Source organism: Adiantum capillus-veneris, chromosome 14 (genome assembly GCF_014529385.1).
Source record: "Adiantum capillus-veneris isolate H3 chromosome 14, ASM1452938v2, whole genome shotgun sequence".
NCBI lineage: Eukaryota > Viridiplantae > Streptophyta > Polypodiopsida > Polypodiales > Pteridaceae > Adiantum > Adiantum capillus-veneris.
The window spans coordinates 11,842,171-11,914,259 of NC_140944.1; the positions used below are offsets into that span (position 1 = coordinate 11,842,171).

Here is a 72,089-nt window from a genome sequence, read left to right on the forward strand (position 1 = left end):
TTGAAGGTTCCCCAAGTATCCAAGAAGAGAGATATACTACAAGGCCTCTTAGTGAAACCTCCAATCTAGGAATCTCTTTGGGCACCAAAGCATGTATGGGTGGTACCAAAAAGGGGTGCCTTGTGTTGTAATTAGGGTTGCAGAGAAACACACACAGCTTGGAGAAGACGAAGGAAGCTCAAGGCACACAATAGAGAGTGTGTTACTTAGTGTGCAATGGAAAGATAGATAGACCTAGAGTGATGGGCGTATATACAATGCACGGGGGAAAAACCTCCTAAAGAGGGAAGGCTTTCTATCATGCCATGCTTCATATGGAGTGATAGACTGCAAAGCTTTTATAGGACACCTGTTAAGTACATAAGTGGCACACATGATGGCCTCAAGCCAAAAAGAATGCGGCAAAGCTTGACTTTTGACCATACATCGTGCCATTTCCGTCAGTGATTTTTTTTCGTCTCAGCAACACCATTTTGCTGAGGTGTATAAGGCACTGTACATTGGTGTTTTATCCCACAACTAGCTAGAAATGCATTAAATTCATGAGACATATACTCCCCCCCTCGATCGGAACGGAGGGTGCCCATAGTACATTTCGAGACGTTTTTAGCCATAGCCAAAAATTGTTTGAAGCACATAAAAACTTCGGACTTCGCTTTAAGTGGAAATACCCATGCATGCCTGGAGTAATCATCAATGAAAGTCACGAAGTACAGGTAATTGCCCAAGGACGGAGTTTGCATGGGCCCACAACCATCACTATGCACAAGCTACAACTTGCATGTGGCCCAAACTGAACCATCCTTTGGAAATTTAGAACGCTGCATCTTACCCAAAATACAACCTTCACAAACATGTTTGACAGGTGCTTCAAGAGGCGGCAAAGAAGCAACCATATCAAATTTTTGCAAACGTAGCAAACTAGCAAAATTCAGATGACCAAAACGTGCATGCCAAAGTTTTGCATCTGAAATAGCCCTTGAATCTGCAACAGCATTTGCAAAATTTTGTCCACACTTGTCATACAAAGTGAGCTTATATAGCCCACAACACAAAAGGCCAGATGCAACAATTTCATCACCGAAACTGAGATCATGAACTGTACATCTGTCATCCACAAATTTGACTACAAGTCCAAGTCTAGCAAGTGTGGATACATACAAGAGATTCTTCTTGATCCCAGGTACATAAAGTGCATCAACAAGTGTGAAAGAGCTGCCATTTGCAGCAGTAAGCACAATATTTCCAACTCCCTGAACTGGATAAGAGGCATTGTTGGCACAAGTGACTGAATTCCCATGAGGGACAGACTCGAGAGAGGTAAACAATTCACGATGTGAGGTAATGTGCTTTGTAGCACCACTGTCAAAAGACCACACATGTGAATCTGTAGCAACTGACAAGCATGCATCATGGACAGCAGGATTGTAAGTGAACTCTGCGCTAAAAGCCCATTCTGCATCAACATCAGCATCACGGTCTCCTTTCACAGAAGACTCAACAATGGCTGCATTTGTAGTGGAACCAGCATTTGTAGTGGAACCACCCTCTTTCTTCTTAGCCTCTTTGGCCTTCAACTTAGGACACGACTTGATCAAGTGATCATTGGCTTTACAATAATGGCAACGCATCTTCTTTTTGCCCTTATCACCAGAATTTCCAGACGAATTGCTGCCGTCAGAAGCATTAGGAACAAAATTTTTGCCACTCGCAGCAGAACCATAAGAAGTGGCTGCATTGATGTAACCACCCTTTCTTTGAGAAGCAATAAAAGCCTATTCAACTGCACGCTGTCTAGTCCTGTTTTTTCTGGAAAGTGACTCTTGCAACAACAATGTGCATAATGCATCAAACTTGACAACTTCTGGATTTCCTTGGGTCATAAGTCTCCAAGTACTAGCAAAAGTCTGATAAGAATCTGGTAAGGCATCAAGAACAGTCTGCACAAGGAACTGTCTGAAATAACTTCACCTGCAAAAATAAGTGGCTTATTGATATCCTTGACACTAGCAAGGAAAGTGTCCATATCATCTTCCTCATGCATAATCTTCGACTCCAGCTCTTTACGCAGCAAAGCAATTTTAGCCTCATTGCGGCTTGCATAAAGACCTGCTAGAATATCCCAAGCCTGTTTTGCAGATTTTGTTGAACGGATGTGAGGAACATTGGTGCGCTTCATAGACAACGCAATCAATGCATGAGCCTGCGCATCCTTAACATCCCAACGAGCTTGTTCTGCCGTAGGCAAAACAACTCTTTTTGGGTGTACCAAAGATCTAGTTGTGCATACGACTCCAATTTTAGTGAAGCGCTTATTAGCCGTACGAGTGCCTATATGAGTACAATTTGGGGTAAGACCTAGTGCGTGATTATTAAATCCCATTCTTGGAACCTTCACACTTGCAGTTTCAAGGAAAGAAGTCCACAAACTGGCAATTGGTAGTGGAAATATTTCAACTTCAAAAGTAATAAAATGCCACGGGCAAACCCAAGGGGGGTCACGGACAAAGGCCAAGGGCCGGCTGCTCATTGAGCAATTTTCATGCAATGTTAAACCAAGGGGTTTGACAATGTTTCTTTAACCAATGGGTCTTAATTGCAAAGGCAACACCCAAGGTTACATGTGCAGTACTACTTGCATTTTGCTGATTTTCAATTAGTGTTCCTAGGCCTTTGCATGCAGGAAATTTGGACAGATGCCTATGAATAAGTGAACACTATATTCACCCTCCATGTATGCATCTGATTTGGTTTTATGTTTTTTGTTTCCTTTTCCAAGTAGGATGCATAAACTTATATGTTTTCATCCATTTTTGCTCTTAACAGAAATAGTAGGTCATGTAAGAGCCAAGAAATTTGGGCTGTTGTGTCCAAAATAAGTAACCCACTTGTAGGGTTTATTTGGCACATGTTGTCACATGGGATGCAACCATGGGTGTGGAGCATGGATAACGAGGGTCTCTCTCACGCACGTTGCATGCGTGTTTATAGTTACCTCCACACCCAAGTACATCTCGTACTTGAAGGACGTTTTTTTTTACATCCTTACCTGAGACATATTCCACATGTGGAGGATATGAGTCTCTGGGATAGACACTGACGCTACTACTTCAATTATGTGTCATGACAATGCCCCTAGGTGCTGATCATATCTGTTTTCTAGACCATTTTCAGCATGATGTATTAGAAGCAATTTCAGTGGCAAAAATTTGTTGAATGACTTGTTAAGGTACTTAGGGTTTGGGTGCTTGTGGATCTTTCAAGTTAACCACGATGGCTATTCAAAGGACATTGTTGATTCCTCAACAATGTTGTACAATATTGTGAGCCCTGTTTACTAGTCATCTCGGAAGACTGTCTGAAAACCGTGGGGGAAACACACCTCAGCTTTGTCAGTTATCCAAGGGGATAGGTAGATTACAAAGTGTAATTTTGTGCTAAAGGATATGAAAAGTGCATAAATTAGCACCAAGCAATCCAATTAACAAGAATTTATTGCTCTACTTGGAGTTTGCTTACCATCAATTAAAGCATGTTTGCGACTAGGTAGTCTCTTCATGTATAAGTCAGGTTCTCAACCTTGAACACTAGTTATGGTGGGATTGTTTACTGATGAAATTTGAGAGCAAGTCAAAGACCTAAACTTGGCTGATGAGGTATGTCAGCAAGTTACTTTCATGGAAAGTAAAAAGTGATACTCTTTCGGGTACAGCTTTGTTGTGAAAACTTGTTTAGAATGCTCATGTGCGTCCTAAATGGAGTCTACACACTATGATTGGATAGGAATCGGTAGCACAAGATGGTTTTCAAATGGACAACAATGTGGAAAATCAAGATGTTACTCTTGGTTTGAACCTCCTACTGAACCGTGTTCCAATCAAGCAAACAGCTGGATCCATGAAGGATGCCAATGTGGAAAACATTAGTGTATCATCATTCTTGTTTTCAAGGACAAAAACGCTTCTCCAAGGGGGGAGTTATGTCAGGCCAAGGGCTACCCTGGAGGTCAAGAACCAGCCGACTGCTAATGGAGACAAGATCCTAGGGGCAAGGCCTATAAAGGGAGGTTGGGCGAAAGATCGATGCTAGGCAGTCCCAGGGTCTTATTATCTCACTAGAATGCAACCAAGGGGATACTAAAGTACTTGAAAGGTACTCCCTCTTGAGATTGTTTATATGGAGGAGATATGCTCAGTCTCCATGGATAGAGTGATTCAAATTATGCAATTGGTTTGGTGGATATAAAGAACATCAGTAGAAATGCTTTCTTTCTATGTACTTGAGCCATTTCATGGATCTCCAAAAATAAAACCACCATCAACCTTTCCTCAGCAAGGGTTCAATATAAAGCTCTTACTACATTATTTTGTGATTCTATTTGGTTGTAGATATTCTTGCAAGAATTAGGCTTCTATTAAAGTGGATAACCTACACCTATCATGTGGGACAACACCTTAGTTGAAACTTTGGGAAAGAAGCTAGTGATGCATCAAAGGACCAAGCACATTGAAGTTCAATCTAGAATTTCATAAGGGAGAAGGTCCAAAGTGGAAACATGGTCTTACACCATTGCAGCACCAAGAAGAGTGTTGATAATATCTCCACTGAAGCTCTAGAGAAGGAGATTTTATTCAAGCATAGATTAGCACTTAGATAAGGGAACTTCCCACAAGGGAAGAAGTTGGATAGCATGGGAAGGCTCCTCATGCAAGGTTCATGAATAAGGGAAGGCTTGTTTAAAAAGACTTCATTTTTTTAGCATTAGAGATTTTGTTTCTTCAATTATTTTTTCATTTAGATTTTCTAAGATATTATGTTTTCTCATTAGAGATGCTTATGGACTTGAAAGAAGGTGTTAAAGTTTCAAATCCATTACATCTTCTTCACCAATAAGGTAGAAACAAAGGCTCAAGCATGTTAGCATGGTAGTATGATGGCATGGTACCTTAGCATGGTTCTTTGACATCATTTTGGATGGTCATGAACCTCTAGGAGTATTTCAAGCATGCTAGCTACTTGAATTGAGGAGATGATATCTTCACTATAGACATCAACTTGTGGACCCTTACAAAGATAAAAAGGTCCTTTCTATGTGGAGAACAGCCACATCAAATGGTGTTTGGTGGATACAGGTGTATGAACACTAAACCCTGTAATAAACACTCTATTGTTTTGAAGAAATCCATGTAATTCAGCCTAGGATGAGTTTTAATCATGATGTAATTAGACAATATCCTTTTTACTCCTCTGAGTCTACACCCTTGTAAGAGACCGGATGGTCGTGGGAAAGCCCCCTTAACTTTTAAAGTCAAAACCCTTAGTTTTGAGAGATATTTATCATTAGTTTGAAGAATAAAAAATGTGCACTGTGGAGGCCTCTTCTTGCTTCAACTTGTAATCTCCTTTTCTTCCTGAGCTAGTAATCAAAATTTGTTTCCGAATAGCACATTGCGTTCCTTGTCTCTTGCTCTACAATCTAAGTGTAATCATTTCCAATTCTGTTGTGGTTCGGGACGCATTCTTTGTGAGCTAAATGAATTGATTTGGAGGTTAAAATGGATGTTTTTTGATGTTTTGACCATGGATAAGTGTTTCTATGCTTAAGGAAGACCTTTCCAAGTACTTCTATTTCAATTTTTTGCACATTTTTTGTGATGGATCGTGATTTATGTACCTTCCCAAATGGTGACAAAACTTGGTAGGATTGAGCCCTTAAGTGTTGTGATACCTCTTCTTAAGTTTCGTGGCATTCCAGATTCGTTTGGATGCCGAAAAGGCGTGATGACCTAGAGTGGTGAGATTGGACACATACTGATTGTCTGACTAGGAAGTGGCTGATTTGCTTGTGTCATAAAATGAGTAGCCCCTGAGTTCACTTTGGTGAGATTGACACTCTCATTAAGTCTCCGTGCCCAATCCCGAGTCGCTTCCTTGCATATTGACATTATGTTAGTACAAAAGAGCTATGCTGCAGACGTCCGTCGTCACGGTGACCCGCTAACATTTGCGCCGCTGCCGGGGAAACCGATCCTTAGGTGGTGAGTGACTCAGTGTACAAAAACAAAAAAATCTCCCTTAAAGCTTTTGATACCCATTCCGCTTACACATAGACATTGAAGCAGCTAGACGTAAAATTAGTGCTTGATAGAGACTGGAGTCCGTGACTAGCCAGTGCTATTCCTTAAGATCAAAGAAAGCTGTGAGTGAAGTACAAGATAGTATTTCATTCTTTGATTTTTCACATGCTTGGAAAGGGCTGTTCCACCACACACTTTGTTGTTATTTTCGTACTGTTAAGTTCAGTTATGTTTGCGGATTCATTTCAATTTATAGGAGTAGGTTAGGAAACAAATTATACCATCATTTGGGGCCAAAAGGATCAAGGGAAAACTTGTCAAAAACCTTATTTTGGTGTTGAAGACCATAACTTTGAAAAGTTGAAGAAGTGATGGTCAGAGCTTCAAAACTGGACCAAACCCAGCAAAACTTTCAAGAAGGGGATAAAAACACTGGCTGAAAAAGAATGTGCTAAAAACTTTCAAATTGCCTGTCCAACATGGATCGCGATCCATGTACCTTTTGGGGTAAGCAGAGCAAAACCTTGAAAAAAGGGGAAAACAATGAAAAGCTAAACTTCTTATCCAAATTCCAAAAACGGATGAGAATTGGAATCCACTAGAAGCAGGGAATCAACAAAACTAAATTTCATGTACAGATGCTTCCCAACATGGATCACGATCCATGTTCTAGGTAGACATCTGACAGTGAGATTTGATCAGTGTACTCCTGATTACTAAGTGAACAACTTTTCCAAAAGGACCCATAGACAAAAAGTGAAAAAAACTGGTCAAAATACCAGAAAAGGAGTTGTCGGCAAAAAACCGCAAAACAGACACAAAATCTTGCTTCTCACTTGGAAAAAATTGATCAAATCCAAAAAGACTTGGGGAATAGCATCATCACACCTTGTGTGATCAGCTCACACAATTCTTCATGAATTTGCGATCAAGAAGATTGTACCAGAATAGGAACCCCAACATCTTTGATCAAGGGAGTAATCACTCGACGGAAGAAAGTGTGAATCAGAGACCATTGTCGCCTTTGGAACCCGTTTTAGAGGAGAGCTTCTTGGACACTTCATCTAAGAGATCATACAACCTCATGACTGAAGATTATAACAAGTCAAACCCTAAGGGAGCAGCTTCGATGGGTGCTGGTCCTTCTCAGCCTACATCTGATGTAAAATTGTTGTATTTGAAGTTTCAATTTGAAAATGTGCTTAAGGCCAAAATCTATAAGGATGGATTGGACCGCTACTTTGTTAAGTTGGAAAATAATCCGAGTGAGTTCAGAGACCTTGTAGATGTTGATTACGACGGGGATAGATATTTTGACCGAGAGGGAGTAATGTACTTGGTGGTTCATAACTCTTTTATTGTGGATAAATGGGGAATGACCGGCACCAAGGACAAGGTAGATAGTGAAGTCACCGATGCACCACCCAAAATGGAGAAACAAAACGTGGTACTCAAATGCACCAATGAGACAGAGCGCCTTAACATAGACAACACATATGTGGGGCTTTATAAGTTCAATAATGGAGAACAAACACTCTATTACAGATGTGACGAGCCCCGCATCAAAGAATTGACAAACCAAAAAAACTTGTATGTTTACACATACACGGACGGTACAAGTATTCAGGTGGTCATAATGGACAAGTATGGTCGAAAGTACTCTCCAATGGATCGAAAGGAGTTAGAGAGATATACATATTTTGGAGGACCACTCCACCAATATTATAAATCCAGAAGAGGTAAAAACCATGACCACGCACACCAGACCTGAGACTGTAATCGTGAGCCCCTTGCGAACCAGAGTAGAGGATTCTTATGGACATGAATGAGTCCCAAAAACAGGACCTTTAGGATCGACGGCCTCTAGGGCTTCCATGAACACACATAGGGGCAGTACTATTCCTGACATCACTTACACCACTAGAATCCCTCCGACTATTACACGAGATCGACTTGATGAACGTATAGCAGATAGGATACCACTACTAGTACCAAGAGGAGATTGTGAACCTAGAGAAGCCACACCAGGCGGACCACAAGTTGTTAGAATGGTTGCAGAGACCAGACGTATGCGACCATCTCAGGTGGCAAAATGCGTACCCAAAAAGTATAATGGATCCGGAGGTCCGTATGCCCATGTTTCAATCTTCAAACAAGTGTTGAGAGCGGAACAGGTAACTGATTTTCACACTCAATATGAAGGATTTGGGTTGACATTAGAAGGTACTACCTTGACTTGGTTCCAACCATTAAACAACTTGGAATTCCCAAGTATTGAGCAACTTCTTCGAGAATTTTCTGAGGAATTCTCAAAAAGAGGGATCAAGCATAACACTGTCTCCCAGATCTATGCATTTAGGCAAAAGGAAAAAGAGAAAGTGAAGGAAGCATCGCTTCGTTTCAAGTAGTACATAGAAAGATGCCCTGCTCAAGAACTACCTCAGGATGAAAGACTATCAGTCCTTTTCATAGAAGGATTGCAAAATGACACGCTCAAAAAGGACTTGCACTTGAAGGCATGTGTAACTTTTGAGCAAGTCACAAAAGAGGCGTTGTATCTTGTAGACAACTGCAAAGCATATGGGGAGGTGACTGAAGACACAGATCAGGGGACTAATAGCCCCTCTTCAACCACTAGTGAGTCCACGACAAAAGTGGGAGGGCAAAACCCAACTGTGCCGAACGTTGATTGAATGATCGAGGAAGTGATCAGGAGGATAAACCAAGGAAACAGGACGAACCCAAACACACACGACAATCGCCCATCCGAAAATGCGATACTTGTGGAGGAGATCATCCAACCCAGTGGTGCAACCTTCAATAAAAGCCAAGAGAAAATGCATAGCGAATATTGAAATGGTGTGCTACAGAACAAAAATGAACAAACCATGAAACTCATGAATGTTTCTATAATCGGAACTATGTTAGAGAGAGACAATATGGACCACATGGAGGGCAACAACTTCTAGATGCAATTTTGAACGCTTACAAGGCAAGGCTAAAGCCTAACCAAACCCAAGAGGATAGGTGGTTAATGCCCTCATCCAGGCTATGAGAAAGAGAGGCTAAAGATGTTCAAGGAGCTCATTCAAGCCGCTCAAGCGCTTATGGAACCATCAGTTCCTATGGCTCCAAAAATCGAGGTACTAATCCGAGAAAAGATTCAGGAATAACAATGGCCTCAAGAGCTATGGGAATAGATTAGGAATAGAAAAGATGGAAGTGCCACATTTGTGTCAGCACCTATCATCCCAGAAATCCACCTGGAGCATGAGCTCTACCCAAATGATATCAGATCATTGTATGGCAATGCAGGCACAACAATATCAGAGGACAGTAAACCGCAGTCGTTGAAGACTTTACCTTCATTTATTGGTAATCCTAAAACTCGATCTTAAGTAAAGTCCCATCTCAATGGAAAGCCAATCCTAAGATGATGGATACTAAAACTCTTCACGAGCTGATGTCATCCCCTATCCATTGTACATTGACTCTCTCAGAGTTACTGCATATCCGACCGCATCTTTGGGATGAGGTCACGAAAAATTTGAAAAAAATGGGGCTGGTAATTCCTAGAGAATTTTTGAATATCCTTTGCACAATGATGCACCAGTTGTTCAGAGATTGAGCGTGCATGTTCCGGCTGGTCAAATGGTGACTTTTCGAGATAATGATAGACTTAATGATGTCTTGCAAAGAGATAATGCAGAGAAGACCACTTTGACAGAGTGGTTCACATGCAACTTGGAGAATCCTGAAGCAAATGATAGTTTGTACATTGATTTTTCTCAAAAGTGGGTGTGGAATTCGGGTTCCATGAAATGGACAAAGAGACGTCGTGGGGACACTATTGGGCGGATGTATTTTGTGCAGCCCTCTGTAGGTGAACGATATTATGTCTGTTTGCTTTTGACTATTTGTAAAGGATGTAAATCATTTGAGGATCTACGCTCCGCAAATGGTGTATTGTTTCCAACATTCAAGGCAACATGCATTGCAAGGGGTATCTTAGAAGATGATGGGGAATGGTTCGGATGCATGGAGAAAGCTTGCAGTACACATACAGGCTTGAGACATTTGTTTGTGACCATTCTATTGTTTTGTGAACCCTCCTCCCCTCATCTCTTATGGGAAAGATTTCGACGTTTTTTGTATGAGGACTATCAACACCTGTTGGAGATGAGATATGAGTCGTTAGATGGTTGTACACAGGTTGCTAAAGGGTATGCATTGAGAGATTTGCATAACATTCTTGGTACTTTTGGACGAAGTTTAGTTGAATTTCCTGGAATTTCAATGCATGATGAATGCTTTGTGACACGTGATGAAAATAGCTTTCTTTTCCAAGATCAATGCCTTGACACAATGCAAGAGCTATCCGTGTCACGTGAAATGGAGTAGAGTCTAAATGAAGATCAAAGGATTGCTTTTGAGGCAGTGTTGCATGGATTGACTATTGATGGTGGGGCTATTTTTTTCCTAGATGGTCCTGCAGGGACTGGGAAAACTTATTTGTATAATTGTTTGTTGTCACGTGTGTGTGGAGAAGGAGAAGTTGCATTGGCCACAGCATCTTATGGTATTTCAGCATTGCTATTGCGAAATGGACGCACTGCACATTCTAGATTCAAGATACCCTTGGACCTTGATAGTTGTAGCACATGCAATATCCCTATTCAAGGTCAACTTGCTGAATTTCTTAGAATGTGCAAGTTGATTGTGTGGGATGAGGCTGCTATGATGCATCGATATGCCTTCAAAGCTTTGGACAGGTCTTTGCAAGATATCATGTGCTCAACAAATCCATTTGGTGGAAAAGTGTTGCTTCTTGGGGGAGATTTCAGATAGATCTTACCAGTGGTGTTCCAGGGAGCGCGTGCTGACATTGTTGATGCTACACTTTGTCGATCGCACTTATGGAATTGTGTGAAGCTTCTTAGATTGGCACATAACATGCGTGTGGGAGGTGGTGATGTTGCAAATTCTGCCTATAGAGAATGGCTTATGGATGTAGGAAATGGGACTTCGACAATCGGTGATGAACAAATGATAGAAATCTCCCGTCACATGGTGCTTTCTTCATCCTCATTGGATGTATTGATAGGTTGCATCTATTCAGAAATTGATAAAGATGTGGTCCATGCAGAATACTTCAGAGAGCGGGCCATCCTTGCTCCAAAAAACTCTGAAGTTGATATTGTCAATGCTAAGGCCCTGTACACAATGAAAGGTGATGTTGTGCAATACTTTAGTGCTGACTGTGTGGCGGAAAACTCGATGCAAGATCCTTTCTTATACTTTGAGGAGTTTTTAACTAGTCTCACCTTGGGTGGTGGATTTCCAACACATTGCTTGGAGTTGAAAATGAATGCCCCAATAATTCTACTACGAAACATTGATCCAAGTCGAGGTCTATGTAATGGGACACGCTTGGTGTGCAAGGCATTTCATACAAGAGTTCTAGAGGCAGAAGTTATTACAGGTACACGGGTAGGCACTTGGGTTTTCATCGCTCAAATATGTTTTGTGCATTCTCGTACAAAGTTGCCATTTGTTCTTAGACGGAGGCAGTTCCCAGTTAGATTGGCTTTTTGTATGACGATAAATAAGTCACAGGACAAAGCATTGCCATGTTGGACCTATACCTGATGACACCGGTCTTCACTCATGGACAACTGTATGTTGCATTGTCACGTGCACGTTCACTGGAGTGAAGATTCAGCCACAGACATTGATGTAAACAAAACAACTGCACTAACAACAAACATTGTGTACCATGAGATATTAAACAATGCCATATGAAGGTTCCAATCCTTCTTTCTGTATGATGACAAATAAGTCACATGGACAAAGCATTACCATGTTGGGCCTATACCTGGTGACACCGGTCTTCACTCATGGACAATTGTATGTTGCACTATCACAGTCACGCTCAACTGTAGGAGTGAAAATTCTCCTACGTGACGTTGATGTAATTACAAAACAATTGCACTAACAATAAACATTATGTACCATGAGATATCAATCAATGCCATATGAAGGCTCCAATCCTTCTCATCATTGTCTTCTTCTTTATATATGTTTCAAATCATAAAATATTTTGTGAATTAATTTTCTACCTCTCTCCATAACATATACTAAACTATGTCATCTGAAGGTTTTGTTCCTTCCTCAAATTGTCTATTTTGTGGTTTCTATTTGGGTATATAGATCATGGATCAAATGACTTACATCTCCGAGGTGTTCTTTCTATTAAATGTTAAGATCATCCATATCTTGGTATGTTTTTGTCCACCATTAAGACATGATGTGGAGACTTATTCTGTTATCTTTGGGACCTTGATTTTTTTTTCCATTATTTTAAGCAGAGCCACTTTTTTGGTGTGTACCTTTGCCGCACAAAATTTTTTTTAGGACCATCTGTAAGCACTACAAGACCAGGTGTGTGTGCATGAAATCATAAATTCATGGCATAAAGTAAGATTCATGGTTTTTTTGTTTCCTTATGTGTTACGGACCTTAGAAAGTTGCCATCTATCGATATCTTTACATTGCGTATTTTGGCATACTCCTCCGACGTTGAGTACGGTGTCTACTCGGTAAGGAAGGAGTGTGTGTCTTCCCAAGATGAAGATGATGATCAATGGTTTGCTAGATATGAAGGATACTCCGTTCCCAATGATTGGGAGTACCTCCAGAGTTCTAGGTTCGCTGAGTTGATCTACCAAATCTACTTGCCTAAACAACTTGCATGTTTGGCAGTACCATACATAGCTGCAATAACTGGTATGTGTAAATTGTTGTGTTTGGTGCTTCAATTGTATTATTTTAAAAAAAGTCTCCCTTTTTTACTACTATTGTTTGTTAATCCAGGAGATAATCAACCTTGGGATGAAAAAACAATCCTTAATTTAGGAATGGAGAAGCTCCAAGCCGATTGCCAATTGCATGATGAAGCGAGCTACGTTGATATTACCTCTTAGATCATTTGTGGCACGATAATGTCCTTGATTGTGTTTGCTTCTATGACAAACATACAATAGCTTTTCCATGCTTGTGATCCATTTTAGGCAATGTTCTTTGAAAATCTGGATACATTTCTAAATGTCTTGGTGTTTATTATGACTTTGTAATTCTATGCAATAGAGTTTTCCACTTGCGACTTGAGTTTGAGGGATCCAAGATATTAGGTTCATATCTTAGAGATCTTTGTTTAAGCACAACAATTCTATACATTGATCCTCACGTTTGTGAGAGGATAGGTTGCTATGTGGAGAGAGAGAGAGAGAGAGAGAGAGAGAGAGAGAGAGAGACAGAGATGTGCAATAAGGAAGAAAGAAAATCATGCATGTTGCTTGAGGAAAATATTAAAGTCTCTCTGTGTCTTTTCTTGAACTTGCACCTCTTATGCTTTGTGTAGATAATGTTTTTTTGTATGATAAGATGTTATGTTCGTAATATTGTGCAAGAGATTTCTTCCTTTGTGGTAGTTGACACATAGTTCAACTTTATATGCATTGTGATGTACTTTTTAATGGTACAGCTATGGAAAACATGAATAACAATGCCATCGTTGAGACCGAGTCGGATGGTATTGAGTCCACTCCTCCAAGGTTTGCTAGTGTTCGAGTGGCAAAGAGAAGTGCTCGATGCGTGGGATCCTCTTCTATTAATCCTGTGGTAAATGATGGGAATCATGAACTCATGGCTCCATTATGGGACTTCTTTGTCCGTAGTGAGTCTAGCCAATTGGACTTTGAACGACACTTGGAAGCACTTTTGGACGTGGCTCAGCAAGCGAATGGCCAACAAATTGTAGACCTTCACAATGAGGTGCGTTTATGTGCACAATGCTTCAATGGAGGAATGGCCCAGGTTGAGGAGAACCAATTCAACATGCTGGTGCGCATGGAGCAAAAATTTGAATCAATGCAAAGCTCACACATGCCCAATAGGGAAATCCAGGTCCAAATTGATGCACGTACTTAAGGACCAGGTCCTTGCTTTAGAAGGAGAGGTAACCCGGCTCAAGGTCCATTTGAATCGATTGAATGCATTGATGACAAAGATGGCTCGAGCTTCTGATGGCCGTGTAACAACGTTCAACCTTGGCTACTAGAAATAGTTGAAGCACGTACTTTTGTGTGTTAATTTGATTCACTATGTTGATGTACTAAAGCATAACTTGCTTTGAACTGCCTTGGTAGGATAAATTAGTGAACGTGTTGTTTTTTTTTGTTTTATACTTGTGTTGTTTCATCTACATATATGGCATGAATCCATAGAGTATACTTAAATTAAGTTTTGAGACTTTGGTTGAGATGATATTTTTGGCCAAAACAATATGAGGTACTACCTTTGTGGCTTGGGGTCATAAGGTAGCATATTTTTAGAAAAGAGGCTTCCATCGTTACAACTATGCTTAGCTATGTGAGCTTCAAGGACGTTACAATGAAATACTTGGAAGCTTGATAGATTCCATGATATTTTTCCACTATCTACATTTCATTCTGAAAGTTATCTTTAAGTTTACAAGTAGAAATTGTCTTACTCCTTTAGATTAGGTTCACTTTATGCACTCTCAAATAATTGGGTAGCACTTTCTAGACCCCATTATTAGTTCGTAATGACCATTGTAGAAAAATTCAAATTGGGGTCATGCACATCAAACCACTTCAATGGGATATTTTATTGTATTGATGCATATGCACGTGCCTTTTTTTTTTTTCTCTTTGCAAACAACAAACTTCCTCCTATGAAACCCTTTGCTTTTGGAAATTAGGGACCATTAAGACCCTGTTATGATGTGTATCCACAAAGTATGTATAATGTGTCCTAATTGTGGAAGGCTCAAACAAGACGATAGAGTTTGTGGGATTATTTTTACCAAAGGGTCATCGATGTATGATAGTGTAGAAAATTTGAATGTTATTATATTTATTATATATTACCAATTGAAACTCCACCAAAGCATCCTTTGCCACTAACTATTTTGTTGATTGTTTCCTAAGAGTTTTAACATTTTGCATGGAGTGGAAATGTAAATCGTAAATAAGATCTATCGGTGTTTGAAGGTTTATTGGTATTGCATTTGAAGTTATTCTCTTTTCTTAAAATCTCAAAACTATGTGTTGCCGTTGCTTTAAGTTGTTGCATATGCGTGATATTTTTCGTGTTTTTTCATCTCATTATGTGAAAATATTGAAAATTTAAGGCTTATGTACACATAAACGAGTAGATTTGTGTAGCTCTTTATGCATGTCTATGAGTGATCGAGAACTAAGATTTTGTAACAAATTTCAAAGTTTCAATGGTATCAATAGTGTGCTCTTTTGGATTACACCAACATGTGGATCGCATACTATAGTTGCTATGTTGATTCAATTCTCTATACACTTGTGACTTTGATTGTCATGAAAAGCTGATGTTATGATGTTTCTTGGACGAGGTTGAAATATTGTATTTATAGATGCCACGTCAAAGAAGGCATTGGACAGTATCTACGTTTAGCTGGATGCTTCATCATCCGTCGTTTCTTAGCTATGGTAGGATCTAAGTATATCCTTTGAAAATTTTCCAGCTTGGTGTTCAAACTAACAATTTTCTCTTTAAATCCACCTGGTTGGAGAGGCCCACTTAATACGCGTGATGTTGTAAACATTATTGAAAGCTTTAAAGTTGTTAGGTAAGGAACACCAATGAAGCACAATGCTTTTTTAAATATTTTTTGGTTATTGAACTTATTGTAATCAACTAATTGGCTTGCGGGAATCACTATTATCGTGATAACATTTTAATGGAAGTGCATGAGTTTTTCGGAGGACTCCAAGAGTACTTTCATATCAATGTGGCTTTGAATCGTAATGCAGGTTCAACTCGCATACGGGTTCGCGAGCTCGGAGATCGCTTGCCGATCAATGCAGAATACTCTTATAGGGATAGATATGAGAATTGGAGGATTGTATTATACACCCTGTGTGAGGGGCATCGTCATTTTGGTAAGAGCGTTCATTGTGTGGGTTCATAGGTTCTACGAGTACCAAATGCAACATCCCGAAGGCTGTCGTTTTGAAGTTGCAGCCGTTTTGTTAGTTAAGATTTAGTGGCTTGCAAAAAAGTTTCTTTAGAGATGAATATTAGGGCTTACAAAGACTACTTATAGTAATGGAAGTGGATTGTTGTTTTTCTTTTAGTTTCCCTTTTTTCGTCTCTCTCTCTCTCTCTAAAGTTAAAAAAAACCATATACTTATTCTACTCTCTCTCTCTCTCTCTCTCTCTCTCTCTCTCTCTCTCTCTCTCTATCCCCCCCCCCAACCTCATGTGTAGTCTTTTAAGTTTATGTTATGTAGTTGTTATGTTCATTCAATTCTCAATGCACTTTTTATTGTCGCACAAAGCGAATGTGATTTAGGTTGATACCATAATGCATTATTGCACATAATAAAGCATTTAAGATATGGTTGTCACTACTTTCAATTGGATGCATAAAAAATACTTACACATGTTATCCTTCTAAAGAAGGGGGGAGGGGGGTTACACAAAATTGAATGATACTCCTTCTTGGTCTCAGCAACGCGCAATACTTTATGAATTGGAGATGGACATACATTGGCATCTCGATTTTTAAATTTTTGCAAAAATTCAAACAAAATGAATGAGATGACTTTGTTTCTTTCCTAGATTACTAATGTATCTGAAGGTTTTATCCAGTAGAAACAAAGGGACAAGTTCTCAAAAAATCAAAAGCAATGCTTACAACAAAAATATTAAAAATAAAATCAATAAACAAGCAAAACTTTCCTCTGTTTAATTCGACTAAGGAATGGTGTAAAGAAATTTTAGTCAGTAAAAAGCAAAACTTTTCTTATATGGGATGGTGTAAGAAAAAAATTATCAAAGGCAATAACTCTGTTTCTCTAAAGTGGAAAGTCAGACTCGTACACGCTCTAGTAACCAACCCAGCTTTGATACGAGCATCATGGCTTCTCGACGGGCTTTCTCGTCTAGCATCCCTCCATTGCCCGCATGAGGCCTGGCGTGTGTAGGTTAGGACTAGAAAACACGTCGTCATCTTTTGAAGGAACACTCAGAAGGGAACATTGGATGGCTTGCATTACACCAGTTCTCATTATTAGCAGGCCCTCCTCCTCCTCCTCCTCGGCAGACCCTCTACGAAAAATGAATGCTGCTGCGTACTGCGGCTCCGTCCACCTTCTCCACCGTAGCTTGCAGCATCACCATTCTGCGGCAGCCTTCCATGCTTCTCAGCTCGCTATAGCCTGCATCGTTTGCAGTGCATCCGGCAACGGTATGAACGTCCTGCTCCCTCTCTCTCTCTCTCTCTCTCTCTCTCTCTCTCTCTCTCTCTCTCTCTCTCTCTCTCTCTCTCTCTCTCGGACACACACACACACACAGACAATCACACTTGGCAGATACTGAGGCTCTTTTGACGCTTGGCAATTGTAATCCAGCTCGGAGCGTGTTCGAGGACTCGGCTGTGCCTCTAAGACGCCCACCTTCCACAGCGCCCAATGAGCAGGTACTCTCTCTCTCTCTCTCTCTCTCTCTCTCTCTCTCTCTCTCTCTCTCTCTCTCTCTCTCTCTGGTCCCCAGCCAGCGTGTTAGGAGAATTTTTTCGCGTAAGGAGTCAGGTTAAAGGTATCACATCCACATGATTTTTGGCCAGGGATTGTCGATTAGAGAATGCACCTTATTATCACCCTTTGGAGGCCATGTTTACAATCTTCAAACCTCACACTGTTCAACCAGACAAAAAAAAAAATGGACCACACTGTCTCTTAGAGAATGCACCTTATTATCACTATACTTTTTGAGCTGTCCACACTTCTCTCTCCAACTTGGAGCCCTCTCCCAATGCGCCTTTAGAGGGCGTATGGGGCAACCCTCTTACACACATACTTCCACACACACCTCATGTTTTTTGGCACGTTAAAAGAACAATCTTTTTTGTACCTTTGTTTAGTTAGAGAACGGGTCCCTTCGGGCGCATATTCACACATTGCAAAAACAGTGTTTTGGGTGAGCGCTGCTTCACCTTGTTAAGTATTAAGTATATAATAAATGCTCTATGGATCATCTCCCTCGATATTGTGTATATTTTGAAAAGTAGCCACCCAAGGCTCTTCCAAATTGAATGGCTAGCACTTGCCACTAAGCCTACTTTTCCAACTTAAGGTCAATTGAGCACATGAAGGTTACGTGGTAATACTCAACTCTCTCTCTCTCTCTCTCTCACATACACACACACACACACACACACACAAGCCTTGCTCTCTAAATTCTCTCTAAATAATAATTGGACGTGAATAATTAAGATGGTTAAACACAAACATTGTTTTTGAAAATTACAGGTGAAACACCATGACGTTGAACATGAGATGCAAGATTGGATATTTCAAATCAAGAAAATGTTCCAATCTATGCATCTTGGTGAGATCTCCATCTCTCCATATGATACTGCTTGGATTGCCATGGTGCCATCGCTAGATGGGTCAAATAGTTCGCAATTTCCAAAATGCATCAATTGGATCATCGATAACCAGCTTCCAGATGGTTCTTGGGGAGATGAGAAGAATGTCTTTCTAGCATATGATCGGGTTTCTAGTACATTGGCTTGTGTGATTGCTCTCAAAACGTGGAACATTGGCCATGCCAATGTAGTAAAAGGTATCTTGATGTATGCATTTTACACCAACTTTGAAGTGGCCACTAACTTCCATTCATTTAACATTTTTGTGAAGGTTTCTTTAGATTCACAAAAATGTTTCTTTAGATTGTGTCCATCAACTTATTAAATCCATGACTTGCTTTGGGTGAAGATAACAATGTTTAAAGTCTTATTGTTAAACAATTGATTTATGACGTTCTTTTTCTTCTTATTTTCTTAGGGGTTGATTTTATCCATAAGAACATACACAAGTTAGATGAGGAAACCGATGATTATATGCCCACTGCATTTGAGGTTGTCTTTCTTGGTATGTTGGACGATGCACAATGTCTTGGCCTTGATTTGCCTTATGATACTCCGACTGTTGCAGCATTAAGAAAGGAATGCCAAAGAAAACTCAATAGGTACATTTGTTCACAACATTGTTTCTTTCATCATATCACCAGATCTTCAAATTGATTGATTCTTTGGTTTGATAAAAAGTGTGAAAATGGAAATATTTTACTCTTGATGAGTGGTGTAAAAATGATTGTAAAATCAATCCTTGATTCATAAATTGAAGCTAACGTTAATAGTTTTGTCTTCATTCCATGGTTTTGATTAAGAATATTAGAGAAAGCTCGGAACCTTAGGACTACTTTTGGAAGGTTCAATTCAATGACGCCATGAGTGAAAGCATTGAGCTTATATACTTAATAGGGTCAAGAGTAGGGTCACCTTTGCATGCCGAAGAATGGAACCATGCAGTGAGGTGCATCGGTCGTTCAAGTGATTCCCTTTAAGGGAATGCAGATCGATGATCCGCGGTAGGAGCTAGTGCATATTGGAAAGACATGGTCTATTTTTACGAATTGTATAATCCCTTTCTAAAAACGTTGTCCCTTCCAAGGCACATGTAGTGGGTGAGGTTCATTGTACATTCTTTGTTCAGTTAATATAACATCTCCACTGACAATTGTGAGTATAACAAAAAAATGAATATTAGACAAACAAGCGTGAAACAAGGATGGCAAAAGCTTTCTTTCTGGTTTCCACTCTAAAGAGTAGCATTGCTTTAGCTTTAGAGTTACTAAAAACGTTATGGTATCATAGTTGGGGTCTTTCAATCATGTGGGATGTTGAATTTATACTAAGTGAAACAAGGCTTGGCCTTGTTTCCCTTATGGTATCATAGTAGGGGCGTTTCAACTTATACTCAATTTATATTGTTAATGCTTTATTATTATGCATGTTTTCTTTGTGGTTCTATGTGGTCCTTTCAACCATATTCAATGTACAATGTTGAAGCTCTATTTGCATACAATTGGCACTAATTTGAGTCAATTTTGGTTTTATACCTTGTACATTGTTGTAGGATTCCTTTGGAACTCATTCATACTCACCCAACCACCCTACTACATTCCTTGGAGGGGCTCCATAGGTTTGTGGATTGGAGCAAGATTTTGCAGTTCTTGACAAAAGATGGATCACTTCTTTTTTCTCCGGCCGCCACAGCATGTGCTCTAAAGTATACAAGTGATGAACGTTGCTTGAACTACATAAATATGGTGCTCCAAAAATTTGATAATGCTGGTAATATATGACTAGATGGACCTATTAGAAACAAGATAAAGTTATGTGATCATATTTCACTACACTCGATATGCCAGATGCAACAAACCTTGCACAAAATTTTACTAAAAAACTTGCTTGCTAAAAATCTATTGCAAACATTGCTTGTCTTATTTGACAGCCCCAAGTATCTATCCAGTAGACTTGTTTGAACATTTATGGATGGTGGATCGGTTAGAAAGACTTGGAGTCTCCAGATACTTCAAAAATGAAATCAAGGACTGCTTGGACTATGTTTATAGGTGAGTCCTTTCCTCTTTGTGGAAGATCTAATTTAAGCTATAAAAAGGCATGAAAAAGAAACTATGCATGAATTTCCACAGTGAATATAAAATGAAACATGTCATTTATCCAACAAAGGACTTGTACAAATTTTGATGTTTTAGATGAAGTCTAGTTAATTTTGGATAATTAGATTAACTTCATGGAAGGATTTAATGCATTTATATTTAATAAGACATTTTACAAGATGCAGTACTCCTCCTAATCCATGAGTATAGCACTTGGATGTATTGTTAAGGACTCTTTTTACAAGCATTCTTTTGTTTCTCAATGAACAATGATGTCTGTGTAGCATTGAGAGCTTATTAAAGGGAAAACACACTAAAATAACGAAAGTGCCTTATTCATGTCATAGTAATCTGAGCCTTTTGAAAGTTAATTAAGTGAACATTGTCACCATTTTTTGAGTTTAATATAATCTCACTCACGGTTTGTATTGCAAAATAAAATAAAATGTTGAATGACTATTTCTAGTGTTGAAATAGGTATTGGACACCGCGGGGCATTGCATGGGCTAGAGACTCGAATGTGTTCGATGTGGATGACACTGCCATGGGCTTTCGATTGTTTCGCCTTCATGGTTATACCGTCTCGTCAGGTTGCATTTGCAAACACTTACTATTATCCTCACTATTTTGTTGTGGATCTAACAGTTTGCTATTCAGTCATAGTCGAGTTGAATGTTTTAAATTGACTTAGATTGTGATCAAGAATCTTTGTTGTCACACTGATGATTATTTTGTATGAAAATAAATAACAACATGAAACAAAATGCTAAAGGACTGTTTTAAGGAGATCTTTGTTTTGCATCATGGTATTACAACTGACATCGTGAGCCATAAACTTTTGGAGGAACATTAATGATGAAGCTCATATAGGACATACACCTATAATTGAATTGCTAGCTATTAAGAGAATTTCATAATCCTTTTGCATTACTCTTTTATAACCAACATCATGAGCCATCTCTATACTATCTAATGCACCCCTACCAAGTGGTATAAGGAGAGGGGGGAGTGGAGGCTAAGGCAAAGAAAGAAAAAGAGGAGGCCTAGTGGGATTGGAGGCCAAGGCAAATAAAGAAAAAGAGGAGGCCTAGTGAGGGGGTGGAGCAAGAAAAGGGGGCCTCTCTCTCTCTCTCTCTCTCTCTCTCTCTCTCTCTCCATAGGGGGAGCTCACTCCCTTCCCCCGTCCATAGGATGGGCCACACACTCGTTATAATTAAGAAGAAGATTTTTATAGAAGCTCTTTTATGTGACAACAATCTAAAGCATTGAATTTTCTTAGCATAATTCAGCCAATGGCATGCTATATTATTCTAGCGACAAAACATATTAAATAATAGAATCCCCTTATCTATTTCTTGGATAATTTTTTTTTGGTTTCTTACATGCCGTTATTCTTATGTGTGCATGATTAGTAATTGTGAGCCAATGTCATTCAAGAGAACGACATTGGCTTACAATGCTTTTAAAATAGGAGACTTTGAAATATACAAAAAATCAACTATAACATAATGTGTTTTTGAGGAGTCCTTTCTATATCTCAATACATATTTAGAGCTTATGTAATGTTGAAAGCTGAGGGAACCAAGTATGCCTTGCCTCTTTTCCAGACGTATTCCATGCATTTAAAAGAGGCAAGGAATTTGTTTGCTTTGAGGGTCAAACAAGTCAAGCAGTGACTGGTATGCACAATTTGTTTCGTGCCTCTCAAATCAAATTACCTGGAGAAACCATCCTTGAAGAGATCAAAGATTTTACTGAAGCTTTTCTCAAGGACAGGCAATTGAATAACACAATTCAAGACAAATGGGTGATTTCCAATGGCCTAAAAGATGAGGTATGATGAACACTATACTGTTGATAAAGATAATGCAATACATCTTAGTGTTAAAAAATAATAATTACCTTCTCTTTCAAGTGTGCTTACTGAAAAGCTCTAAGTTTTTTCTTGATTGTTTCCTAGTCTTTGCTTACTGTGGTGCTTAGGAATGTGTTGTATCACCTATCTCGAGTCAAATAAAACCCAAGATGACTCAACATATCAGACAATAAGTGGCTTGAAGGAAATTGTGTATATCAATCCTTTGGCACATTAAGTGCATAATTTTTTGAAATGTGGTTAGAATTAAAAGGTAAGCACATGGCTTCAGTTTTTCATGGATCAATGCTAACTTCTTGTATATACCCTCTTATAAAAGAAAATTCTTGGAAAGCATATGCTAACCTTATGGTCTCTAATGACCATATAGGTTTTAAAGCAACATTCTAATCTAGCATCTAAATTTTGACCGTGAACAAAATCATTTGAGCGTAACTTAGTCAGTTCATGTAGATTCTTTATGATTCTGCAGCATGAAGGTAAGCAAGTTTGTTTCTTGATGTAAATTCCCTATAATGACACAAAAAGCCTCAAGGTTTCTGTTGAAAATTAGAATCATGATCAATACATTATCAACTAAAGCACAAGAAGTAACATGCTTATAAATATAGTCCTAGAAACAAGCATAAGATAAGAACTGCAAGAGAAAGATATCTTGCTACCAACTTACTAACTTAGATCTTATTTAAACCAATCATATTTCTATATATGGATTGCTTTTGCAGGTCTCATACACATTAGATTTCCCATGGAATCAAAGTCTACAACGGATTGAATCTAGGAATTACATGGGCCATTATGGTGTAGATGATGCATGGATCGGAAAATCACTATATAAGTATCTTCTGTTCATAAAGAGGCTCATTGATTTTTTTGATTAGTAAGTGCTAAATATGTAGATACCACATCAAAAAGTTTGATGAGATTCTAATTGCACAGGATGCCTTATGTCAACAATGAAATTTTCTTGAAGTTGGCAAAAGCAGATTACAATTTATGCCAATCTTTTCATAAAAAAGAGCTTGCTCAAGTCCTTAGGTAAAGAAAGTGGTCCTTAGATTAAAGAAATAGTCAATCCTATTTTACATCAACTAACTTGTGGGCGTTTTTTTGGTCTCTAGCTGGAATATAGAGTCCAAGTTTGACAAGCTTGGGTTTGCACGCCAAAAGTCCGTTGAATGCTTCTTCTCAGTGGCGGCAACACTCTTTGAACCCGAGTATTCTTTTGCAAGAATAGTTTGGACAACAAGTGCCGTGTTGACTACCATTATTGATGATTTCTTTGATATTGAAGGATCTATACACGAGCTTACTGCCTTTTTGAATGTTGTTAAAAGGTGCCTTATATGTTGATATCTTTCTTTTTGAGTTTCAAAGTAATTTCTCAAAAATTAATCTCTTGGTCTACTTGGATGTAGCTGGGATCCCTCACAAGCTCAAGGATTTTCTCAAGACATGAGGATATTGTTTATGGGTTTGTACAATACTATGAACATGATCAATCAGGAGGCCTATGTAGTTCAAGGCCATGACATTATCCACTTCTTGAGGGACACTGTAAGTGTAATATATAGGGGATATTTGATAGTATTTCTTAAAAAAATCATTGAATTGATGGAAAAAGCTCACAAATGCATCTATTTGCACATTTGTGTAGTGGGTGAACTTCGTGGAATCCATATATTTAGAAGCAAAATGGATGTTTTCAAATCATTGCCCCACACTCACCGAGTACATTCACAATGGAAAGGAGTCAATAGCATTAAGGCCTATAGTGCAATCTACACTGTTTTTCTTAGGTGAGAAACTCTCACAAAAAGATCTAATGGATGAGGAATACTCTCATATTATGGACCTGGTTAACACAATTGGGCGCCTTAACAATGACATACAAGGTTTCAAGGTAAATTATTCACTACAACAAAGGAGATAATTTTTCTTTTATGAAATTACCTAATCCCTCACATTAATGCACTTTTTTCTCTTTGCAGAGAGAAAATAGAGAAGGAAAATGGTCATGTGTAAGGATTTTCATGAAAGAGAATCCAACTGCAAGCATCGATGAGGCAGTTGAACATTTCAAAAAATTGAGTGAAAATACCATGAGCGAGTTGGTGGAGATATATTTATCAAATTCAAGAGTCTCCAAGCAATCCAAACAGCTTCATTTGAACATGGCCAAAATTTTGAACCTCTTTTATAGCCAAACAGATGGATATACATCTCTAACTGCAACGGAGAAACATGTAAAAAATACATTGTTTACTCCAATACCATAAATCATAGACAAGCTCATCAGTATGAGCATAATTGTAAAAAGCTTTCATTTATAGGTAACAAATTAGAAGTGCCTATAGAAATCAATTTTATTTGCGCCCATAATCAATTAAAGATCACCATTTCTCGAGCGCATTAACAACAGAAGAAGGGTCATCTAGTGCAATAAAAACTACCAAGATCATCACTTTGGTTTATCACAAGTAGCAACTTAAAATTGAACTATCCTCCATATTATCCAAGCAGCTTGCTTAAAAAAATTCTTAAAATTTGTTAAAGCGTATCTAGAACAAATGACATTGTTAAAAGCATGCTTGTCATAGAAAGACACTCAATTAGTTAGAGGCATTGGAGTAGCACATTAGAGCATGCTTTACCAATGTAAGTTGAGAGATTGACACTTTTTATTTTCCACCAACGTTATGCTTATTTACATCTAAACCATATTCTCATCCAAGGACTCCTTGATGTGAGAGTTGAATATATAGATGCATGGCAATCAAATTATAGTAACCATGCAACATGGCGAAAACACTTAACGTGTGCCCTCCTAGATGACCACATCGCCTCAAAGCCCATAATTTTGATGCACTCATAATATTTTTCTGTAAATCTTTGCATAAAAAAGAAGTCATGATGGTTGAGCTAGATTTAGTACACTTCCGAGTTATAAATCTTTTTTCCTAAACCCAAAAGCCTTGTAAGTCAGTCATTGGCCAAATGAGAAGCCCTGGGCATAAAGTTCAAAATCTCTAGTTTGAACACATTATTGTAACATTATCTAAAGCTTGGGAAGAGTTTGTACGTATGACTGAGAGCGGCAACTCAACAACACATTGTAATCAATTTTTTTCATTCTTTGGTAATCAGAATTTAGTTTCAAAAAGTGCATTGTGTTCCTTGTCTCTTGCTCTTTTGTTTAAGTATAATTATTTTCAATTTTGATGTGGTTTGCAACTACCTACCTGTGAGCTAAATCTACAGTTTTGAGTGCAAAAATGGTTTTTTTTTTAACATTTTGACCATAGGAGAATGATCGTAGACCATAGGGTACTACCACCTTTTGGATAGTTCTATTGTTACAATTTTCACGACCTGGACCATGATGGATCAAGATTTTGGTACCTTGTTGGAAGACTGTAAAACTTAGTAGGATTGTGCCCCAAGGCTTATTATAGCTCCTCCTAAAGTTTCATTGCATTCTGATATCCTTTAGTTGACAAAATGGTGTGATGACCTAGAGCAATGAGATAGGACATTGACAGATGTTCCGATTTAAAGAGTGATAGATTTGCTAGTGTTGATGACAACTTAATTCCATAGGTCCACTTCTTGAGGTTGACACCCTCAAAGAGTCTCAGTGTCCCATCCGAGTCGCTTCCCTGAGTATTGACTTTAAGTTAATGCGAGACATAAAGGAGACAGTTATGCTGCAGATGTCGGATCGTGGTGACTCACTAACATTGGCACCGTGGCTGGGGAAATGATTCTTAGGTGGTGAGTGACCTAGTCATATTCATACCCTTCTTTTTCAAAAATTTTGTTACCCATTTTAATTACACCTTAGTAGTGAAGCATCTAGATATAGGTTGTAGTGCTTGGTAGCGTTACCATATACATGTTGTATTGATGTGTGAACACACTTAGGATCGTCGGGGCATTTTTTCCCTCACTAGGAGGTTTTTTTCCCCCCTTGCATTGTATATACGCCCATCACTCTAGGGCTAACTTATCTTTCCATTGCACACTAAGTAATACACTCTCTGTTGTGCGCCTTGAGCTCCCTTTGTCTTCTCCAAGCTGTCTGTGTTTTCCTGCACCCTAATTCCAACAATTGGTATCAGAGCAGGTTGCATCCTCTCGGGCTGAGTCGTCAGCAGCTCTAGCACACATCTACTCACTTTCTTTGATTTTTGTGAGCTTTGGGGAGCATTTTCAGGTCAAAAAATATTCAAGGTGAGCTCATAGAGCTAGGTCTACTCAGATTTTTGTTTTGGGCTCATTTCGGCCTTTGTTTCCACTACAGATAGTACTACGCAAGTTATTTCATCATTTTGTGCAGAATTTCTATTACTACCGTTTTTTACATAACAAGTCTCGTACAATCTTCTATGGTTTGTGCTATATAGCATGTGTTGTTCCCACTCTGTTTCTCCTCTTTTTGGGAAATTTTCACATCAAGTGCAACATTCTCCATGGCTGACAACAACATAGTTGTGTTCAAGATGTTTGCTACTGAGGATAGGTTGGATGGGGACAATTACCCTATGTGGTCCTTTGGAACATTGTACAGGGCATTGATGTATGTCCTAGTCTGAGGATGTAGGTGATGTTGAGGATGTTGCAAGTTTTGGTGGCAGGGTTGCTGCTGCCAGAGCTGTTTTGCCTACGGATGAGCAAGCTTGTTGGGATGGAAAATATTTGCAAGCTCGTGCATTGATTGCATTGTCTATGAAGCGCACTATTACTCCTCACATTCATTCAACGAAATCTCCAAAACAGGCTTGGGATATTCTAGTTGGTCTTTATGCAAGTCGAAATAAGGCAAAAATTGCATTGCTACGTAAAGAGCTGGAGTCAAAGATTAAGCATGAGGAAGATGACAAGGACACTTTTCTTGTTAGTGTCAAGGATATCAATGAGAAAATTATTTTTGCAGGTGAAGTCATTTCAAACAGTTCCCTTGTGCAAACTGTTTTTGATGCCTTGCTAGATTCTTACCTTACTTTTGCTAGTACTTGGAGACTTATGACCCAAGGAAATCCTGAAGTTGTCAAGTTTGATGCATTATGCACATTCCTATTGCAAGATTCACTTTCCAAAAAAATAGGACTAGACAGCATGCAGTTGAAAAGGCCTTTATTGATGCTCAAAGAAAAGGTGGTAACAACAATGTAGCCACTTCTCATGGTTCTTCTATGAGTGGTAAATTGCATGTTCCTAAGGCTTTTGCTAGCAACAATCTTTTGGGAATCTTGGTGATAAGGGAAAAAAGAACATGCGTTGCCATTATTGTAAAGCTAATGATCATTTGATCAAGCAGTGTCCTAAGTTGAAGCCCAAAGAGGCTAAGAAGAAAGAGGCTGGTTCCACTACTAATGTTGGTTCCACTACAAATGAAGCTATTATTGAGTCTTCTGTAAAAGAAAACTGTGATGTGGATGTTGATACAAAATGGGCTTTTAGTGCAGAGTGCACTTATGATCCCTCTATCCATTACATATGTTTGTCAGCTGCTGCAGATACTCAAGTGTGGTACTTTGATAATGGTTCTACAAAGCACATTACCTCTCATCGTGACTTCTTTACCTCTCTTGAGGATGTCCCTCATGGGAATTCAGTCACTTGTTCCAACAATTCCTCTTAAATGGTCAAGAAGTTGAAAAGATTGTGCTTACTTCTCCAAATGGCAGTTCTTTCGCACTTGTTGATGCATTGTATGTACTTGGGATCAGGAAGAATATTTTGTTTGTATCTGCACTTGGTAGACTTGGTCTTGTAGTCAAATTTGTGGATGAGAGATGTACAATACAGGATCTCAGTTTTGATGAAATTGTTGCGTCTGGCGTTTTATGCAGTGGGTTGTACAATCTCACTTTATATGACAAGTGTGGGCAAAATTTTTCAAATGTAGTTGTGAATTCTAAGGCTATTTTAGATGCAAAACTTTGGCATGCACCTTTTGGGCATCTGAATTTTGCCAGTATGCTGCATTTACAAAAATCTAATATGGTTGCTTCTTTGCTACCTCTTGAAGCACCTATCAAACATGTTTGTGAAGGTTGTATTTTAGGTAAGATGCAGCATTCAAAATTTACAAAGAATGGTTGAGTTATGCCACATGCATGTTGCAGCTTGTGCATAGTGATGTTTGTGGGCCCATGCAAACTCCCTCCTTGGGAAATTACCTTTACTTCGTGACTTTCATTGATGATTACTCTAGGAATGCATGTGTATATCCGCTTAAATCAAACTTTGAAGTATTTATGTGCTTCAAAATATTTTTGGTTATGGCTGAAAATGTCTCGACATGTACTATGGGAACCCTAAGTTCCGATTGAGGGGGGGAGTATATGTCTCATGAGTTTAATGCATTTCTATCTAGTGATGGGATAAATCACCAATGTACAATGCCTTATACATCTCAGCAAAATGGTGTTGCTAAGAGGAAAAATAGGTCACTTACAAAAATGGCACGATGTATGGTCAAGAGTCAAGCTTTTCCGCATTTGTTTTGGCTTGAGGCCATCATGTATGCCACTTATGTACTAAACAGGTGTCCTACAAAGCTTTGCAGTCTATGACTCCATATGAAGCATGGCATGATAGAAAACCTTCTATTGAGCACATGCATGTTTTTCGTTGTTTGGCATACGCTTTAGTGCCACAAACACAGTGTAGGAAATTGGATGATAAGGTTGTCAAATATATTTTTGCAGGTTATAGTGCTGAAAGAAAAGGTTACATGTTGTATCATCTGCAAACAAAGCGTATCTTGGTCTCACGGGATGTTGTGTTTGTGGAAGATTCTATTCAACCCATCCTGTCATGTACTAGAGACAGCAATGTAAGCTCATAGGACATTTATGACACTTTGTTGCCACTTTTTAGAGGTGGAAGTTCGAATGTAAACTCCAATGAGGCAAATGTACAACCTATGGGGGTTTCTAAAAATGTTATAGATCAGCCTATTACTGATGCAGATGTACATGATGTACTTGATGAGGAAAGGGCTGAGGATGAGCAAGCTAGAGGTATGCCTAAATGGCTGGTGCCTACTTTGAGTGATAGTAAATTGGATGCACCTTTGTCTAGTCGTACTCGTTCAAGTTCTCGCCATGCATCAGACTGTTATGCTTTGGCTATTTCTAGATTACATGATGTTGAGAAACCTCTGTCTTGTGATGAAGCACATAATTCAAAAAATTGGATGGCTACCATATGCAATCAAAATATGATGCACTTATAGAAAATGACACATGGACTTTATGTGATTTTCCTCCTGGCAAAAAGGCCATTGGTACAAAGTGGGTTTACAAGTTTAAACGCAAGCCGGATGGTGAGATTTGATCGCTATAAGGCTCAACTTGTTGCAAAAGGTTATGCACAACAAAAAGGCATAGATTATGAAGAGACTTTTGCTCCCACTTGTCATATGACTAGTGTGCATTTTCTATGTGCATTGGTAGCTCATTTTGGTTGGGATGTACATCAGTCAAACATTGTTACTGCTTTCTTGAATGGTGACATAATTTGAGGAACTTTATATAACGCAGGCTCGCTGTTTTGTCATTAAATGGTAGGGAGATAAAGTGTGCAAATGTAAGAAAGCTTTGTATGGGTTGAAGCAATCTCCTTGTGCTTGGTATGAGAAGGCTAATACTCATTTGGTCAAACAAGGCTTTTGTAATAGTCCAAGAGAAAGCACATTGTATGTAAAGCGTGAGGGTGATGTACTTCTCATTGTCATTCTCTATGTGGATGATTTGTTGATCATTGGACCAAATGACGCACAAAGCACATTGAAGTGCATTACCACTATGTCAAAGAGAGGCTCTCAGCAGGGGAGATCAACTAGCTTATTTGCCAACACAGGACAACCTTGCAGATATTTTCATAAAGGCATTGTCTCGTGAGAATTTTGAATCTTTTGCAAAGCTTTGGGCTTACTCCCCTTTGTGGACTCATCATGTGACATGTCCTCAGGGCATGGCACTTTCCTATACTCTATGTGTCAGCTCTCATTCACTGCATCATTCCTAGGAGGGATTTATTACCATATACATGTGGCAGTGATGTGTGTGAACACACTTAGGACCGTCGAGGCATTTTTTCCATCACTTGGAGGTTTTTTCCCCGGTGCATTGTATATACGCCCATCACTCTAGGGCTAACTTATCTTTCGATTGCGCGCTAAGTAATACACTCCATGTTGTGTGTCTTGAGCTTCCTTCATCTTCTCCAAGCTATCTGTCTTTTCCTGCAACCGTAATTCCAATAGATAGAGGCTAGAAGTTGAGGATTTGCTAGGTCTACGGCAAAGAGAGTTATGAGTGAGATGCAAAAGGCTTTTCATTTGGCATTTTTCTCGATGCTTTGAGAGTATTGTTCCACAATCCATTTCATCTTCAATTTACATTGTTTTGTTTATTTTTGTTCATAGATTCATTTCAGCACCTAGGAGTAGGGTAAGTAGAAACTACTACCATTAAATGTGGGCTGAAGGTTCATGGCAAAAAATGTCAAAAACTATATTTTGGCAAAAGAAACCAAAGTTGATCAAAACTCAAATATTTGGTGCAAAAGGGAATCACCAAACTCAAAAGAAGCAACTTGAGAATTTCATCCTGTTTAGAGGAGGAACATGGATCGCGATCCATGTACCTCTGACAGTTTGACTAGAGACTGATACCATTGGATTGGGAATACTTCCAAGCAACATGATCCAAAACTTTGTAGTGAAATAGACACCAAAAACACACTCAAAACAAGAAATCGGACGAAACCTTCAAAAGCTGGGAAAATTGACTAAAATTTGAGATTTTCCAACGTTTAGTGATCCAAATTCAAAAACGATTGGGAATTGACCTCTTTAGGGCCAACTGGCCAAGATTCATGCCAAAATGGGATCGCGATCCATGTACTTTTTTATCTTTTGGGGTTGAGTTTGAACAAGAGATTGACGATACCATTTGAAACAAATTTCCCAGAAGGCACAATAGTAAAAAGTAAAAAAAAGTTGGTCATAATAGCAAAGTATAAAAAACTAGCCAAAAATCGCAAAGCAGACACAAAATTCTACTTTTCATTGGTAAAAAGTTGTCCAAATTCAAAAATGCTTTGGGAGTAGACTATTGACATCATAAGTAATCAACATGCTAGATTTGGAGTCTAGATTTGATGGAACATGGTATCACGGTCCATGTATCTTTTTTGATGTATTGGAAAGAGATCATACCAACTTGTAGCAGAGAACACTATAAACAAAACTTTCAAAAGCAAGAACGCCAAGAAAGTTCAAAAAGTGGGTCAAAAGGGGGAAATTTGCCTTCAGGACCAAAACCCATCAAGCAGACCTAGGGTTTGACTTTTGGATGACTTAAATTGGTCAAAATCACACAAAAAGCATATAGCTGGGATTAGTAAACCAAGGGGAGACTATGTACCAAGTTTCATCTCATTCTGACACAAAGGTACATGGATCGCAATCCATGTTTCTTTGTCACAAATTGAGACCATACTTGCACCATAGCTAGAGCTAGTCACAAGGAACCTAGTGGTCTTTTCAAAATTGAATTTGGACTTGAATTGTGAATTTGCAAGCAAAATATAATTTTTTTCCAAAAGCATGACAAAATTTTATCGACTTCAGACTTTGACTAACATAGTGGCTATAAACTCATAGCCACCAAGTGTTTTTTTGTACATATTTCAAGAGCTAGAATGTGTGGCTCAGAGTGGTTTCTATCCGAGGATTTGGATGCAACAAAACAGGTAACATATCAGAGTTTTCTTGATGTATTTGCGATCAAGTAGAGTATATCAAAGTAGAAACCTACTATAGGAGATCAAGTTAGTCACATTTCAACATACGAGAGTGTTAATCAAGGACCATTGCTGACCTTAGAGCCCATTCTAAAGGAAAATCTCTCTGACACATTTTACGAGAGATCTTACACCTATATGGTTGAAGGGTTCAATAGTATGAGTTTCGAAGAAGAAACCAACATGGGGGCAGGACCATCCCAACCCGCACACCAACTATGAAACTTTTGCACTTGAAATGTCAGTTTGAAAATATGCAAAAATTTACAAAGATGGTATGGATTGCTAATGTGTGAAATTAGAAGAAAGACGTATTGAGTTTAAGGACATTGTGCCTATGGACTATAGTGGTGATCAATACTTCGATGATGAGGGAACAATGTACTTAGTTGTGCAAAATTCCTATATTGTGGACAAGTGGGGATTGACAAGCATCAAGGATAAGGTTGATATCTAACCTGAAGACAAGCCGTTGAAGCTAGAAATACCTAATGCGAAGCTAAGGCGAGTGAATGAGGCAACTCGAGTCAACATGCATAATACTCATTTGGGGTTGTATAAGTACAAAAATGGAGAGAAACTGATTTATTATAAGTGCGATGAGCCCTACATTGGAGAGTTATTACAGCAAAATATCTTGTATGTGTTTACATACAAACAAGACCGAGATATCCAAGTGATCATGCTTGATAAGTATGGACAATGTCATAAAATCTAATATCTAGCCAATCCAAATGATTTTTTTCTATTAAACTAATCACTTAATGTGGGAGAATAAATGGGAAGAAGGGCTAGAATATAGACATGTGCTTATGGATCTATCTCAACACGGGGCCAAGGTTAAAGGGTCCAAATGAGAGAGGGTATGTCAAAGAGCAAGGCTGCCCAATGGATCTTAAATACCTTAGGGTTAGCTTCATTAAAGAACTCCAAAGTTTAGTGTTAAAAGTCCTTTGACCTTAGACAAGCTAGGGTTGTGCTTGAGGTGGGAACCCAGCCCAAGCTCAAGGTGCTTGTCGTGCTGCTGACTAAGGTGTTTGAGGTGATTGCCGTGCTTACTGACTAAGGTGATTGAGGTGCTTAATGACTAAGGTGCTAAGGTGCTCCATGACTAAGGTGCTTAAAGGGGTTCAAGGTGTTCCCAAAATCCAACAAGATCCCTACTCAAGGGGGGGAGAGCCCTCATTGTAGGATCTAGAGAGAGAACACACACACACACTCACACCAAAGTCAAGCCTTGCCTAATGAGGTAACAAGGATGCTTATCAAGATCCTCTTCATGTTGTCCTCATGGTGTCCCTAAATTAGCCTATTGGTTGGGGTCCAATGATAACTTGCCTAATTTATTTAATTGATTATGCATTTATCAAGTCCTCTCTCTCAAAGGGGAAAGGGGGACACTTTGTCCCAAGGCTACCATGGTTGCTTGATATGCACCCTGCATGTGATTGGCTAGGGTTATAGGGGCCCCATCATCTTCTAGCATCATCTACAAGGGGGGGTCGACCAAGCAAGCTAGAGGCTAGCTTGGGGGTACTCTCTCTCTCTCTCTCTCTCTCTCTCTCTCTCTCTCTCTCTCTCTCTCTCACACACACACACACACACACACACACACACACTCATTGTGTGAAGTGCAAAGTGCAAGAGCTCCATCTCCTTCTCCAAGCTTGTTGAGAAGTTGAGAGCCTACATTAACACTCTTGGCTATGGAATGGAAATTCAACCAAGAACCATGATTCAATGCTTAAGCTTGTCATATTCTCCATCTTCATTATTATGCTATTATGCTATGCTAAGCAAGAAGAGTGATGATAAGTGAGGAACTATTTCTTTTCCTATGAATGTTTCTTCTTCCTCTTCCCTACCCTCATTCCCCACTATCTCTCTCCACCTTTGAAGGTGTTTGCGGCCTTGGGACTGAGGCCGAGGATGGTTCATGCTTTTACAAAGATTATGTTATGCTCGTGATGCATGAAGATTTCCATCTTCATTGCATCACCTAGGTCACAAGGAGCACAAAGATTGTATTGTACCAAGTCTCTCTTGATGGGAGAATCTATAATACAAAATCCTATTGGAGGGGGTACCGGCTCCACATAAATCCGGTCCTCAACTGTTGTCAAGTTCTCTAGCTCTCTCTCTTGCAAAAGTATTGTTCATGCCAAGTTAATTAAGTATTATGGTTATGTTGCTACCACTAATTAAGTTTACCCTCTATGTTCTCAACGTAGTCTCATGAAAATGCTCACTTAATTCCCTCAATTCCGCTATCCTCAAAGTTCATAGGCCATTTTCATTACAGACAGAGATACTCTGTTGTAGACCAAAGAGAGTTGGAGAGATGTATGTACTTTGGAGGACCTCTCCATCAGTACTATGTCACTCCTAGCATGTATAGATTGACTATCTTAGAAACAAGGCCAAAAATCCTGAGCGAGTTCTATTAGAACTAGAGTGGAAGACTCATTCAATCGGCCATAATTTGCAGTACTACGGCTGATAGGATCCTTGAATTCAAGGGTTCCAATGACCACACATTGGAGTAGTGATGCTTCAAACACAATCCACACTACGAGAGCTCCACTAAAGCTAGGGATGTGTGACCAAACAAGAGAACGACTGAGAGAAATCTAAATAGAATCCCCAATGGCGGGTACGAAGCTAGAGATGTTGTTTTAAGAGAACTTAGAGTGACGAGAATGGTAGCTGAAACAAGACAAATGCGACCATCTCAAGTGGCAAAATGTGTTTCCAAAAAGCATATGCACATGTTTCACTCTTTAATCAAGTCTTAAGAGCTGAACAAGTTGCAGATTTCCACACTTTGAGGTATTTGGGTTAACTTTGGAAGGAACATCATTGACATGGTTCTAGCTATAGAATAGGAGAGATTTCTAAAATATTGAGTAACTCTTATGAGATTTTTCATAAGAATTCTCAAAAAGAGAAATCAAACACAATATAGTTTCCCAAATCTATGCCTTTAAGCAAAAAGAGAACAAAAAGGTGAAGGAAGCTTTGCTTTGCTTCAAGCAATATATTAAGAGATGTCTAGTACAAGCTACCGCAAGATGAGAGATAATCACTTGTCTTTACAGAGGGCTTGAGAAACAAAGCCCCCAAGAAAGATTCTCACCGAAAGGCGTGCACCACATTTGAGCAAGTCACTAGAGAAGCATTGTATCATTAGTCAACAATTGTAAAACTTACGGAGAGGTATTGGTAGATGCAGACGCTACTACCAGTAGTACCTCTTCAACCATAATTGAACCATTCACAAAATGCGGCACTCCTACTTCAATCACACCAAATGTTGATCAAGTGGTCAAGGAAGTGATCCGAAGGATGAATCAAACCAATCGACAAAATCCGAACCTATGATAATAGCCACCACAAGCAACAATGTACCTAGAGCATAGAAGTGGTGCATAATCAAGAAGAAATACACCAACTGCAAGACAAATGAGTGTCTTTACAATCAAAATTACACGAGAGAAAGGACATATGGTCTTCCAGGAGTGCACTTTGCCACCACTACCGAGGTACCAAAGAGGCCCAAAAAATGCAATACAAGGGGGAGATAAGTCACAACCTGTATTAAGCCAACAACCTCCTTTATCTCAAGACAATAGAGTGATTGTTTGTTAATACACACAATCGGTAGAAGCACTCACTTTTCAACAGATGTTTCCACCAACTTCTTAGTACAAAGAGTCAGTGGAAACATACGGGGGAGAGCCAGAAGGAGATTTCTATTCCAATGAGGGTTATCCTTCTTGGGAAAGATCAAATGAGGCCGTAGAACCTTCTTATATTTCTTAGCCAGCAAAAAATCATTACACGATGGATGAAAATATGCATGTTCATAGAAAATCAGAACTACAAACCTAGAGGATATCCTCCTAGGATATGACAGCCAATGGGGCACAACAAGTTGCTCAACCATAAGGTCCTTGCTATGAATGTGGAGGTAGCCATTGGGCATGAGTTTGTCCATACAAGGGTGATCAAACACATATTCTTGGATTTTGTGAAGGTTGTAGTGTAGACCATTTACTTCCAGATTGTCTTAAGAATCCAAAAAATACGGGAAATGCAACAAAGAATGTCATCGGGGTTTTACCTTGTTCAAGTGGATCTGGAACCAAGTCGACAATTCCTATCAGTGTGGTAGCTAGAGCTTAGGTTCAAGAAGCTACAGGAAACATGCCAGTACATAACAAACCAAAACTTCCATATCAAATTGAATTTGAGAGTGTAATTGTTAGGACACAAGAAACTCATGGAAAGCAAAGAGAGACAAAATGAAAGCGAAGAGGCTAAGGAAAAAGAAGTCCTTGTAAATAGAGCTACAAAAAACCAGATATCAACTCAAATATGAAAACGATAACAAAGGAAAGGTTGAAGGAGTGAAGCTATCTAAAACTTTATCAGGTGGTTCAGTCTTGGTGGAGAAAGTACTGGAGACCTTAGATACTCTGTTCCAAGCATACGAGGCGAGATTGAAGTACAACCAGACTTTAGAGAAAAGATGGTATCCGCATCCATAAATCAAAACACAAAGATGAAAAATGTAATGTAACTAGAAACAAATATTCCTAGCCAGACAATCATGACACCTCAATAGAAAAGGGAAAATGAACACAAGGAGAATAAAAATGTCGATCTAATGAGACCTGAAAACAAAACACCTTTGGATACAAGGGTAGTTGCAAACACCACTAATGATTCCAAGTCACAAGGAGTGATGCCAGTTCCAAAAGTGGAAGAGCCATGGCCACAAGCCTTGTGTTTTCCACAAGGCTTGTTTCCCACAAGCATTGTTGGAAAAAATTAGAAACCACAAAAATGGTAGTGCGACTTTTAAGTTTGCACCTATCACAAAAATTGAAATGGATCATGAGTTCTATCAGGGGGATATACAATTATTATATGGTGATGCAGAGATGGAAGTGTCTGTAGTAAGCAAAATTAAAATGGTAAAGACTTTAGCGTATTTTATAGGAGAGCACAAAGCTAAGTCAGGGGTTAAGGTTGTAGAATCCAATTCCATATATGATGTACACAAAGAGCCTCCATGAATTGATGTCATCTCCTATAAGATGTACCATCACTCTCTTAGAACTTCTGCAGGTTACATCGCATCTATGTGGTCAAATGGGAAAAAATTTGGAAGCGGTGGGGCTAAAAATCCCTTCTCAAGAAGTTCTTGTAGATGAAAACATGGGTAAAAATTCACCAAACCATATCTATATTTGCTATCAAAGCTAGAGTGCCAATAGCTACAAAGGAGATCTGGGAGAAGTGGGGAAGACCAACTCTCAAGAAGACAAGAATGAAACTGCAACTTGCAGACGAGTTTGTAGAAAGACCTTTGGGAATGCTGAGCAAATAATTGTATTCTCTTGTGGATTAAATATGGGCATACATTTGCCATAGTGGACTTTGGTGGTGAGAGCAACAATTTTGATGTTATTTTGGGGCGACTATTCATGCATCAACTCAAAATGGTGCAAGATTGGGGCTATGACCACCTCTACTTGCGGCATAAGGTTGTTATCATGAGGGTTACCCCAAGGACCATAGCTATAGGGATGTCAATTGAACCTCGGTGAAAGAATTTGACTTACCTATGGTCCAAGGTAAACAATTACCTACATGGTTGCCAAACCAAACACGTATTTGGATGTGTGGAGTGTTTGAATATGGAAGCCTAAGAAAAGAAGATTGCATCCTAGAGAGGTCAGTAGAGAATAAGAGCTACATTTGGGAGTCATTTCTTGAAGATATGTTTGCACCTTTTGGATGGGACCAAATACTAGCAACTTTAGATGACCCACAAAATTTTGTGACGATGAGGGTTTTGATATAATGCCCTTCCAAATAGTGAATTCTATCTTGGAACCAGGTTGGAAACTGAGGAGATTGAAACACTTGATTGCACATGCATAGTTGACGAGGTTTTCATCCAAGATATAAGAGACAAAAGTGATTATGAGTTCCAAGGTTTGCAATATGATGATTTAGAGATTGACATTGAGGATGACTTATCGAGTAGCTTTGAAATTGAGAATAAGACACCAGCATGAGCACTCTTATATGATTTCCCAAATCAAAAATTGAGAAGACAACGGAGGTATCAAGCACAACAGGTGCAAAAACAAGGAAACAAACAAGAAAAATCGACACCTCAATTGTTGAGCAAAACACAGTAATTGAGCTTGTTGGAGCAGAAAGTTTTGTCAGGGACAAAATCACACAAAAACCAGTGAAACCGGCTTCTATAAAGACCAATCAAAAGAAACAAAGCAAAGGGAATTCAAGGAAATAGCTAAGACATCATTAAAAATGTTCAAAATTAACGAAAACATGAATATCAAGAGTTGAAGCAAACCCTGAAAGAAGTAGTGAAGCATGTGAGGGAACTCAAAGAACTAGGAACATCATATGATGGGCATGAGAATGTCAAGCAGATCAACGTGGCTGAAGTAGGAGAAGAACACAAGCTGGCATATATAGCCACAGACCTCACTGAGGAAGAAGAGAAACTTCTAAGAGCTACTCTCAAATAGTACAGAGATGTGTTTGCATGGTCATATAAGGACCTTAAGGGAGTTGATCTAAGCATTTTCAACACAAGATACCCCTTAAGAGTTTGTCAAACCTCATAGGCAACATCCCTATATGTACAATGAAACATTCAACAAAAAGATCAAAGAGGAGATAAACAAGCTTAAAGAAGCAAAGTTTATCTATGAGATTGAACACACAGATTGGGTGTCACCAATTGTGGCTAACCCAAAAAGAATGGTAAAGTACGAGTTTGTGTAAATCTCAAACAGGTAAATGCTACCACCATCAAAGATGATTATCCCTTACCAATTACAAATCATGTGATTGAGAGAGTCATGGGGGGCTAGGAAGCTTACAACTTTCTTGATGGCTTTTTAGGCTATAATCAGCTTGCCATAAAGGTAGAGGATCAACACAAGACGGCATTTCAAACAAAATGGAGCATATTTGCTTATAGAGTACTACCATTTGTCTTGACCAATGCACTTGCCAAATTCCAAAGGTTGATGAGTCACGTGTTCAAAGAGTATCTAAGATAGTTCTTATAAGTTTACATGGATAACTTATGCATGCATTCTCTATTGAGAAACAAACATATAGAGCATCTTAAAAAGTCCTTTGAGAAGTGCATGACTTATCATTTCTATTTGAATTTGGAGAAATGTGTCTCATGGTAAGACAAGGGAAAATTTTGGGACACATTGTGGCATTTTCACAGATCTTGCGAAGATACAGGTCGTTGATTCTCTTCCAAGACCCACAAAAGTTAGAGAGGTATAAGCTCTTATGGAACATTGTCGTTACTACCAAAGGTTTATCTATATGTACGTAGTCATTGCAAAACCTCTCTACGCTCTTGTCACAAAGTTTGAGTGGACTAAAGAGTGAAAAAATGCATTCCAACAATTGAAGCAGAGATTGATTTCTGATCCAGTTTTAAAAGCACTTGATTGGAATAAGATATTTCATGTCCATGTTGATGCATTGGCATTCGTGATTGGATGCATCCTAGCACAGCCTAGAGAGAACAACATGGATTTTTCCATTTGTTACTATAGCAGACAACTTAAAAGTGTTGAAAGAAATTACATGACATCGCAGTAGTCAAGAAGGGGACTACACATCGAAGGACTGACCATTTTTCTAGATTGACTCATGGGGAAGTACCTCAAGAAGTTGATGATGACTTGCCAGACTCATACCTATTCAATGTCGAGATGGTATTGAGGTGGAGTAAACATGTAATACCCTAGCTCACCATTAGTTCATTGCATATAGAAAGGCAACCATCAATCATCGAGCATACACATACACTTGTGCTAATAGCAAGAAGGCTATACAAGCATGGGAATGATGGATTATTGAGGCTATGTATAGAGTCAACAAACAAAAATGTGTACTTGAGACAAGCTAATGTGCAAAGTATACGGATTCGCAATGGAAAAGGGGGATGGAACATTGATCACGATCAATGTTCCTCCACCCCCAAATTCAAAGATATTTGGGCAAAAGGGTCTTCTCAACATCGCCTATTAACTAATGTAATCACAGATTAAAAAAGTTTCCAAACATGGATTGCGATCCATGTACCTATATAGTGCCATAAGAAAGCAAAATTTGGGCCCATAGTTAGATATCTGCTAGGGGATATCTCCTGAGAATTTCAATGAAAATGGACACAAATTGACCCCAACCCTTGGAAAATTGAAAAGTGGCCTTCAAATTGTCATTTTGACCCGAATGATGCAAAAATTATCCAAAATCCAAAATTTTATGATCAATAGCCCAGGAAATATAACAAGACCTTCACACGAAATTTGGCCATAAAACATGGATCGAAATCCATGTACTTAAAGAGCAATTTTTGCAGAAACCAAGTAGAGAGTGCATGTGCAAGCTAATTTGGTAGGAAGAAGAGAACAAGAAGGACAAGAAGAGGCATCATCAAGGGAAGAAGCTACCAAGTGGACTAAAAATATGTTCTAGAATATGTTGTAAAACCCCCATGTTGTATGTATGCACATGTCAAGACTTGGGCTAATCTATAAAGATGGAAAATCCGGGCTAGGTTATAGAAGTATAGGCATCTTTTCCGCGCTACTCACTATGGAGTAGGAAAGTGAAAAAATTGTATCTTTGAGGGGGGGTGTTGAAGATTATTGGTACGACTGGTGGAAAGTGAAGGGGCACAAAACCCATATGCAATGTAGTATTGTATGGCTTGCTATAAAAGATGCCCATTTCTCAATGAAAGCTCATCCAAATCTGTGTACAAGAGGTGCAATTCTTCTTATGAGCTTGTGATCACTTGCACTTAAGTCAAGATCATGTTTATGAGTCCAAGCTAATCTATCTTGGAGCCTAATTTGATTCAGTCACATCATTTTTTCACACCCCTCCCTCCCCCCCCCCCTCTCTCTCTCTCTCTCTCTCTCTCTCTCTCTCTCTCTCTCTCTCTCTCTCTCTCTCTCTCTCTCTCTCTCTCATTATGCTAAGGCATCACCCACCCTAGCTCACTTGAACCCATAGTATTTAACATTGGGCTCCTACAATCAAAGCACTCCAAGAGAAGAAATTTCCAAGTCTCAACATGAAGCTGATAAAGCACTTTTATGTGTTGTTTGTGAATATGACACACTTGACATACATGTCAACCAACACAATGCCAAACATAGTGGGGTTATTCATGGAAAGTGCTTGACTAGAAATCGCACCATGAAATTTGTGTGCCAGGTAGCATGATATTTCTTAATCCTACTCCTCATTTGCTAGCCCATTAGCCTCACATTTCTGATCCTACACCTATTTGGCGTTCAATTTACAAACTCCAACAGATGATACTTTTGTGCTCATGAAGCTCATTAAGATCTTTTGAGTAGACCACACTTTGGAATACATGTGGGTCAAAGCAACACCAAAGTATGACAATTTTCTCTGGTGCTAGGAAGCATTGGCTGCTCATAATTGTCTAGGGAGAAACTTTTATATTGATACAATCACCAATGATTGCATCATCTGAATTTATGTAAGATGTTAAACATGGAAAATATAATATTTAATGATATTTTTTATCAGTGGCTCCTACAATTTTTTGCAAGTGGCTCTAATTAACGATCTCAAAATGAAATCCGTCAAGGTGCAAGCACAACTAATTAAATTAGGACGAGGCACTCGCTCCTTATTCAGTCTACTCGACCCATTGCTTCCTTGCTTGTTTACCCTTTTTCCATATTGTGGAGTTCAAGAACTCCAAGTATTGCTCGTCAAGAAATTTACTTTGCTTTTGTGAGTAGACCATAGTTGGCATACATGTAGACAAAATCAATGTCAACCATGGTGTCTTTTTCTAAGAGCTCCTATAACTGACAACCTTACTAAAACTATGTTTAATTATGTATACTACACACATAAATCCATTGACTTTAGGATGCAACCATAGGTGTTTGTATCATGAGAGAAACACTCTCTTCAAATCACTAAAAATTGGCAAGTGCTTTGTAGCCATATCCTCTTGTGTACCTACTCTAATCTAGCATCTGTTTCCTATAGTGCTAAATTTCTCACAAACCAATTCAGCCCTTGTGCATCACATCCAAGGGAAAACATATATTTTCTCCACAAGAAGTTTTGAGTTGAATTTTTAATTTGGGCCCTAGCCTAAAGAGGGTCTTTTCACCTACCAATGATATCTCAATCACCTATTTCATTGTGTTAAATGTCTGTTTTTGATACATACATCCTTGTTCTCCTCTCAAGGATGCTTTTTCCCTCTTCTACTCAATCACCAAGGAAAGATTTTTGTAAATCCACTTTCTCTTAGCACCCCAACTTTGCATAATTGAGGTAAAATTGCCTTGGCCTAATTGAGGCATAAGTAGTTTTAAGATCTTACTACAAGAAGCTCTTACACAAAAAATTGTAGAGATACTTGAGGAAGCCTTGGGGTCTTCACGTTTACAAAACCATCTATATCACATGTGTTTAAGAAACATTTAAATAACCCCTATTTGTATACATATTTTCATGAATTAAAGGACTCGTCTTCCTTTAAAGCCTATTTATATTTCTTTAAAAGTGATTTTGAAAACCCCTTCTATCAGTGAACCTATAACTTTCCTAAAATCAAAAAATCCTCTCGATGGACTCATGTTCTATAGCTACATACTTTAATGTGTGCCCTCCAAGCTTGAAGCACTTCTTTGGTTGAATTGTTAGCAATACCAATCTACTAGACCAAATTATGCATGTAGCATCAGAGGTGGAATTAGGAGAAACTTGGACTCACTTTTTGGCCTTTTAGTTCTGGAGAGAGTGTGTGGCGCTCGATCAATGAGAAAGAGGTTTACGTTATATTGAAAATTGGAATTTTAAAGCCAAGCTCGTTTAGAAAAAATGGAGAAAATAATATTTTTGTTCTTCAAATTATACAATGTCACACTTTCAAAACATAAATGCCATAAGTCATAGAATGTACCCTCAAATTTTAGAACTTGCATTGAAGACTCTAGTATCTATGTTCCCACCCAAATATTACTTTGAGTAGTTCTACTTCCGTCTCAAAATTGTCTTCTTTTTTTTCATATTTGTGCTAACTCTACTATGTGTTCTAGTGCAAACCATGACTACCTCTCAAAGGCCTAGCACTACCATTGACTCTGTTAGCATTTTTAACAGTTATACTATAGATGATCAGGAGAGATGATCATGCATGGATACCATCTAGAATTTGACTATCAATGGAAATTGGGTACTATTGCAAACGAGGAATTTCATGGAGGCTTTCAAGTTAAAGACTTTAAAGTGTGTGCATAAAGCAAGCGAGTGAAAGAGGTCCTCATACAACATGCTTTCCAACATGCAGACTTAAGGTTGCAAACATCTCCCCCTAGTTTTCCACGGCACCCAATTGAGAGCATAGTTGGGATTTTTTATGCTTTCCATGCATTTATTGGTAAGAAAATGTATCAAGGAAGACTGCACAAGGAGCTTATAGATAATGGAATATTTTTTTTATGATATGTCATATTTGGAACCCTGAATATCCCCTAGTTGGGGTCATGTAACTCGTTTGCCACTTCCATCCTTTGACAGCAAGGATTGGTCTTTGTCAACTTCTCAAAACTAGTGAAAGCTTCAGGAATTGGTTGATTCAGGATATACAGAAGTCCCTCAAGTATTCTATTGCTACAAACATTGTTAAACTCACTCTATTTATGCACGTTGAAGTGTTTGTAGATTTCTTCTTTGATGAGCAAATAAAAAATACCACAGCAATGTTCATTTGCAAGTCTGAGAGCTGTTTGGACTTTCTAGATGATAATTGGGATAGGAAATAGTTGGAGGGTAAAATTTGTGTTTAGCAAAAAAAGTCCATAATTTGCAAGTACATTATAAGCTTTCAAAATTTCATAGTGTCATTTTACTATTTTAGATATCAAATTCTTAGTGGGCAACTTATTCCACTCGACCAGGATATAAAGTATAAGAAAAAACCTTTAGCAATGGAGATCTACTTTTGAGAGAGCCTACTTACTGTGATGGAGACAATGCCAAGTACAACTCTTGCACAACATAGGGTATATCTTACATATGAAGACCTTCCACTTCTGCCTGAATTGTATGCATTCAATCCCAACAATAGAAAGGTACTTACTAAATGGATAAATTTCATTTGTCTTTAATGCATTAGAATAGTAGATACTAACTCTTTCTTTTTTCTCAGATTCCAAGATGCAAGGAGAAAACAACATTGTGCAAGGAGTCCCTCTCAAATACACTTCACTTGATTGCTTCCACCAAAAGCTAGATCACATACATTGTGCACGCATTGAGTTTTAGTGCCATGCCATCCACAATGTACATTCCAAAATGTCAAACAAAAATACATTTTGTGCCGTTCAAACGTTGTTTCAAATTTGCACACTTTGTATTGTTTCAAAACTTTACACATTGAATTTTTTCTTTAAAAATGTGTACAAAAGGGTGATAAATTACTGGTCTCTTTTCCTGCTACTCCTCGCTTGTCCTCTCCTTTGATTGCTACCACTGCTCCCCTACCCTCTCCCCTGGTTGTTGCCCATTCTCCCTTGAGGGATGCTGGTCTCAGGTTCCCTATTGCATCGCTCAAATGTGTGGGCCTTCTCCATGGCTTCCCATGCATCTTGCACGTGTGAATCGCCCCTCTATTCTTGTTCTTGCCGCTAACGTGTAACCCAATTCTCTACTTCTGTAGCGTCTATATAATATTGATTGATTTTATCTTGCATATTTTGAATCTCATTTGAGTCTGTTGATACTGTTGCATCAATTTGTCATTACGGACCTGTTTGAACTCCTCAGCTCGGGTGCTTTCCTCTCTTGACCGACTATGCACCGAAATTATAATATGATGAATGGCCATTATAGGATGTTTGCACACATCATAGGGGTTGTAGTTATGAAATTCAAGGTGCTGTAGATGTGTGATAATAAGAAAGTAAGTAAAGAAATTAATTCATCTAATACAAACATTACAAAAATTGAATCATTCAAACAACACGCGTACTTACGTTTGGCACATCCAAATATTGGCAAAGAAGGAGCATAGCATTTATACATGTACGTCAGCCACAATTGTATTCATCTATCTACGTGGGCACACTGACCCATTGGTGCTGAGTGGCATCACCTAGATCATGTTCTAACAAAATGTGCTCTACACATCATACAATTTTTTTGGCAGCACTACATACATAAGCACTTGATTCAATAAGGCATTACAAACATACACTACAAGCAAATGCATAAAGATTTTCCTTATGTCTTTACACGCCCATGGAATCCCCTGTGTTGACTAGAGTTTCTATAATAGACAATCTCCTCTTCAATGTTCAATAAAACCAGGCTCCAATGTTCACTACACAGAGAAAAACACAAAACCCATCAAGTATAAGGAATACAGAGGGCAATTTTAAACAGCTGCATCCGTTGCGTTGGCATTGGAAAAATCACGCATGCATAGAAGGTCTTGTTAATCAAGATTAAAAACAGAGTCCTCTGCTGATCTTCCAAGCAGATGAATCAATGCACATAGTGGCACTAAATTGGCCATAACTTGCATTTCCTCTTTATTTTCTTCATTGATTTGTGTTGGGGTTTCCATCGATGCAATAGATCCAAAGACCAGCAAAATTGTCAATACGGAGGGATGAGCTACCCGGCTAGGGCATGGAAACACTCACACGGTTAGTGAGCTAATCATGGCAACACAAATATTTAACTCTATAAGGTGAGCTTCTTGGCCTATGGAGGAGCAAAGCCGCAATGAAGGACAATCTCCATATCCACTTCTCTTCACCTCTAATCAACCCAATCACACACACTAAGATTGCAAGACGCACACAACACTAATCCTATCATGCAATACACTAATCGCAAGCACACACACGTAGATCTATCAAGCACCACACTTCAATCAAACCTACATGCACACACAAGAAAAAGAGGGATTAACCACAAATTAATTAAGATGTAGCTAATCTAAGCATCCTAGGCAATCATAAGAAGTATGAGAGAGGCATAGTGAAAGAGAATGAATCATTGATTAGTGTTAATCAAGTCTCATGAGTAAGGAGAAGCTCAAGGACTCCATAGCCACACACCTCAAGAGCTCTCACCAAAGAGTGCTCTCAACAAGTGACTTGAGAATCCTAATTTCTTTTACACACTGTCTCATATACCTCGGTTAAAAATATGCAATGTCTGGGCTCCCAAGGCCTTTAGGGCTCACCACTTACTGAATCTGCAACCTAGGCACAGTAAGTGACCTATTCTTTGCAACTTGGAACTCCCATTGAGCCTGTAATTTTGACATCCCCTCTTATAGAACCATATATTGACACTTGACCTACAATAGACAAGACCTAAATTACAGTAGACAATATATTAAGACAAAATCGACACAACCCAAATTTTTATAAATGAAGCTGGTACATCCGATTCTGGTAGGAGGCTAATTGAGTCCCAGAATCCATGAGAGAATAGACCTATACCTGTCACCATCCAACACAAGAATCCAGTTAGAACATGGGCAACCTTGATGGGAAGACAAGTATCCGAACAATCTATTCTGCTTGTTATTGCTGTCAAATAACCCTAAACCCCTTCACTCTCCTTATATGCATTTCGAGGGAGTTTTTTATTTGCTTCTCTAGCAGGCATGATTCGTCTTTTAAAGGTATTTTCCACCATAATTTTGTTTGGCAAACTTTCCTCTACCATAATTTCAACTGGTACATGGTTGTTTCAGGTTTGATGACGAAGGCTGATTTTTGAACTTTCGAAAAATCACGAATGGCGGAGGGACGTGGCTTTAAATTGGGTAGGTAGCATCTCTTGCGAGTTTTTGGGCTCGCATTGTCAAAGGATTGTATATCCCCCATAGTTTGGTGTTGACCGCTGGGTCAACAACACAACATAACTCAAGTTTCGTACCAAAGTCGTATCTTTTGCGAGTTATGAAATGCTGCAGATTATAGCTATAAATGTCATTTGTAATGAGTAGTTATTCTAGTTTCAGAAGCCGGGGTGCAATGGCACTTCCAGATTGTAAATACAAAGCCATTTGACCCTTTCAACCCCATTTTTGGTTAAACCTAAGGTAGCCTTAGTATATAAGGTACCTAGGTCATTTTGTAAAAAAGACTTTTATCATAATCAAACTTGAGCGCTGCCGTCTACTGTGTGTGAGAGAGAAAGAGAGTGAGTGTGAGCTTCATCCTCTCGCTACGCCCCGCTCGCTCAACACATTGGAGATCCGACTGCACCATTGTTGTAGGCTCGAGGAGAGCTACGCGACAACGCCAAGCATTCCACGCGAGACGAAGCGCACACGCCGATGCATCTACGAGCTATTTGTGGCCGTAAGTGTATCAAACAATGTCTGTTTTCTGCGTGCTAGTAGTCTATAGAATCGTGGCGACATAAGCTACGCATAGATACTCATAAATTTCAGTTTCGGGCACTTTCAAAATTCTGCTCTGTCATCCTACGTGGTTTCCGCAGACGGGTTTAGAGTGAGGGTTTTGAGTGTAGAAGCTTAGGGACAGGTGTATCCTAGTGAGGGGATGGTGTTCCTTAAGTTTCGTATGAATCTGGCATGATTAGGTGAGTTACCTTCCGTATGTGTGTATGTGGCTAGGTGGTGTAGTTGAGAGCAATGAGGATCTGGATTGTGGTTTAGTTGGCCTTCCAGAGTGTTGTATGTGTAGGATGGTCTCAGCTTGACAAGCTAAAGAGATTTCCTCCGTGTGCCTATCGTGTCATCTGTGTCCTCGATTGACATTATGTTGATCTAGGTAGTGTTTGCATGCACTTCATGGGTGTGTGAGACTTCCTGTCCAACATTTGGCTTTCGATAGATAGCATCATGCCCTGTAGTACATTTATATAAACCAAATCTTGTCTATCAGTGGTCTATTCTAGATGCTAGTTTCTAAGAATAACTGGAAAAGACCTCAGCTATACAACAACACTTTTATATTAACTATCTATGAGATTTGGGCATCCTACCCTCTAATTGGATAGAATGATAGACTGAGAGGATAAACAGAGAGATATAGAAAAAGGTTTTTTAGAGAAAAATGTAGGATCGGATTCCCATTTTTGGGTTTATATAACTGAATTTTTGCCAAAATTGTGGCAGAGTTTTGTTTGTATGTGGACCCATTTTTCAAAAAATAGACCAGCCCTCCTTTTGTAGGAGCCTCACATGAGGATTTATGCTTGAAGAAAATAAAACTACAACTATCTATCCAAATATGTACGTACTTTCCAAGATACGGTCATGTCACACCTTTAAACCTTTAGACAGTCTTTTCCTTCTAGCAAAAAAAATCCAGATTTTTGTTTCTACTACATCCCACCCTCCTCTCTGAGGAGCCTTATATAAGGATCTTCTTCTATGCACATATTAGGTAGCATTTCATTTCTAAATTATTTTAGTTTACAAGTACCTCGTTCAGAGAATTATAGTAGACTTTTCATAAATGGTTTAAAAAACAATATGCAAATTTTGCTTACAATTTCTCATTGTCTATAACAACTTAAAGAAAGGAAAACTTATGCCAAATTTTGGTTAAACACCTTCTCAGTAGACCGAAAGTCTACCTGAGAGCTCGGGGTCGTCATCTGTATGCTTCGTACTGAAACCGTTTTGAATGCTTTTCGATATGAGGCTGCCAAGAAAAACACATACAGAATGCTATTCATGAGTAGATGTTTACCACTATTCAATCAAACATTGTTCAAAAAGAACCTTTTTTCCTTTGCTACGCTCTTCTCAACCATTATCTTACTTTTTTTTTGAATTTGATATCAAATAAAGTTAGACCATGGTATATCAGATGTCTGTTTATGTATATTCAACATTATATGTTACACCATGTATTTGTTTGCATATGAGATATCCCGTGTTCCAAAGCATGCAGATAAGATAGTGTTCCAGATTATGCGAAGAGTGTTTATACCATACTGAAAACATTCCCCCCTTTTCTTTATGCGTTTATACACATTTATGTAGAGCAATTATACGTTCCCCGTTTCCCCACATTTACTTTATATTCTTCTATTGCATTGTAGAGAGTGTTTTCTTCTCCAAAAAACGCTTTTCTTTTTTATATATACAAAGGACAAGAGTTTAATTGTGAAACAACAGCTATGTATACCTTGTTTACGTAAATCAATCCACTAAGCTTAAACATTGACATAATGAAACAAGATTCACAGTACTGTGAAGAATCACAAGTTTCCCTTACCGTGCCATATTCCAATGCTGTCAAAGCCTATTCCGATTGTCCTTCCGAATGATGAGGATTTGCCTAATGAGATGTCTGTGTGTGAGCCGCTTGTGTATGATCAAGCAGGGCAGCCCTCCGTCAAGTAGACATGCGTCGTTTCTTCAAAGCCTGAAGCAGAACTGAGCCATTCTTCCTACAATGTGTGTGTGTGTGTGTGTGTGTGTGTGAAAGAATGCTCAGTATTAGTGCACAGCCGGGTACTCCCCTTGCATGCCCTCTGCTTTATTTATACGCAGTCCGCCGCGCAACCTTTACGATGCCCTAGTGCTTTCACCAGTTGTATGCCCCCGGTTTAGGCCTACTATATTCGGTGCAGTTAGTTTCCATCAAAATGATACTTTCCTTATATGCACAAAAGCCTTTTATTGAGTGAGATCGGATTTGTCAGAGTGTCAACACTAATAGCAAGGTTAAAAAACCATGTTGTGTATTTGAAAGGGCTAGGATTACAATTGGTTTCGATCAAATTGGTGCTGCTCCCACATCTTAAGGGTTTTTTTTTTTTTAAAGATAGAGATAGAGAGAGAGAGAGAGAGAGAGAGAGAGAGAGAGAGAGAGAGAGAGAGAGAGAGAGAGAGAGAGAGAGAGAGAGAGAGAGAGGTTTATTCCCAACTTTGTGTATGCCCACATATTACGGGTTTAAGAGAGAGAGAGATAGATAGATAGAGAGAGAGAGAGAGAGAGAGAGAGAGAGAGAGAGAGAGAGAGAGAGAGAGAGAGAGGGAGAGAGAGAGAGAGGCTTACCCCAACTTTGTGTATGCCCACGGGATTGAGAGAGAGAGAGAGAGAGAGAGAGAGAGAGAGAGAGAGAGAGAGAGAGAGGCTTACCCCAACTTTGTGTATGCCCACGGGATTAAGAGAGAGAGAGAGAGAGAGAGAGAGAGAGAGAGAGAGAGAGAGAGAGAGAGAGAGAGGAGGCGTGGAGAGAGAAGGGAGGTGGAAGCGAAAAGAGGGGGAGAGAGAGGGCGGGGGAGAAGAGAGTGAGGAGGAGGTTAGAGAGAGGGAAGGGAGAGAGGAGGAGAGAGAGAGAGAGAGAGAGAGAGAGAGAGAGAGAGAGGGAGAGAGAGAGAGAAGAGGGGGGGGAGGAGAGTATTTATTAGAGGGACAAAGTGTATGTGTGTGTGAGAGGGGTGGAGAGAGAGAGAGAGAGAGAGAGAGAGAGAGAGAGAGAGAGAGAGAGTGAGATTATAGAATGGGATAGAGTGTGTGTTAGAGAGGAAGAGGCAGGTGTACAGAGAGAAAGGCAGATATGAAGGGAGAAAGTGAGTGAGAGATAGGGAGAGAGGGTACGAGTGTGCATGTGCGAGAAAGGGTGTATGTGTGTAGAGACAGAGAGAGAATATGTATGTGAAGATAGTGTGTGCACGAAGAGAGATAGCGAGTGTGTGTGTGTGTGTGTGTGTGTGTGTGTGTGTGTGTGTGTAAAGATACAAGGAACGTGTGTGAGAAAATAGAGAACATGTGTAGAAAAGGAGAGAACGTGTAGAAAAACAGAGAGATGTTTTTTTAAATATGATTTTAATGTAGCTTTATTAAATAATAATAGTTTTAAAGAAGTGGATTCTTGCAAATAGATACAAATTAAAAATTTGCAGCTATTCTTTTCTCTAAACCAAGCACCTCTCCCTTCCTTTTCCTCACACACTACATCTTCCTCTCAGTAATCTTTGTCTTTTTTTTTCTCTTTTTCTCTCTTTCTCTCCTTCCCCAACACTAACTCCCTCAAATCTCTCTCTCTCTCTCTCTCTCTCTCTCTCTCTCTCTCTCTCTCTCTCACACACACACACACACACACACAATGACATCATCATCATCACGCTCCGACATCTCGCTAATCAAGAATGCATTCAATTATGCAAAAGCCACCTTGGAGAATGAGGAGGCTACACACAATGCAAGGACACCACAGAAGATCAAGGGCAAAATAGTTCGCTTCATCAATTACATTGATAATGGGCTTACATACCTGGGAGAACTTCAGTCCGAACTTGATGACGATCAATGTCACCAAGTAAGTAACCTTTTGACTGTAGTGAATGTGATCAAGTATGCGGTTGGGAAGCTTCTTGAGGGTAGATACCTTACCAGTTTGCAAAATTATGAGCTCAATGATGGCAATATACCACTTCATACTTTTGGCCAAGATTTGTGGTCTTGGCCACCATGGGGTGCTAAACCGAGTGAACTTAGGATGCTTGGTTTGGGAATGAGCTTCAACTACCTGTAGCATACTATCTTTGGATAGTTTATTTTGTAATACTGAAACATCTATGTTTGTAATGGTCTCTTCTTGGTTTTTAACGTGCAAGATCATTTTTGCAATGTGGATTGGATAATTTGTTTTGCATTAGTAATGCCAATTTCTTTTTTGTTATGTTGGTAAACAATGACATTAGGAATCCAAAAGACCCCTCTAAGATAATGGTATACAAAATTTTTAAAAAGTAATTTAATTTGGATTTTAAACAATTATCAAATAATACTAATAATTATTAGGATTGATATAAAATTCCTTAGCTCTACTAAACACAATTAGACACTTCCACCCTCATTTTTCCAATCTATTGCTTATCTTTTATCTCTACTATCATGTTGTGCGCTAAAGTCTTTCCTTCTTTGGAAAGAGCTTTTCCCTTTACTAATAAGAATATTATTTTTGGGGTCAGATATTTGCAAGAACATGTTGCGCTGCAAATATTTAGTGCTTTACATGCCATTGTCATGGTTGCAAGTGAAGAGTTGATAGTGCCACTAGAGAAAACAAGCAATCACTTAGGAGAGAAGTTTTATGTTGTGGACGAATCTCTCTCTACAAAGTTTGTGGTGGTGGTCGAAGCTCATTCAAAGATGGCATAGTCTCAAATTCGAGTGACATGGATGCTCCTCTAGTGGACGTTCCCTATATAGACCTTACTAGCCCAAGCAAAGAACACCTTTATGGGGAGCAAGCATTGCAAAACACTGCCAAGGTAAGGGGAACAAACAGTATTTTGTCTTTTTTTAGCTTAGTGACGAAGCCCAATACATTGATGAAGCTTCTTTCAAAGATGGTGGGAACCAAACAAGTGACGGAAATTCTAAACATGTACAATGGTAACATGGTGTTAGAGTTTCCACCGACCTTAGGAAAGGTTTATCCAATGGATGCTATGGAACGTAAGTATTATCCACACCACTGGACCAGGCCGCATACCTTGAGCATCGTATTTCTTGGTGTGTGTTGCAAAAGCCATTGTGTAGGTGCCCTAAAGTGTCTCAATGAAAGTTGTCCCAAATTGGTTAATTTTGGGAAGTCAAACATGACACATTTCAATGGTAGCATGCTCAAATTACCTTGTATGGTTGTGATGGACATGGGGCAAGTTTACTTGTCACCATTGTGGACAACCACCCATTTGTTTGAGTGTATGTGATTGCTTTGTATATTATGTCATGCTAAGGGATGAAAGCATGAGGAGATTAATGGTACATCAAGGAAGTCATCAATATGACATGCGGGACGGTACATCCAAAAGACTCGCTGATAAAATCAAAGAAATGGTTGCACGAGTCCTCAGTATAGACAAACATGCACATGCAAGAAAGGTAAAAATGTGTGTGGAAAAGGAAATTGTGATAACAAGCAGCCACCCACTTTCAACGAGGCCACCAAAACTACTTGCTTTCTTTTCACTAGGTAAAAATGCAACTATAAGCCAATGCATTTTGTTTGAATTTTCATGGTCCTTGACAATTGATCAAATTTTGGATGTGATGAAGTTTTGGCTCACTCAAATGCAGAAATGGCAGAAATTGTGAGTGTTGGAGTGGTTCCCGTACATCGTACAGTACTTGCTAATATAGATCATCTACGGAAGGCGCTCATGAATTTAAAATTAAATCTTGAGTGAGTTTATGACACTTTGTTCTCTAATTTAAATTTTGAAGTCATTGGACACTCAATCAATCTTCTTATGCATGGTCTTTTGCATTGCACGAGCTTCGAAGTGACTTGTCATTTGGTTGAGTCTCTCCCTCACATTGGCAAAAGGGAGCAGACCTACCGACACATTGCAGACTTGATGATGGCATCGGTGGTGTACCTTGATGGAATGTATTCTCTACCGAGCTCGTTGCCAGTGTGTTCACCCTAGCTATAGAGTTCTTACTATCGGATGGTGCAAGTGGTGGCATGCCAAGAAAACCACTTGGCACTCGTTATCGAGGAGGCCTGCTTGTGCGATTTTTGTCATCCTTGTACCATCTTCCTCCGAATATGTTCACACACATCCATGTGTTATAGACGACTTCACTGATCCAGTAAGTTCTTAACCATTTCTCTACGAGTTTCGTGATAGATATTGGTGTGTTCTTGCTTTAAACGTAAACCATGTTGTAGGTTGAGACTTGGTGCTAGCCATGTTCACATGTAAAATTTAAGGGCTTCCAGTTATTCCATTATATGATCGCCAAGCAAAAGATGTGGCAGCCTACAATGATGGTTTTGAATTTGATAGTGACATGAGACACCAACTAGATGACATCGGAGCACCATTTCGGCTCGGAGTGGAGAACAGCGAGTTCTTTGCTCAGTGAGTCAAGGAGTGGACTTCTTTGCTTGGTAATTGTCATTGCATTGTCCACTAATGTACGTGTTTCTCTACATAGGTGGTTGTTTGGTACCTTCACAAAGGTTGGCGACGCAATTTTGGATTGTCTAGCTGGATGTGATGGCTTGGCGATGGAGTGTGAGCATCTAAAATGACCATCAAGTGAGATCACAAATTGTTTATGCACGCATTCAACCGTAGCAGCAGCTTCCTAGTGGTCTAGGATAAACTCTTCATGTGGGGAGGTTTCACGTTCAGCATAGTCATAGCCAGTTTCATCGCCTTTACCAATTGACCAGGAGTCGACGACGTCGTCTGGTCTACACCCAATCAGACCACCGACTGTAGTTCTTGGCTGGCCAAGCCATGGTCAACTGCTCTATAGGCCAGTATTTCCATCAGTACCCATGGGACCCCACCTGCACAGGCCCTAGTAGCACAACCGCCACAAGAACTGCGGCCACCAGGAACTTGAAATCCAAAATGTATTAATTACTTCATATGTACTTATTCTCTATGTAATGGCACATCAAAACTTGGTACTTCTTCTTCTCACTTTAATATTTTTTACTGAGAATCGCGTCACGATGTTAAATAATCCTTGGTTTGAAGGCAAGTTAACCAAATAAGTTTAATCTTCACGTGAGATTTTCTTAAATATTTTATTTTATTTGAAAATCATATGAAGGACATGGTGCAAATGATCTTGGAAGTAAAGTCACCAGTGGTTCTTTATAAATAGCCAAAAGATCGCTAGCTTCATTCATTTGCAATGTATTTTTCACAAGCTTCTCCTTTAGTCATCTCGCATTCACAGGTTTGCCATGCTGAGGAGAAACTTTGGACAACATGTTCAGCATGGGCCAGCCTCACAACGTGGGCATGGCCCTTAGCATGGTCCCCCCCCCCCTGTTGACCCCATCAACAGTGTGCACGCTAATCACATTCTTAAATGTATGTATGGATAATTTATGCACAACACAAAGTATACACAACGCAATGGAGGCTTTTTGTGTAATCAATGACGCCACAACGTCCCTATTCAACGCCACATATGAGCTTGATTTAGATGCACATCCAATCGAAGAGATGTTGAGCAAGTTGCCTTCATTGCCAACAATACAATCAAGCTTTGTGGGGTACATGGTTATCGCACCCCACATGAGTGTGCAGCCTTCAAGAGACATGTGGAGGCTTGGGTAGAAGTGTGGACAACATACATTGTTGCACAAGGACAAGCCAACAGAGCCAATGATGAGAACAATGACAATGACAATGACGACGACGATGACACTAGCCATGAGGACAACTAGATTTCCCCATTGTACACCAGTGTTAATTTGATAAGCGCATGAACCCATATGAGTATATTATATGTTTTGTTTTTCTCCATATCTATCTTTTTGTAGTTGTTGTTTTAAGATGTGTACTTTCAACCCTTTTAATATTATTTTATATGGATTCGTTTCAGGAGTCTTTCAATGTTGTTCATCCATTGATTTATGAGGACAAAGTTGAATTGGATTATTTTGGATTGTAAACTGTTGAAATTGGTTTGCTGCAAATTGGTATGTATCATTATTTGATTGATGGCTAATCTTGTTGCATTGATGTTTGAAAAGAGTGTTATGCTCTGATTCGAGTATTTTTGTGCTTGTATATGAGTGTGTATGTGTATGTATATGAGGGCACATGAGTGAGACAAAAATGAGAGAGATTTATCAGAAAAAAAGTTGGATTGGATTATTTTGAATTGTAAACCCTTGAAACTAGATAATTGCAAATGATTTGGGTGTATGCCTCGTTGTCTAGTTGGTGATTAAACTTGTTGCTTGATGTATATCATGACGTTTGAAAAGAGTACGTGTGCAATGAGTTCGGGTGTATTTTTGTGCTTGTATATGAGTGTACATAAGTGAGGCAAAGAATATCCTCGGGTGTAGCATCGTCCAGTTGGTGGTTAAACTTGTTGCTCGACATAGATTATGATGTTTGAGAGAGAGAGAGAGAGAGAGAGAGAGAGAGAGAGAGAGAGAGAGAGAGAGAGAGAGAGAGAGAGAGAGAGTGCAATGATTTGGTTCTATTTTATGTGCTTATATGAGTGTAGAGTGCAACGATTTGGTTCTATTTTATGTGCCTGTATGAGTGTACATGAGAGAGGCAAACAAAAAGGGAGATTTTTAAATGATGGATGTTTGATCGAGCTATGTTTGCCAAGCGATAAATTCCATGATAAAGAGAGAGAGAGAGAGAGAGAGAGAGAGAGAGAGAGAGAGAGAGAGAGAGAGAGAGAGAGAAAAAAGAGCGCATTCTCAACTATTAAGGGTTGAGAGAGAAAGAATCTTTTTGGAAAGGCATAGTCTCGTGAGAAGTTTGAAGATTTTTGCAGCGCTTTGGGCTTACTCCCCTTTGTGGATTGATCGTGTCCTCAGGGCATGGCACTTCCCTTTACTCTATGTGCCAGCACTCGTTCACCGCATCACTCTAGGGAGGATTTGTTACCATATACATGTAGTAGTGATGTGTGTGAACACATTTAGGACCGCCGGGGTATTTTTTCCCTCACTAGAAGGTTTTTTCCCCGTGCATTGTATATACGCCCATCACTCTAGGGATAACTTGTCTTTCCATAGCACACTAAGTAATACACTCTCTGTTGTGTGCCTTGAGCTTCCTTCATCTTCTCCAAGTTGTGTGTGTTTTCCTGCAACCCTAATTCCAACAGTGGCAATAGGTTTGCAATCCTCAAGCCCAAACTTACATAGCAATGTCTCTATGTAACTTTTCTGAAACAAGGAGATACCACCATCACACTGCTTAAATTGTATACCCAAGTAATGATGCAACATCCCCAAATCATTCATCTTGAAAGTAGCATTCAAATCAGCCTTAAATTCAGCAATATGTCTCTCATTTGGTCCAATGATTAGCAAATCATCCACATAAAGAACCACAATGAGAAGTACATCACCCTCATGCTTTACATACAATGTGCTTTCTGTTGGACTATTACAAAAAACTTGTTGGACCAAATGAGTGTCGGCCTTCCCATACCAAGCACGAGGAGATTGCTTCAACCCATGCAACTTCCTCAAATATGTCACCATTCAAGAAAGCAGTAACAATGTATGATTGATGTATATCCCAACCAAAACAAGCTGCCAATGCACATAGAAAACGCACAGTAGTCATACGACAAGTGGAATCAAGAATCTCTTCATAGTCTATGTCTTTTTGCTGTGCATAACCCTTTGCAACAAGTCAAGCCTTATAGCGATCAATCTCACCATCCGGCTTGTGTTTCAACTTGTAAACCCACTTTGTACCAATGGCCTTTTTGCCAGGAGGCAAATAACATAAATTCCATGTCTCATTTTCTATAAGTGCATCATATTCTGGTGCAGGCATTTGCCATGGCCAACAACAACACAGATGTGTTACAGATGTTTGCTGATGAGGACAGATTGGATGGGGACAATTACCCTATGTGGTCTTACATGATGCAACATGTTCTTGTGTCAAAGGCTATCCAGAATATAGTGCAGGGCATTGATGTACGTCTTGGTTCTGAGGATACAAGCGATGTTGAGGATGTTGCAAGTCTTCCTGCAATGATTGTTGTTGTAAGAGTTGTTTTGTCTACGATTAAGCAAGCTCATTGGGATGTAAAAGATGCATAGGCTCTTGCATTGATTGCATTGTCAGTGAAGTGCACTATTATCCTCAAATTCTTTCAACAAAATCTACAAAATAGGCTTGGGATATTTTAGCTGGTCTTTATGCAAGTTGCAATGATGCAAAATTTGCATTGTTGCGTAAAGATCTGGAGTCAAAGATTATGCATGAGGAAGATGATATGAACACTTTCCTTGCTGGTGTCAAGGATATCAATGAGAAACTTATTTCTGCAGGTGAAGTCGTTTCAGACAGTTCCCTTGGGCAAATAGTTCTTGATGCCTTGCCAGATTCTTACCAGACTTTTGCTAGTGCTTGGAGACTTATGACCCAAGGAAATCTTGAAGTTGTCAAGTTTGATGCATTGTGCACATTGCTATTGCAAGAGTCACTTTCCAAAAAAACACGATTAGACAGCGTGCAATTGAATAAGCTTTTATTGTTGCTCAAAGAAAAGGTGGTAACAACAATGCAGCCACTTCTCATGGTTCTTCTGCGAGTGGAAAATCACTTGTTTCTAACGCTTCTAATATTACCTGGAGGTGTTGCTTGTGTTCGTCTAGTGAATTAGAGTAGATGAAAATGTCATCAAAGAACACTCCAGTAAAGGTTTGGTGAGGCTTGAATAGCTTCTTCATCAAGCGGTTGAATGTGGCTGGTGCATTGGTCAAGCCAAAAGGCATGACAATGTATTCGTAAAGACCAAACCTAGTGCGAAATGCGGTCTTTACAATGTCTTGATAGCCTATCCTTATTTGATGGTAGCCACTTTTTATGTCAATCTACTAAAGTAGGTCAACCCTTGCAGCTTATCAAATAGGTCTTCTACCCGTGGAACAGGAAACCTATTTTTGATAGTGATCCTATTTAGTGCTCTATAGTCGACACATAAATGATATGTGTCATCCTTCTTTTGCACTAATAGCATGGGTGAAAAAAATGGAGATGAGCTAGGCCTAACAATGCCCTTCTCAACTAACTCATGCACTTGCCACATAATCTCCTCTTGTTGAGCTTGAGAAACTCTATAAGGAGGTTTATTAGGTGGTGAACTTCCTGGAAGAAGTTCAATTGCATGGTCATCATTGCCTCGTTTAGGAGGTAGTTCACAAGGGATGTCGTCAATGAAAACATCTTGAAATCCCTTAAGAAGATTGGATAACTCTAATTCCTTGTGATTGTTTATAATTTCTTTTGCTAAAGCATTATGTTCATTTTGAGAATCTTTAACAAAAATCATGTACACGGAAATAGAGCTCTTTATTGGCTTATTGAAAGCTTGCGTATGTACAATGGGTATGGTGTTACCTAACTCCTTGGCATCTATGTACATATCTTTTTCCCTGAACCTAAATTTCCTTTCAGAGAATTTAACATTGGCAGCCATGCGATCAAACCATGGTGCCCCTAGGATTACATCCTCGTGCTTGAGAGGAGAGATAAAGAAGTCCTCTTTGTCCACATAGCTTTGGACATGGAGCCTCAATTTCCCAATTAAGGGAGTGACTGAAGCTTCTTGCCCCTTGAAAGCACCATCTGCGGGTAAGACATCTCCCATCTCGTAGGCTTGGATGCCTAGCTTGGTGGCCAACTCTGTGGATATGAAATCGTGAGTAGAACCAGGATCAATGAGAATAAAAGCATCATGTTCTCTTACCTTTCCCCAAGCATGGAATAGAGGAGATCCTTTGTGGTGAGCTTCCTCTTCTTAGATTTCAACCGAGGTAGCTCTAGGAGGCTCATGGCGGGTGTTCTTTTGGGGAACATCGCCGTACGCATGCCCTTGCTCGCCGCACTTGAAACAACGGTTATCCTTGCAATAACGCTCAAGCTCTTCAGGAGAGAGTTTGTTTTTGCCTTTGTAGACTCCCTTCTCCTTAGCTTTGTTGTTATTGGAATTTCCCTTAGGATACTTTTGGACATTGTCCTTCCCCTTAGGCTCATTGGAACCCTTGTTTTCCATGGGCTTAAGATTTCTCTTAGCCCCTGTTTGGAAATTGATTCGAGAAGCCACCATAGTATGGCGTATAACCGCAAATATGGTGCGTGGCCTTTGGGAGTTGACACACTCCGCCATTTCTTCAGTTAGGCCCGCACAAAATTGTTGTTTTTTCTCTCCAAAATCCATCTTTTTGAAGACAGTGGCTTTGAGATGTAAGTCCCAAAACTTGTCTACATATCTATGAATGAGTTCGTAGGGACAGAGGTTCAAGCTTTTCCATTCGATGAGTACTTTCTCTTTGGCATCGGTGGCCAAAAACTACTTCATAATGGAAGCTCATAAAGCTTTCCATGTTCGTGGAGCTTCACCATTGGCACGTAGGCTAGACCACCATTGCCTGGCGGACTTTTGAAGGTGCATAGCTACATGGTGTAGCTTAGAAGACTCCGTGAAGCCCTCATCTCCAAACACTGCATCAAATTGTTGAATGAAAGCAAAGACTTTGTCCGTAGCACCAAAGGTGCCATCGTAGGTAAGGAAAGAGACGCTCTTTCCTCCCTCTTTGAACTTCTTGAGCTTGGACGATCTCTTCCACGCGGCATAGGATTTCCTATGTCCTCTTCTTTTTTATGGTTCAAAAGTTGCACCATTGATTTCTTCAGAAGATGAAGAATTTTGAGGAAGATGGAGAAGAGGGTGACCTCTTTCTCGTCTTTTTCTTGCCTTGTTCCTCCTTGTCTGCACCATCACTTTCTTCATAAGAGGAAGAGGATGAAGAAGATGGAGAAGAGGGTGACCTCTTTCTCGCCTTTTTGTTCTCTTGCTTTTTGTACATCCCTCTTTGAATTATGAAGTGGAGAAGTGTGCGATGGTCTTCTCGATTTAGGAGGTGATGGAGAGCATTTTGCCGGTCGTCTTCGTGGAGCCATCTCCGGCGAGGTGGCAGGAGACTCACTTCTTTCTCGTTCCTTTGGTGGGGGCTCTTGAGTTCTCCTTTGGGAAGGAGATGCATCTTCAAGAAGTAAAATTTTGAGCCCTTCGTACGGATCCTCTTCTTCTTCATGAATTGGAGAGAGGTCTCTTTTGGAAGTCTTGCAAGGAGGCTTCCTAGGTACTCTCTCGTCATGGTTGGCACTTCAAGCCCTAGTTGCTGCTCCTCTTTACCCCTTTAGAAAAGCACTCAAGCTACTGTACCCGTGGCTCGAATATCATTAATTGCTGGGAATAGAAGAGAGGGTCTTCCAACACCAAAACAGCACCGGCTCCTGTCAAGCTTCTAATAGCTCAATAGTGGTTAAGCCATAGGCAAGCCCTGTAGGACTACACTATTAAGACCATAGCTCTCGACGGTGATGCCCCGTTATCTGCACAAAAGCAAGTGCACTGCAAGGCTGAAAAATCCCTATTCTACTTACTCAATTGCAATTAATAATACCAACCATTTATAGCTAGCTTGAGGACCCCCTTCTTGAGCAAGAAAAGAGAAACCTTGTGCTCTGATACCAATGTAACATTTAATGGCCTAGTAACTTGTGTGTAGCAAAAAATAGCATAGACATAGTGAGCATTTCATTAGAATAGATTCCTAATGAGCATAAGAAGAGTGCGTGGATGGAGAGAGCAACAAAAAGCATAACACCTAGTTAGATAGGCATGCACAATAATTCAAAAGAGAGAGACATTAAGCTATTGACAACAGTTGAGGACCGGATTTACATGGAGCCGGTCCCCCTCCAAAAGGATTTGTATTATAGGTTTCCCCCATCAAGGGAGACATTTTACAATACAATTCTTTGTGTTCCTTCAATGACTAGCTAGTGTAATGAAGATGGAAACTTCAAGCACTAAGCAAACAGTTATAACACACAACATCAATTCCCTCACGATCTCAGACCCAAGACCTCACACACCTTCGAAGATGGTGAGAGTTAGTGGGGTATGAGAGTAGATTGAGAGAAAGAAGGAGTAGTCTTACGAGAAAAAAGTATATCTCCTCACCTAATCACTCATAATAGCTTAGCATAGCTTAGTAATTAGCATGGTAGAGGAGATCAGCATGCATTGAATCTTGGCTCTTGGTTGGATTTTCATCACAAAGCCAAGAGTTCTTGGTGCATGTTAGGTATGTCAAGCCCGTGGGGCACAGCCTATAGTAGGCAACTCACTTTGCATGGCCTTTGCATGTCAAGTTCACCCTTTATATATGTAAAGAGGCTTTAATCAATACACAAGGCTTTTTTATTTCTTTGTGTCGACTCTACTCTCTTGCTCTCTTTTTCGCTTCTGCTGCACCTTCTCCTAGCCATGGAAACCCCTCAGTCGCATCCACCATAGCCATAGATCCTAACATCTGGTATCAGATCTTGGTGCTCTTGGTGCTACATGTGCATGGTGAGCCCAAGCAGGTGGGCATCTTAAAACACTGCAGGTGGGAAGCATTGGTAGCATCGATTGTGTGTAGAGGATCCTAGGCGGGCTAGTACTCTAGGCAGGCACTTCTCCATGCATATCAAAGGCAGACATGCATGCCTAGCCCAAGCGCTATCGCAATTGAAGGCAACTCCAAGCGCTAGCAAGGAAAAGAAGTGTTTTAAAACACTGCACAGAAAGAGGCATCTCAAAACGCCCCTTAGGACGGTGCATCTCCTGCATAGCACTGCCGACAGTTATAGTAGTTTTTGTTGTCTTCTCTCACAGCTTCTCAAAACGAAGGGCAATTACTAGAACTTGGTAATACTTAAGCATATCAAAATGCTATAGCCTTGATCCTATTGTGCCATAGCCTCAAAGGGACTGTCACAAAGCATTTCAAAAAGCTGCAACCTTGAACTTTATCAATCACAAAGTGAGCATCCCCAATGGACTCCCAGTTTTTCAAAAACCATCTCATAGCGGTTTTTCTTATGCTTTATGGATTCAAACGGGTTTTCCATGAGGAGATAACAGTAGAGACTGATCCAATGAGACAAGTTATTCTCACAAAAGGTGATCTGATGTATGAAAAGCACCCCAATCAAGGTTTGTAGCTACGAGCTACACATGCAGAGTACACAAAACATTTGATTTTAGAGTTATGCAATTCTTGGATCCTCTTGATGATTCCAACATTATGCACAAACGTTTTGGAGTAAAGCTCAATGCAACCAAATGCATGAAGGATAGCATCCATGACACAAGAGACGAATATGAACGCTCCCTGGAGAATAGATTTTGCTTCTCACTTGAAGTGGTCAAAGTAGTATCAAGCTTGGTATATCAACATAAATTTCAAAGCTATTTTTTACATGTTCAGTGTCATAGATTTGTTTTGTCTATCCATCGTCGATTATCTTCCAAAATCATTGTTTTAGCTTAGGTTATTGCCCATGACAAAATTATGTACGGGTTAGACACTGCCACACATGCAAAGTGGTAAGACCTCCCAAAAATACCAATTTTTTTTCTCATCCTATTTTTTGTCCCGCTTCTCATGAGGTTACTGGGTACACCTTAAACCCAAGGTTTGGAAGTGAACCAAAAACTCCATTTTTGGTAGCTAAATATTTGGCCTACACCCTATCTGTTCAAGGGGGGGTTACTGACCTAGCACCAGGTTATGGATACACCAACAATCCTTGGTCGTGAGAGAACCTAAAACTAACGGTTGACGAGTACACCAAAAACTCGAGGTATCATGAGTTGCTTCTCTAGTTCGTGCTTGAGGGGGGAATTGTTAGGTATGTCAAGCCCGTGGGCACAACCTATAGCAGACAGTTCACTTTGCATGGCCTTTGCATGGCAAGTTAACCCTTCATATATGTAAAGAGGCTTTAATCAATACACAAGGCGTTTTTACTTCTCTATGTCGACTCTACTCTCTTGCTCTCTTTCTCGCTTTTGTTGCACCTTCTCCTAGCCATGGAAACCCCTCGGTGGCATCCACCATAGCCACAGATCCTAACAGTGTAGGCCTCCCTTCTCACAAGCTTGGAGTAGATGATGAGATTTCCATTAAAGCTTGAGAAGCAAAGAGAGATTCTTCTTGATCCACACATGAGATAGTGTGAGTGTGTGTGGAATAATGCCTCTGAAAGATTAGCCCCCTCCCTCTCTTGGTCGACCTCTCTTGCTAAATCCTCTTGCTGGCACCTCATTGGACCTCTCTAGCCTTGGCCAGTATGATTTAAGAAGCATAAGTTATAGCCTTCTGTCATGTGTCCCCCTTTCCCCTTTTGTGAGAGCTTTAGGTAATTAATTAATGCAACTAAAATCTCATTGGACCCCTTTGTCTCCTGGCCAATAGGAATCAGGCAAGCCATTGGGCTGCTAAATGCTCATTGGACCCCTTGGGAGGCTGTCCTTCTAGAGAGCTTAATTCTTATTGGTTATTTTATTAAGTGTTTTTAAATGAATTAAACTAGATTTACTCTAGCCTAATTCTCATTGGTCCACCTCCATGACCATCCAATAGGATTTGAGGAGCACCTTGTGAGCAATTAGCCTAGGGAGCTGACATGTGTCCCTCATTCCCTTTTTGTAAAGGGAGCCTGTGAGTGTGTGTGTGTGTGTGTGTGTGTGTGTGTGTGTGTGTGTGTGTGTGTGTGTGTGTGTGTGTTTCTCTCTCATCCCCTACTTACAAGGCTCGCCCCCTCCTATGTAGGAGCCTTAAAGACTTTTTTGGCACACTCACCAAGCATCCAATTTTACTAAGCTTGACCATTGGACACGACCTTTGAATTTTGGAACCTTAGCATTTTGGAAGTCTTAATGACTGAACCTTAGGGTCTTTAAAGCCCATTGTTGCATATTGTTCTTTTGCAGATGGCCCCCCCTTTGGATCCCTATTGTAGTCGGTCTGTCAGCTTAACCAATATTCTAGCTTTTTCTTCCCTGGCACTTCCCCATATTAAATGATCAGTTTAACATGAGAACATCATTTGGGAGAGTTAGATATTAGTTATTATGACACACATTGTGATTTTTTCACCTTTCTTGAGTCTGTCCCTCATGTGAATTCAGTTACTTGCGCCAACAATGCCTCTTATTCGGTTCAATGAGTTGGAAAGATTGTGCTTACTGCTGCAATTGGCAGTTCTTTCACACTTGTCGAACACTTTATGTACCTGGGATCAAGAAGAATCTTTTGTCTGTATCTGCACTTGCTAGACTTGGTCTTGTAGTCAAATTTGTGGATGATAGATGTACAGTACATTATCTCACTTTCGGTTGCATCTGGCATTTTATGTCCTGGGCTGTATAAGCTCACTTTGCATGACAAGTGTGGGACAAATTTTGCAAATGCAGTTGTGGATTCTAAGGCTATTTCATATGCAAAACTTTAGCATGCACATTTTGGACATCTGAATTTTGACAGTTTGCTGCGTTTGCAAAAATCTGATATGGTTGCTTCTTTGCCACCTCTTGAAGCACCTGTCAAACATGTTTGTGAAGGTTGTATATTGGGTAAGATGCAACATTCAAAGTTCCCAAAGGATGGTTCAATTAGGGCCACATGAAGGTTGCAGCTTGTGCATAGTGATGTTTGTGGACCCATGCAAACTCCGTCCTTGGGCAATTACCTTTACCTTGTGATTTTCGCTGATGATTACTCCAGGCATGCATGGGTGTATCTGCTTAAAGATACACCCATGAAGTCCGAAGTATTTATGTGCTTCAAACAATTTTTGGCTATGGCTGAAAATGTCTCGAATGTACTATGGGCACCCTCCGTTTCAATCGAGGAGGGGAGTATATGTGACATGAATTTAATGCATTTCTAGCTAGTCGTGGGATAAAGCACAAATGTACACTGCCTTATACGCCTTAGCAAAATGGTGTTGCTGAGAGAAAAAACAGGTCACTTATGGAAATGGCACGATGTATGGTCAAAAGTCAAGCTTTGCCGCGTTTGTTTTGGCTTGAGGCCATCATGTGTGCCACTTACGTCCTAAACATGTGTCCTACAAAAGGAGTTAGGTCTTCGGGCGAGCTCAATGGAGCGAGCTTTGGAGCGAGTTTTTTTTTTCTTTGGGGCCGCCCTCCCTAGCTCTCCTTCCTCCTTCTTCCTCCTCTTGCCACCCATGTGCCTCCTCCCCTCCAGTTGCTTCTCCTCCTCAGCCTCCTCCTCCAACATCCTCCCTCCCCTCCACCTTCTTCCTCCATCTCCTCCTCTAGCCGCCATCCTCCTCCTCCTTACTCATCCCTCTCCTCTACCTCATTCCTCCCTCTCTCTTCTCTCTCTTCTCTCTCTCCCTCTCTCCCCCCCCCTCTACCTCATTCCTCCCTCTCTCTTCTTCTTCTTCTTCTTCTCTCTCTCTCTCTCTCTCTCTCTCTCTCTCTCTCTCTCTCTCCTCCTCAAACCTTCTCTCTTCTCCTTTACCACACTAATCCCCATACCACCGTCCACATTGCAATATGGTTTTCTAACCCCTACACCTCTCTCTCTCTCTCTCTCTCTCTCTCTCTCTCTCTCTCTCTCTCTCTCTCTCTCTCTCCATGTGTGTGTGTGTGCTCCTCCTCAGACCTTCTCTCTTCTCCACAAACCGCCCCCCACATTGCAATATGGTTTTCTAACCCCTACACCTCTCTCTCTCTCTCTCTCTCTCTCTCTCTCTCTCTCTCTCTCTCTCTCTCTCTCTCTCTCTCTCTCCCCATCTGCTCCTACCCTCTCTCTTCTCCTCTACCCCACCAATCCCTACCCTCCCCCCACATTGCGATGTGGTTTTCTATCAAATTGAACCAAAAAGAAAACAATTACTCTAACTTGGGTGCATGTTCACACTATCGCATGCTAAAATCGTTTAGGCTATAATATTCTCATTCTCTCTCTCTCTCTCTCTCTCTCTCTCTCTCTCTCTCTCTCTCTCTCTCTCTCTCTCACACACACACACACACACACACACACACAACACTCTTCTGTACATATCTAAAACCAAATAGATTAAAACAAAGATAGAGAGTGGATAGTAATAAATGACCCAAATAACTATATTTATTTGATGACGTTGTGAGCGGGATGGAAACACACACAACGCCTCTATAATGACCCGACACACACTCTTGGAATGATACACACACACATTATGGGGCACCACTCGGCTTACACAACCAGCCTGGCCGAGACAGGAAACACACAGACGGAGTGATAAGAGAGAGATTTCCCACTTGCCCACTCAACTCTCACACATAAACACTCACACACACACTCTCAATTCAGCTCAAAGGAGGCAAATTGCTGTTGTTTAGACTCAATGAAGCTCATCCCAACACCAATGGGGCAAATAGTTCACACAGTATTGAGGAAATACACCAGATACAACCACAAAGTTAAGCGGAGGCTTCACTCACCGGAGAAGATTACACAGAAAAACAGCAGAAAATCTGTGAGGAATTTGGCAAATTGGACAGCGCCATTGCGTCCGGAACGCCCAAAAACCCCACCCTACAATGTCACAGTGCTCAAATCCAACTTGGATGAGCAGTTTAGGGCCAAAAAATGCTCCAAAAACAGCAAAAACACACTTGCGGCTGTTCCTCCTCTCTTCTCCACATTTTTTTTGGTCTTCTCTCTGTTTTTTCAGTTTCCACACTTAGCTTTATTAGTTGGGCACCCTTGGCCTTTTAGATGACCTCAAACGGACCCCGAACAGGCCAAAAATTGACCTCGCAGTGCATAGTTGTCACCTTTTTGCATCATCCGCACACCTGGCACTCATTTCTTTTCAAGAATGCGTCTCGCAACCACGTGAAGTGGCCCCAAAAAGTGGTCCTAATGATGACCTTTCTGCATAACTCTCACAAGAAAACACCCACATTGCGTCCGTCCTCATCCGCGTGCAAATATTGACCCCGTTCGCCCTCCTGACGCCACTAGATGCCATCTGACGCACCTGCTTACTTCATGCCGTCGGCCCGCGGATAGCTTCCTCGAGAAGTTTTACGCGCTACCAACTCCTCCTTATTGTAGAAAAAACACAATGGTACTCGTAATAGTGAAAATCGATGCACTATGTACACCCTGTCCTACCTGTACACATGTGGGCCCCACGTAACCACCTGGATCTGAAAAATGGGCAATTCTTTATTTGATGCACCATGCATGTATATGTACATATGAGCAATCCCTTGCTCCAAAAAACTCCTGACATAATTTGCCCATCCCCTAGCCTGCTAGATCATTCATGATCAGCAGCGGCAAAGAGAGATATGAGACTCGCCGCATCACAGGTCTCCTCATCCCTCACCAACACTGCTTGATCCACAGACAGCTCATCTTGCTCCACCATCATCAATCTAGCATGATACAATTTAAGACGCAATCCATTTACCCTTGACTTATGTAGAACACCATCCAGGTTAGCCAGCTGATATGTGCCATTTGGAAAACACTCCACTACCTTGAAAGGGCCTTCCCACTTAATTTGAAACTTCTTTTGGAAGGTGTTGTCCAGCTTACTGTTGTAGTGCAAAACCAAGTCATGTTTCTTGATACCCTTACTTTTGACCTTTTCATTTATCTTTGCTAAAGCCTTATCCTGCATCTGCCCATAATGCTCCAATGCGCTCATCCTATCCAACTGAACCTCTTGTAACTGCAAGAGCCTCTCTTTGAATGCATCACTAGGCGGCCCAAGCAACTTCTCTAACATCTTGACCGCAGGCAACTCTACCTCCACAGGCAATAGTGCTTCCTTTCCATACACCAAATGAAATGGAGTAAACCCTGTACCTGTCTTCACCGAAGTACGGTAAGCCCATAATGCACTAGGCAATTCCAAATCCCAATTCTTTCCTTGGTGCTCTGTCACTTTAGAAAGAATTTGTACCAACTCACCATTGAATCTTTCATTTAAGCCATTACACTGCGGGTAATAAGGAGTGGTATTCCGGTGCCTAATCTTCATCTTTGTGCATAAGAAGTCTAACAGTTTAGCTCTAAATCCTGGCCCCTTATCTGAAAGTAGCTCTAATGGCACCCCAAACTTGCAACATATTTCATCATACACAAATTTTGCCACATCCTTTGCAGTGATCTGTTTTACTGCTATAGCCTCTGCCCATCTAGAGACATAGTCCACTGCCGTCAAGATATAGCTTTTGCCCCAGCTTGTGATAGGTAACGGGCCTATTGCATCAATCCCCCACTTTTCAAACACATCAAACGCCATAATGGTTTTTTGTAGCTCTGGCTTCAACACTCTCTTCCCAAATGCTTGACACCTATTGCAAGACCTACACCAATGGTGAACATCCTTGTGCAAACTAGGCCATACATACCCCTCTTGCAAAATCTTATGCAAGGTGATCTTTAGAGCAAAATGGCCACCACATGCGCCTTCATGATTCTCTTCCAACACTCTGTAAAGCTCCTCCCGCCAAGGTACACGTCTCAACACGAGATCAGCCCCTTTCATGTATAAGACATCACCAATCAATTTGTACCTGTATGCTCTACGCACAAAGCCATACTTCTTAGACTTTTGAATCTCCTTTGGAATGATTCCTGTTAGCAAAAAATCCTCTTCTTGATCCAAACTTTCCCGGCCATGATAAAGAGGTAAAGTGGTCCTCAACACAAATAGCTCCCCAATCATGCCTTGAGCTGCTTCATGTGCCTCTCCATTTAGAGCACCTTCAATGTGTCTGATGATCCATTCTTCGAACTTTTTTAACAGGCCTTTAATTCTGAAGCACATTTCCTTCAATGAGGTGTTCTTGCTCTTCCACACACCCAGCACTTGCTTCACCACTAACAAGGCATCACCTTTTATGCTCAACCTTCAAACCCCATGCTTCAAACAAATGTGTAATCCGGCTTCCAGAGTAGCATATTCAGCCTCATTGTTACTATGAGCATCCAATTTGAACCCTCTCTTGCATACTAGCTTCCCCTCTCGATCATAAAGTGCTATACCCCCTGAAGCTGCATCATGGCTCTTTCTGTATGAACCATCAAAGAACAACACATGTGCATTGCTGATCTGTGGCACTTCTTCAACTACCTTTCTCACCACCTCTTCCTTAACAATAAGGGGATTCTCCTTGTAGGTCAACAAATCAGCTAGGGTAGCCCTTGTACTATCTTCCACTAGAAAAGAGAACTCAAACTCTTGCAGCTCAATTACCCATTTCTTCACCACATTTGACATGTTAGTACCATTAATTAACTGTGGCAAAAAGGCATAACTCGTCAAGAAAACAAAAGGCCGTGGTAGCAAGTAATGACGAAATCGTCGACAAGCAAATATTACACTGGCCATCACTAGCTCTACTTCCGAGAACTTTCTCTCCGCTACCAACTTCACTCGGCTTACACAATACACTGGCCTCATATAATGGCTGCCCTTCCCCTTTTGCAATAGCATGGCTCCAATGGCATCATCCCCTACTAATGGATTTACATAAAACACTTTCTCCCAATCAGGAGCCTTCATGGCTGACAACCCCCCTAACACCTCTTTCACCTCTTGAAACACTTCTTCACACTTGTCATCCCATTGCAATGGATCATGCTTTGCCACTTGTTGTAATGGATAAAGGAGCTGCAAAGACAATGGAATAAACCGTGCCATGTAATTCACTTTGTGTATAAAAGTTGCCAATTGCTTCGTACTCTTCACTCTTCAAACAAATTTGGAGAACACGTAACATCTGCGCAGGGTCATGAATCTGGTTGCTAATGCAGGCAACCTCCATCTTTTCCAGAAAGTCTTCCACATCTTCATCACTTCTTCCATGAAACTCTGGATAAGAGAAAGCCATGGCTACCCAAGTTTCAATGCTTTGAGAACCCCTTTGAACACACGTGCAAGATAAGGACAAACACATGCACATCAAATGAGTTTTCATAGTTGATCATCGGAATTACAACAGGCAAAGGACATTCCAAGATCTCTCGTAATCTTCTTGGCCCGAACATAAAGACTCTATGCGCTGCTGGAAAAAAGTCTTCCTGGACACATGAGCATTTATCTGGATTCTTTGAGTTAAATGAAATAGAGTGAATTGAGGGCCATTTTGATCATCCATTAAAGCCAACCATGAAGCTCCCAAGAAGGCACACCGGACTTAACCTCTGATTTTGCCAAAATTTCAGCAGCATAACAGCATAAATGGATCAAAAGACCAATAAACCAGCCATCATAACTTGGAAAAATTTTGGCAGAGTTTCCCCAGAAATAGAGCAGTAGGAACCCAAAATATAGACTGTATATGTATGCATAAACTGTCAACAATAGAACCCGAGCATCAAGTAGGACTCACTAGTACATAGCCTATGGCGAGGTCACAAAAACGGTGCTCCAGCTACCTGTATCACCGAAAGGATCTCTACATTTGAGAATCCCCCAGCTCAATAAAAACCTCACGCTATCGACCCTCACACGAAGGCTAATGCAAATCGCGTATAGTCAAGTCTCAGAAATGACTATCTTCCAGACCAAGTCTCAAAAATGGCTGGGACTGCCAAATACAACCAAGTATGGCTCCACAAATGCGTACAATGGCAGTTTCCACAAGTAACGTACAATCCAGCAGACAATGCGCTCAAATAGGCGCCAAGTGATGCATACCCACAACAACTGCAAGTGACATCACTGCTAGTATATCACTGTACTCCATCTACCTGTACCTGTGTGAATCACTTGTACCTGTACCGGTCCCTGTAACTTGTAATCCCGAATCTCGAAGCTTGAAGCTCGAAGCAGAAGGTACTCGAAGAAGATCCTCAGTGGGGGCGCCAAAAGAATGTGAGCGGGATGGAAACACACACAACGCCTCTATAATGACCCGACACACACTCTTGGAATGATACACACACACATTATGGGGCACCACTCGGCTTACACAACCAGCTTGGCCGAGACAGGAAACACACAGTCGGAGTGAGAAGAGAGAGATTTTCCACTTGCCCACTCAACTCTCACACATACACACTCTCAATTCAACTCAAAGGAGGCAAATTGCTATTGTTTAGACTCAATGAAGCTCAGTCCAACACCAATGGGGAAAATAGTTTACACAGTATTGAGGAAATACACCAGATACAACCACAAAGTTAAGCGGAGGCTTCACTCACCGGAGAAGATTACACAGAAAAACAGCAAAAAATTTGTGAGGAATTTGGCAAAATGG

General features: G+C 40.0%; 1 protein-coding gene across 1 annotated transcript; it reads left to right on the plus strand.

Moving 5' to 3' along the window:
- Positions 1–18,448: 18,448 nt before the first annotated feature.
- On the plus strand, positions 18,449–24,821 carry LOC147441904 (ent-kaurene synthase CPS/KS, chloroplastic-like). The gene is made up of 12 exons (XM_086529539.1): positions 18,449–18,764; positions 18,986–19,169; positions 20,120–20,337; positions 20,498–20,618; positions 21,144–21,256; positions 22,274–22,500; positions 23,268–23,380; positions 23,482–23,580; positions 23,664–23,879; positions 23,961–24,099; positions 24,200–24,445; positions 24,534–24,821. The coding sequence occupies exons 1-12, from the start codon at positions 18,476–18,478 to the stop codon at positions 24,819–24,821; spliced, it is 2,253 nt and encodes a 750-aa protein (XP_086385665.1). The 5' UTR covers positions 18,449–18,475.
- Positions 24,822–72,089: the final 47,268 nt, after the last annotated feature.

Excerpts from the sequence above, each read along its gene's own strand:
- LOC147441904 (XM_086529539.1), top strand. The coding sequence starts at position 18,476 with ATGCAAGATTGGATATTTCAAATCAAGAAAATGTTCCAATCTATGCAT. Across the intron at positions 19,170-20,119 it reads TGCCAAAGAAAACTCAATAG|GATTCCTTTGGAACTCATTC; the intron begins GTACATTTGTTC and ends ACATTGTTGTAG. Across the intron at positions 23,880-23,960 it reads TTTTTGAATGTTGTTAAAAG|CTGGGATCCCTCACAAGCTC; the intron begins GTGCCTTATATG and ends ACTTGGATGTAG.